We start from the raw sequence: 72,089 nt of genomic DNA, 5'->3' as shown, positions 1-72,089 counted from the left end.
ATTAGTTTACGTTCTCTATTTTGGATTTCTCCCATGCTTTTCCTTCTGTCTAAAATGAGTGTTTCAGCTTCATATAGACGGTCTGGTTTATTGGCTATTTTGTAGTGTCTCAGCTTGGTGTATTTTGCAATGCAGTTTTCATTACGTAACCGACAAAAATTTTTGCATTTTGTGACAAAGAATTTGGTAACCAATCTTTTCTTGGCTGGTTTGCTGACTGGTCTTCCCTAAATATTTGAACTGTGAAACTTTTTTGATTTCAGCTTAAGACTTTAACGCCTTCTAAAATATACTAGATGATAAAATTTCGTTTCCGACACTTGGTATAATAAATAAGAAGGTATTGTTCGCTCAATTACACACTTCAATGTGTGCATACCTGCTGGCATCGATTAAGTGCAGTCGGCATTCTACTTATCTCCTTGTAAGCTCCAGAAACTTCACGGAGTTATATTAAAATACTTTGTAAATACGTTCTTTTGATCCTTTAACCTTACTTCGGTACATCTGATCCCTTACGAAACCCTACAGGAAGAAGTCTAGCGGTGTGAGGTCACGTGATTGTGGCGGCTACCGAATCGGACCATCTCGTGCCATCCACCCACTTGGGAGCTTCACATCTAGAAACCGACAGACATTTAGGGAACAGCAGGGTAGCACCCCATCCTGCTGGATTATAACGTCAAGTTACAGGCGTGGCATTAATATAACAAGCCAGGTAAACATAACAGTTGACGGTACTCTCGCTAAAAAGTGGATTAATGACGCAATCGTACGTAAGTGCGCATTACACATTTTGACACTATTTTTCCCATATCACATGTAACGTGAACACACTCTGATCCTCATATACGTACATTACAACCATTCTGTTTGCCGGATACACAAAAAGTTAACTCATCGGAAAAATAAATCTTTCCCAAGAAGTTATTTTTTGCGCCCGTCCTGGTTAGCATATCCACTGCAAACTGTTGGTGCTATTGCATTTGCTCACGTAATACCTCAAGCAGGACTTGGTGGAATACTGATCGTGGCATTTTCAGCTCTGTTTCTGGCTAAGCACTGATTTTTTCGGACTCCTTGCAAATGTCCACTATCATGTCGTCTGAAGCAGGTGGACGACATGGGCCCTGTTTAGAGAGAATGCTAGCTGTTTCCATAAGCGACGTGCTGCACTCCTAAGTTCCGTTTCCCTCGAGTATCGGGCACCGTCTCTATGGACCAGAATACACAGTGAGATTTTTCCTGTGGTATCGATATTTTTAGCGAAATCTGCTGCTCGTTGACAATAAAAATTAAATAAATTACTATTTATCTCTCCATATGTCAATAATCTCTATTTATTATGTAGTATTTCAAGCTAAATTGTTAAACTGGAAGATAATTCCTGGGAACCATGCACTATATTATATCTTTCCTTTTATAGTGTTAGGCATATGGTCAATTCCATTCTGACACTCTCTTCTTCAGTCTTCCCACACTTCTCTCACTCCATATCTTATATTCTATGGCCAGCATAGGAAGTCCTTGTTGAGGCATACGAAGTATATATTTTGTCTGTTTTTCTTTGTACTGGATTACTTTTTGGGCTACTGGTTTCATTCCTAATTCTACTCTTTTTACTTCCCTTCTAATTTTGTGTTCTCTAGTGCAGCCTGTTAGAGATTTCTGTTAGAAAATACTTATTCCTCACCTTCCAGCTTTCCAACGCATATAAATATAACAAAGTGCGCACTGCCATGATTTTATAAAATTTCAATTGTTTCTTTTTCCCTTGTTTTACTCTTGAGTGCCACCCTTACTGCTGGTAAGTATTAATTTTATCTCTTTGCATCCATATCTTGTTCATACGACATGTGACACGCTTAATGTCGGAAATGGGCTATATGTTCTGTCACTTTATTATTGAAGACTATTTTTATTTGCAATTGATGAATACCTAAAAAGGTCTTTCTTTTAGTTTTGTTTAAGGAAATAGTCTGAATGTAGATTGTACTTATTTCACACAGCTTCTGTAATGTTATCTGTAATTCATCTTCGGTGCTGTGTGTACTAACTTGGTCATCCGAGAATAACATATGTTAATATGTTTATTCTTACCAATATTTATGAATGACACAGTTCTCTGTTCCAACTGATCATGTCACCCATGTAAATATTGAATAACGTTGGTAACAGGCTGCATCCTTGCTTTACTCCTTAATTTGTTTGTATTTCAGGAGATATCTCTATATCTGCGTCAGTTATAATTTGATGTTCATATATAGGCTTTTGTATGGCTTCGATCGGATGTCTGAACATTTCTCTTTTTTCCATGATTGCCCATAGCTTATCTCTGTGAATTCTCCCAGTCTACAAATATTTCGTAAGTTTCGAAATTAAATTCTTGTCTGTTTGGTATTATCTGTTTCGGTTCGAAAGTGTCGCGTGACTATGATCCGCCTTGACACTTCCTCCATTAAAATAATATGCAAGATATTTTGAAACCTACCGTAACCGTCACTTGGATCTGTAATTGCCTGTGCTTGCAAAACGCATGAAAGTGCTCTGTCCTTAAAACCAATACAATATGGTGGTATTAACGGAAATGTTATATTTTTGAAGAGGTTATTGCGGCAGAATTAATAAGAAAGCATTTATTGTCATATTGTGACCTTTGTTTCAGTATAATATGAAATACAGTATTATAAATTATGTTGCAACTTCCCTGAGATTGGGTATCTAAATCTCAATTTTACGGGTCCACACCTGAAGATATTCTCATATAAACAGCCTCTCAAATGGCTCTGAGCACTATGGGACTCAACTTCTGAGGTCATTAGTCCCCTAGAACTTAGAACTAGTTAAACCTAACTAACCTAAGGACATCACAAACATCCATGCCCGAGGCAGGATTCGAACCTGCGACCGTAGCCGTCTTGCGGTTCCAGACTGCAGCGCCTTTAACCGCACGGCCACTTCGGCTGGCTAAACAGCCTCTCTTCATAAATAACTTCACTGTGTTCCTGGCTTATATTTTTTGTGCAGGTGTAAAATGTTTGAGCACTTTTCCTGTCTATTCGATTTGGCACTCGAAGCATCGTCGTTTTGGTGACCCTGTAGTTTCCGCGATCTTCGCCTGACGTGGAGTCGTGTTGAAGCTTGTAGAACTTTCTGTTCTCCATATGAGAAAAATTCTCCATTTGTCATATCTTCCTTCCATGTAGATGGAAAATCGCTGTGAAAGTAATCTCAAATATGCTATTATATGTAATACATTTACCCATAAGACAAAATATCATCTACTTGATTGTTCGTTCCAAGAGTATGTACATACATTCAGGCCAAGACAACCATGTCTTGATTTACACTCATTACAGAATGAAACATTCTCGTAGTTGATGTTACGTCCACTTATACTGGTGCTGGGGCACAAGGGAATTACCAATATGACATTTTTGTTTCTCTTGACTACATAACATATAATTGACAATTTTTCTTTCAAGCCAAAATAATTGTGATGAAAGTGCTCTACATCATTTCTAGTGGAATTTCCTTTTTGTTTTGTTACACTACCTCTTGACGAGGCAGGAAGAATTTTCATGACATTGTTTACCTTTTTTTTATTTTATGACTATTTCACGGCGTATAAGGAAATCGGCAACTACATAGTTCGAAACATTTTATTCTTTATTGCATACCTTGCTTGAGACGCTAGTCCGAAGCTCGTGGCCGTGCGGTAGCGTTCTCGCTTCCCACGCCCGGGTTCCCGGGTTCGATTCCCGGCGGGGTCAGGGATTTTCTCTGCCTCGTGATGACTGGGTGTTGTGCGCTGTCCTTAGGTTAGTTAGGTTTAAGCAGTTCTAAGTTATAGGGGACTGATGACCATAGATGTTAAGTCCCATAGTGCTCAGAGCCATTTGAACCATTTTTTTGAGACGCTAGAGGAGGCGAGCTGATCATCCCGGAGGCCTCAGTGTGTGAATATGTGCTATCTTCCTGTTAAGAGTAAGCTTCACCTTCAAGACACTGAGTAATAGTTGGTCCAAGATTTCCATCACTTGTGCTGACTTCAGATGATGTTCTTTTTTCTCTTACAGATAGTATTATATTACTTACCTTTGTAAAGAATATTAGAAACTTGCATAATTATCCTGTTTGTGAAACTAAACTTGTGCTCATCTGAAGCCTTCATTTCTTTGTTTTGACAATCAGCAATGTACTTACTTCAAAAGAGTTCTTAGTTGCAGCAGTTATAGTACTTCTGAATTTAAAACACGGAGTATAATTGTGCAGAACTGGTAAGTGTTTTGAGTAACCTATAACACACCGCTCATATCAGTGACAAACGTATTAGAAATATGCCTTCTTTCCTAAGGATTATGCAGGACACGTGCAATGCATACATATGCAGGACAACAAAATTCATGAAATAAAATGAGCAACTATATTTGCAAATAATAATGTTTTTCTCCAAACAAATGGAACTGTATTTCCGACGATTACACAGGGCGTCGTCTAATTAACTAATTTTAAGACAATTTATTGAGAAACTGGAAGGCTGCCAGGACTAAAAGACCCCTCATGCATCCAAGGATTATTTTGTACCTATTGTGTTTTATGTTACACTTATTGAAGGTACTTGTTTACAGTGTCTTCTTTTCATTTTTACTGTTGTCACTTGTAAAAGTTCGCTTTCCGAAGACGTGACTTTGATAGCAATAGAGACAGAGCTGCTGAAACGCCTCGGACTGTGTACGGAGTAAACGTAGGCGAGTTGACAAAAAATGACCTCCCAAAATCAACAAAACAAATTGTATACAAACAGCAGTCGAGCCACATTTTGTAAACAATCAATTATACGCTAGCCAGCATGAGAATACACGAACCATAATCAAAAATGTTGAGCAAATATGCACGCGGTAATTGAAATTTAGTCCCTGAAAGTTCCCACGCCACTGACCGGGGCTTATACTAGGTCATACGGAGATTTGACTGCTCAATTCTGCGATGACAACTCTACCAGCTTGTTAGCTCACGGCGTCTGGTGAACAGGCACTAATCAGTTATCACGACTTCTCTTTTAATTTTCAATTGCATTTTTCACTTCTGGTTTATTTTAGTTAGCGGCAGACAGTAATCACGTTGTACCTCTCTCCCTCTATAGAGTCAATAAATTTTATTAGTCTGGTCCTTCAACGAACCACTATTTGCGTTCGGGTTTACGACATTACCGTACTTTCACGCTCTGCCTGCAAGTGAAAATCCTAATTTGTTTCTCTGATGAATGACAAGTGTGTCACTTCACATAATCACGCAAGGACTATGGATAAAGTACGTACATGTATTCATAACTGCTAATAATGATTTACCACGAGTGGCGATAGCGACATTTTACGATAAAATCCGCCAGTATTAGGAACTATTGTTAGACTAAAAAGTGACTGTGTTAGAATGTAAAACTGTCGACACACGGACGAGGCAGCTAACGTTAACGTGTATCCAGATAGGATATCCCACGCCAGCACACGACACGATCTGGTTGACATGAATTTGCGCACTCAGCACTCTACAGCGGCAATTGCTGGCTTTATTTGGATTGCAAAACATACAGTTTGCTCACAGAAATGGACACGAGTGGAATTCTTCGTTAGCTCTATTAATACGAACATTTCTTTTGCTGACCATATGCTAGTCATATTTCTCTGTCTGCAATATACATAAATAGTAACTTAAATATTCGGGAATGTGCAATAACACAAAAATGAAAGATACAGGTCCACTCAGATAAGACATCAACTTGTCAAAATTCACCAAATGAAACAAACTGGCACCTGACACAGCGAGACTTTAGGGCTACATAACATGAAATTTAGCAAAACTTATTTCTCTTAATTTCATACGAAACTTCCACCAGATTTTAGAAAAAGTGAAGATGGGAAAAGAAAACTGGATACCGCGAAACGTGAATGCCCAACCCGTCTGTTCTTGGCTCTGTATCAGGTGCATCAACTATTTACAATAAACCATAACTTGGTATACAGTAACCTCGGCCGGCTGGGGTGGTCGAGCGGTTCTAGGCCCTACAGTCTGGAACCGCGCGACCGCTACGGTCCTGCCTCGGGCATGGATGTGTGTGATGTCCTTAGGTTAGTTAGGTTTAAGTAGTTCTAAGTTCTAGGGGACTGATGACCACAGCAGTTAAGTTCCATAGTGCTCAGAGCCATTTAAACCATTTGAACATCCATACCTGAGGCAGGATTCGAACCTGCGCCCGTAGCGGTCGCGCGGTTCCAGACTGTTGCGCCTAGAACCGCTCGGCCACCTCGGCCGGCATAGTGCTCAGAGCCATTTGAACCACTAACCTCGTTTCGTGTACTTTAGTCGTTTAGGTGTTACCGACATTTAGTTATAATGAATCCTAATAAGAACGACACGTTGCCTTGAAACAGCTCGCTCTCATAACAAGCGTATTATTACGCGGAAATAGCTAATTTCAAAAATTCTGTAGCCACCAATATGACGTTTCCCGTCATTTTATTACCACAAATCATACCAATAACAGTTCGGTCTCGAGGTATTCAATGTGCTTGTGCCTGGAAGCAGAATATATTCGTAGGGTGTAGTGTATAACATAACACCCATCGAATATGGGCTTCTACTGAAGGCGACAAATATAGCATGCCGTCTTGCTTCCTGCTTGTAACGTAGGAAGCTTACTAACTTCCTACAGGTTATACTTTACGTGTCACGTTGCCGAAATATCGTAGAACACATTTTGTGTTTCACGTGACGAAGTGGCTTCTCAGCGAGGAACAGCATCGGGGCCGAAGAGATACACGGGCCCTGAAACGACGACCTTGTGACGTCACGCTAGTCGGCTTGACCGACACACTCCGCGAACGCTCGGCTCCGTGCAAGGTCCACACAAAATAAATTCTTACGTGGAAACGTACCCATTAAAGATCTTAACCCTTTAACTGCTCTGGACGTGTTAACGCACGCTCCTTTGTACCTGTCCCTGTGTGCTCTGAACGTGTTTACGCGCACCACCAGTCCTTCTACCTGGTACTCTGAACGTGTCTACGCGTAGACATACTGTTTAAAAATGTCTTTTTCTGTTAATTTGTAGCTATGTTATAGGCCATTTTAGTTGTTTAATTCTGATGAAGGCACTCTCAGAAGTGTTGAAACCTGGTCAATAAGACAAAAAAAAATTGTGACCGAGGGCTGATTTGTTTCAATTATATCTGTATCGGGTGGATATGTGTATTTGAAGGACACATGCTACATTTTCAGCATTTCATCAAAGCACTAATGAGAGCATTTTGATAATTCTTACTTCTGTTTTGACTGCCTGTTTACAAGTTCCAATTGGTTAATTTTTCTTGAACAACTGGGTTTCCAGAGCACTGGGATTGTGAAAGAAAATTGTATCCCACAAAATTGTTCCCTTCCAAAGAAGAAGGCGAAAGGAACGATGAAAGAGTTTACTATTCATTCTGCCATACGAAACAAAATTGGTCTGTTTCTGTGTAAACAGCATAACAACTTCATTGGTTCTAAGGCACTAAATACAGCTGGTGCCAACGGGGTAACTAATCAATACAACTAAAAACCCGCCAAAGTTGAAAATTTCAGGTTTTTTTATTCACGCGATGACTAGTTTCGGGCCAGGATTCATTTTCAGTCATCGTAGCATAGTCAAAAAAGGTATTCCCGAAAATGCAAAAGCCACGTCACAAATTGGCAAGCAGTTACAGGCTTAAAGAATCTGTATGGGCTGTAACATGTTTTTTGAATTTTCGCAGATACCTTTTCTGACTATGTTACAATGATTTGAAAATGGGCCTCAGCCCGAAACTAATCACCGAGTGAATAAAAGAAGATAAATTTGGAACGTTGACTGGTTTTTCGTTGTAGTGATTAACCGAAGTTGCTGACCAAGAATTATTCCTGCATGCTGGAAGTTCGCAGATAAATGATGTTAGACGATATTCTCAGCGGTCAAGGAAGCACATCGGAGTTCGTCGACGCTCCATACTGACAGAATACGGCAAGAACACGGATTGAACTGGTCCAATGCATCAAAATGTGGATCAGTGCAGGATAAATAGTCGTAACAGGAAACAGTACTGAGCTCTCTTTAATTTTTGTTGGATGTCGCTGTACACACTGCCTTGATACTTTATCTCAAAAGTGGAACCACGGTCTCTCATGTGAATTTTCGAAGTGATGTTGTGCAGGTATGCTTGAGGAGGTACGCAACGCCTCCGAAATGGCCTAAAAGAAACCTGCAAAGCAGGGCTACATCTACATCTACATCTACATCTACACCTACATGACTACTCTGCAATTCACATTTAAGTGCTTGTCAGAGGGTTCATCGAACCACAATCACACTACCTCTCTACCATTCCACTCCAGAACAGCGCGCGGGAAACACAAACACCTAAACCTTCCTGTTCGAGCTCTGATTTCTCTTATTTTATTTTGATGATCATTCCTACCCATGCAGATGAGCTCCGGCTTTATGAAGTGAAGCCTCTGATTGTGAAAATACAGAAATTAAAAACTTAAAACGATGTATTGGACTAAACTGCAAGAGTTCAGCAAGTATCCAGTGCAAGATATGCAAAGTGGGACTGTGTGTTGAATGCTTTCCTGTTTATCACACCAATGAATTCGTTGTTATTGTTTCTTAATCGTAATTTGTAGTGACTTATATTTCATTCAATACCAAAATCTGTAACTCTTCATATATATGTTTTTTTTTCCTCTCAGAAGGGCTCATTGTTACATAGAGAATGTTCAGGGATAAGACAGGAACGATCATTCGAAGCAAAATGAGTCCAGTAAGCGTGGGTTCTGAAATGCGCACCTTAAAAAAGTAACGAGCACTTCTTCATCTTAGGCATGCTGAAACAGATCTCTTCTACACAAGCTCTTTATTTTTTATATATTTGGAGGAGATACTACGGATCAGAACAAGAAAAAATTATCAGATAAACATATACTCCAAAAGGCGTACCTTAGAAGTTATACGCGCTTGTTTATGGAAGATATATTTTTCACAGTAGTGAAGATGAACAATTTCTCATAACTGTTAAGGTATGCGTTTTAGGGCAGACGTTTACTCGAGTGTTTTGCTTCCAATGATCCTTCCTGTCATATGTCTGAATATTGACCATTCCTCCTGGGATACTCAGCCAACTAGAAATGTGAAAAATGGCTTACAACTTCACATGCTTCCTTTTCAATGAATCAAAGAAGGTGAAAATGGTAAATATAAAAAATTAACAAAAAATCCATTGGGGCATTAATGAGTTATCTGATTTTACCCATTACAAATGGTTTTGCGAAAGTTGCGACTGTGAAAATAATGGGTTTGTTTATAAATAATCTTTCCGCTTGTCACGATTTTACAAGACGCATTTCGCGAAATGATTCCCATTTCAAGTGCGTTTTCTCTGTGCACTACGAAAATTTTACGTAATGTTTATGATGTGTGAGGTCCTGCTTTGTTTTGCTGACTTTATTGAAATATATAAAAATACGCGCAATTTTAGTTAGTTATCGATGATTCACTTTCACGTTTCTCGTTCAACATTTTATCTTCGTATTTCCTGCAATGTGAATATATATCCAGTTCTTCGAACAAATCGATTTTATGCTCTTCGTTTGTTAGAAGAACAGTAGATACATTCACATTGCGGAAAATATGAAGGTAAGATGTTATACGAAAAACTTGAAGCGAATCAGTGAATTTTGTACATGCTTTGACATTATACTTCAATGAATATAGTATCACATAGAAATAAGCTGCACTGTAAAGCATATGTAAGCAAATTATGATCCAGGCTGTTAAGATAATCACCTCTACACAAATGGACCTTAAAGGAAACTGTATGTACAAATTCTTAGAAATTAACTACATATAAACGTCATCATACATTGCAGCAGAGTCAATAAAACGAAGCAGGACCTCACGTGTCAAGAACCGTCGGAACAGATCTTGAAGGCCCAAGGGCGCCAACCGGCCGCCATGTCGTCCTAAGACCTTAGGCGTCACCGGATGCGGGGCATGCAGTCAGCGCACCTCTCTCTTAGCTGTTGTCAGTTTCCGGGACCTGTACCACTATCTCTCAATGAAGTAGCTCCTTTACTGTCCTCATAAGTGGCGAATGCACCCTGCTTGCCAACAGCACTCTGAAGACCTGGACGATGATCCATTCAAGTGGCAGCCAAGCCCGATACCGCTGTACTTCAGTGATCTGATGGGAACCGGTGCTACCACAGCGGGAAGACCGTTGGCTAACGTATCAAAAAATGACAAGTACTTAAAAATGTTAATAATTTTATGAAACGAGTCGTATAACATACAGGTTGATAATTATTGAACTGTATGAAATAAAATCGTGATAGCTTCGGAAAGGTTTGCGTTAGGTCGTTCAAACTGAGCGGTTGGCTGCGGCGATTGATGTAAATTGGTATACTCACTGCCACGCGGGATTAACCGAGCGGTCTAAGGCGCTGCAATCATGGTGTGTGCGGCTGGTCCCGGCGGAGGTTCGAGTCCTCCCTCGGGCATGGCTGTGTGTGTTTGTCCTTAGGATAATTTAGCTTAAGTAGTGTGTAAGCTTAGGGACTGATTACCTTAGCAGTCAAATCCTATAAGATTAAAAAAGAAGTATGCTCATTGTTTGTTGCTTTAGTGACGAAGCCCACTTCCATTTGGATGGTTTCGTCAATGAGCAAAATTGACGCTTCTGGTGGACTGAGAATTCGCATTTAGAGATCTAGAAGTCTCTTCACCCCCAATGGGTGACTGTGTGGTGTGCATGTACAGTAATGGATTAATCGGTTCGATATTCCTTGATGGCACGGTGACTACGGAACGACGCGTGAACGTTTCGGAAGATGATTTCATCCTCGTTATCCAAAGTGACTCTGATTTCGATAATATGTGGTCTTGCAAGACGGGGCTCAACCTCATTGAAGCAAGAGAATGTTTGATGCCCTGAAGGAGGACCGTATTCCTGGTCTGGGGTACCCAAATTCTACTGGATTGGGCCTCGATGGGCCGCCATTCTAAACACATGCCACTAGTTTTTGTGTTCAGCAATAGCTCCAAAACCATCGCTAAGCTGAAAACAGGCATTCAGGAAGTCATCGATGGCATCGATGATCCGATCCGTTAGCGCAGGCTGTTCCAGCTCGTTGGCTCCGTTGTGAGCCGCGGAGCGCTCCCTGCTCCAGGGAGCCGTGTCGCTCGCTGTGACCATTCAAGTGGGCTGGCACGTGGCACGGCTGGCTGAGGCAGGCGGCAAGGCAAGCGTTTTGATGTGCCAGCTGCGTCTTACAAGATCGACAACCTCATACTCGTAGCTGCTAAGACGTGGTGACATGCTGCACCTGGAAATAACAAGTTCGGGAAATAAATAAGAAACAACTGTTTTACAAGAAATTGCGTACTAAATTTATCGGGCCTCTGTAGCTCGACATTTTCTTTTCATTACAAGATCGGAAATATCAGGCGTCAAAGTGTTTGCAGCATTAATGCGGAGGATGGCCTTCATTGTCGCATCCTGAAGAAACGATCGTTCCTTACTTTTTCCTCTTTTCATTGCTGAGAAAAGCTTCTCACAACAATACGTAGATCCAAACATGCACATGACGATACCATCGTGACAAATCCAACGTGTTGTAGTACCTCTCTTTCAACAAAGTTGAATTTTTGCAAATCAATAATCTCCAATTGAAGTGACGATGAGAAGTCATCGGGGGAAACTGAAAAAGGAGGGCTGAACACCTGAAGTTCTATTTCGAAACTAGTGAGGAAATCGTGTTTCAAACGACGTGATGAGCTGTTTTAACTTTGCTTGGTAGTCGCCGAAACTAGTACCTTCAGGTTGATTTAAAGAAGCAAGACGACTGAAGAACGTTAAATGACCATTACTCATCTGCCTCGCAAATAAACGTAACTTTTCCATGAACTCTTTGATCTGGTCGTGCATGTCAACGATTACCTGCCCTTTGCCCTGCATTAACAGATTGAAATTATTCAGATGCATAGTTATGTCAGCTAGGAACGTCTGGTCTGATATCCATTTTATATGTTTCAGACAACGCATTTCTTCCCCTTTCATTTCGAGAAAAAGCAATATTTCCTCACGAATTGCAAAGAAAACATCAAGAACTTTTCCCCGAGTCAGCCAACGAACTGTACTGTGGTAAGGTATATCCCCATACTCCGCTTCCATATCTTTCAGGAATCCTTTGAATTGGCGATGATTCATACCGTGACGCCGCACAAAATTCACACACTTGACGACATCTTTCATTACGCCACCTAGCTCTACTGTTTCAGCACACAGTGCCTCTTAGTGAATAAAACAATGAAGAGTCAAAATGTCTTTCCCGAATTCGTCCCTGAGTTTGTTTTTCAAACGAGAAGCAAAACCTTGGTGACGCCCGATCATTTGTGGTGCACCGTCTGTCGCTACAGAATGGAGCTTATCCCATGTCAAATTCATATTGTCCACTGATTCACAAACAGCTTCAAAAATGTCACGTCTTGTTTCGGTGTAATCGAGTGGTACCACATCCAAGAGTTCTTCAGTTACTTGCAGCTCCATGTCGACACCACGCACAAAGACTGCAAGTTGAGCACAGTCCGATATGTCGGTGCTTTCGTCAAGCGCTAGCGAAAATGCAACAAAGCTCTCCGCCTTTCTCCTGAGCTGTGTCTCTAAATACGCTGCCATGTCCAGGATTCGACGAGACATTGTTTGCTTCGACAGGCAAACCCCTTCAATTGCCTGCACCTCCCTTGGAAACAAACATTCTGCGATTGCTACCATGCACGATTTTACGAGTGGTCCCACCGAAAACGGCTTGCCACTCGTCGCAATGATGTGAGCGACCCATGTAGCTTGCTCGAATTGCAGTAGTGTTTTCTCCGCTCTCATTCGCCTGAAAATTATAAACGCATTACAGAACATGAACTATATTGCATGTTTTGATACCCTCCGTATTACGAAACCGTTTTGAAACGTACGTCTCTTGGTATGTAGTTTTTAAGCCTGGCTACTAGTTCTCTGCGTGCAAAGCCTTCTACCTGATCGTAGTGCGCTGCGTGAAGACATGTATAATGTTGTTATATATTGTACCTCTTCGCAGAATTAAATACTTTATGACATACAAGACACTGTGGGCGACCATCCCTCTCAATGAATAGAAAGGTATTCTCCAATAGAGGTACAGGGCTCCCGCGGTTAGTCATAGCTGTCATTGAACACGGGTTATTCCGTCAGTGGCGGCTGCATGCGGCCAGGGGGCAGAGAGTTCGCTTTCTCCCTCCACGCGGGCTCCGAGCTGTCGCAGTGAGCGCTCCGGAGCGTTCCGGCTCCCTGGAGCTCGGTTGGAACAGCCTGCTTTAGTGGGTTACGCAGAATTTCGCTATTCGTCTGCGCCACATCGTCGCCCACGATGGCAGGCATATCGAACATGTCATAACCTAAATCCGAATAGCCGGCCGCGGTGGCCAAGCAATTCTAGGTGCTTCGGTCCGGAACCGCGCCACTGCTTCGGTCGCAGGTTCGAATCCTGCCTCGGGCATGGATGTGTGTGATGTCCTAGTTAGGTTCAAGTAGTTCTAAGTTTTAGGCGACTGATGACAACAGATGTTAAGTCCCACAGTGCTCTGAGCCATTTTTTTAATCCGAATATCTGTAGTAACGTTAACAGGTTGTATAAAGTGTGTCCACGTCATAGTTTGTAACTAATTTAGTTTTTTTCATATAGTTCTGTAATTGTCACCCTGTATTAATAAAAGAAAATTGTGACGGGTAGCAGAAGAGTTATCTATAAATCAACCCAGACTCAAGGTAGACTCAAATACTTCTGCCGAGTTGAAGATATATGGTCAGCTATCCCTACGAACACCGACAAATCTATGCGAAAAGACACGTCTCCCTCGGTATCACTAGCGTCGTTCCACACATGCCTCTCTGGTTAGGTGAGCGACATTTCATTCGCTGCTTTTGCCTACGTGTAACGGTAAAGCGCGCACGGCGTGAACGTGGGCGTTTTAATTAACGAGTCAGGAACTGTCGCCTCAGCTACTGATGGACGCCTCACAGAACGGTGCGGGGGTTGGCGGTTCGCTGAGGCGTGCGGCTTAACGCGGGCCGCGACAGACTATAGACTTCACGGCCCAGTTGCCGCAAAGTCTGTTAGCGGGCGCTCATCGTACGCCGGCTGACACGTGACACACGCGATGTATGTAGGTCGCTGCGGGATTACTGCTCTCCGCGCGCTCTCCTACTAAATTCCTGTCGTTCGGCTGCGCTCGCGTGTCCGCGTTCCGTCTCGTATTGCGACAGCTGGAGCTGTTCCGAGAACCTGATTCCAGTCGTCTGCGTTCTACTTTTCGTTTCTTCTTTACTACAGACTGGTCGATTTCAGACAGACCGTTTCATCGTAAAACTGCGAGTCACAGCTTTACTGGTAAACAACGCCTTGAAAATTTTTGCGGAAAGCAAATTTAGGCACTCCGCCAAACGTCAAAGTGAAGTGAAAATGTAGCGGTTGCTACGTCTTCCGAAATAATTAAGAAATTTGGGTGATACGTGGAACGTTCCTGCAGTGACACATTTACTGCGTCTGACATGCTAACAGCACAAGTTTTTCTTGCGAGTCGTCTAATGCGGAGAGCTGCGTTGAGTAATTCGTGAGAAAAAATCCAATATTTTCCCCCAGTCGCCTTCTAGCGTGAGTTGGGAGAGGTGTGTTAGGCTCGTGTGTTGTATAATTGTTACGTTCTCCCCACTAGATTTCTCCTACGTCTGCTTTCGTTACCAACTCGAATTCGTTAAAAAGTGAATCTTAGGTGTAGCGTGTGTCAATATTCGATACTACGATAATGAAAATTCAAAATACTGGGATGTCACCTGAATTTTATTAATTTGTATCTCAAAAGCGGGAAGCGAGATATATATTCATTTTTAAGATCCAATCTAGCATCAAAGATTGCATAATAAATAAGCCAATCTATTTATCGCTTTTCGTAATAATAACTTTATATATCACAACAGTCATCACACGAGTTTGTCGATACTTAGAAGTTGCACAAGAATGTTCCCGAGGCAGTTCTAAGTAAAAGTCAGTTTTGTGCAAAATAAGATAAGATCCTCCCGGAACGAGTGTTGCATCTCTTAATACTATCCGTTGACTATTTAAAATGTGTTCAGAGGCTGGTTTAAACTTCACTTCTAAGTACACGATACGAGAATTTGTAACGTTCGCATACTACCAGCGTTAAAGCTAGTCACGAACTGTGTGGCGCGCCGGCCAGAGAGGCCGAGCGGTTCTAGGCGCTACAGTCTGGAACCGCGCGACTGCTACGGTCGCAGGTTCGAATCCTGCCTCGAGCATGGATGTGTGTGATGTCAAAATGGCTCTGAGCACTATGGGACTCAACTGCTGAGGTCATTAGTCCCCTATAACGTAGAACTAGTTAAACCTAACTAACCTAAGGACATCACAAACATCCATGCCCGAGGCAGGATTCGAACCTGCGACCGTAGCGGTCTTGCGGTTCCAGACTGCAGCACCTTTAACCGCACGGCCACTTCGGCCGGCTATGTGTGATGTCCTTAGGTTAGTTAGGTTTAAGTAGTCCTAAGTTCTAGGGGACTGATGACCACAGATGTTAAGTCCCATAGTGCTCAGAGCCAACTGTGTGGCGCACTACATTCTTACTCCGCACACAGCTCCTCGCCCTCTGAAAGTGTGTCTTAGACTGATTAAGTGAGCTGGCCTGCCTCTCAGAGCGCGGACACGATTTTTCGATTCAGTCCACCAATGACAAAGACCATAAAATAAAACCTTTAATTAGTTTGGGAATGTGATATTAGAGTTACTGAAATCATATTTAGAAAGCCAGAAGTATGGATACGTTCATCAACACAGTTGGAATTCTATACAAACATTTAAACAGTAAACGTAAATAAAATTAGGTGCTTGGTGCCGATGCTTTCTCTGTGTACGCTTCAGCACGACTCGGCCTAGTTCCCACGCTCTCCGGCCGTCTGTCATTTAAGGAATGCGGTACTCTACGCATCCTTTCTGCTTACCAACTCGCAGCAACGTCTGCCACAGTTAAGAAGAAGATAAAGTCTTCCCGTGGACCGCAGCTTCGCTACATGTGACACGAGCTGACCCTTGTCGCTGATAATCCTCAGGAAGCACAATTGACGATAGCCAAAAGTTAGCAGAGATTGGTGGTTCTGTACACATGCGAGTACTTCAGTGTGATAGTGATGAACCGGTGCACGCATAAGTGTGGCTGTGGCTCCGTCAAGAAAGTCAAACATATGGTAATGACCCTGTATACAAACTGATCTGTTTAGTTTAAGTAGTTCAAAGTTCTAGGGGACTGATGACCTCAGAAGTTTAGTGCCATAGTGCTCAGAGCCATTTGAACCAATCTACATCTACATCTACATGGTTACTCTGCAATTCAAACTTAAATGACTCGCAGTGGGTTCATCGAACCATATTCATACTACTTCTATGCCACTCCACTTTAGAATGGCGCATGGGAAAAGGAACACCTAAATCTTTTAGTTGGAGCACTGATTTCTCTTATTTTATTACGATGATCGTTTCTGACTATGCGGGTTGGTGTCAAAAAAATATTTTTGCATTCAGAGGAGAAAGCTGGTAATTGAAATTTCGTAAGTAGATCTCGCCGCAAAAGACCGCCTTTGTTTCAGTGACTGCCGCCTCAAATCGCGTACCATCTCAGTGACACTCTGATCCCTATTGCGCAATAACACGAATCGAACTGCCCTTTTTGCACTTTTTCGATGTCCTCCGTCAATCCTACATGGTAAGGATCCTACACCGCGCAGCAATATTCCAGCAGAGGACGGGCAAGTGTAATGTAGGCTGTCTCTTTAGTGGGTTTGTCGTATCTTCTAAGTGTTCTGCCAACAAAGCGCAGTCCTTGTTTCGCCTTCCCTACAGTATTATCTATGTGGTCTTTCCAATTTAAGTTGCTCGCAACTGTAATTCGTACGTATTTAGTCGAATTGACTTGTGCGATTTATCGTATAACCAAACTTTATGGGATTTCTTTTAGTACCCATGTGGATGACCCCGCACTTTTCTTTGTTTAGTGTCAATTGCCACATTTCGCACCATACATAAAGTCTCGCTAGATTACCTGTAGTTAGAATTCATCGTCTGATGATTTTACTGGATGGTAAATTATAGCGTGATATACAAACAGTCTAAGGGGGCTGCTCAGATTATCACCTACATGATTTGTGTAAATCAGGAACAGCAGAGGGCCTACATTGCAGAACGCCAGATATCACTTCTGTTCTACTCAATGATTTACCGTCTATCGCTACGAACTGTCACCTCTCTGAGAGGAAATCACGAATCCAGTCACACAACTGAGACGATATCCCATATGCACACAATATGACTAATAGTCGCTTGTGAGGAACGGTATCAAAAGCCTTCAGGAAATCTAGGAATATGGAATCGATCTGAGATCCCTTGTCGACAGCACTCATTACTTCATGTGTATAAAGAGCTAGCTGTGTTGCACAACAACGATATTTTCTGAATCTGTGTTGGTTATGTATCAATAAGTCATTTTCTTCAAAGTGATTCGTAATGTTCGAGAACAGTGTATGCTGCAAGAACCTACTGCAAATTGAGGTCAGTGATATGGGTCTGTAATTAAATAGGTTATTCCTATTTCCTTTCTTGAATATTGGTGTGACCTGTGCTACTTTCCAGTCTTTAGGAACAGAGCTTTCGTCAAGTGAGTGGTTGTATATGATTGCTAAGAAAGGCGCTATTGTGTCTGCATACTCTGAAAGGAACCTGATTGGTATACAATCTGGACCGGAAGACTTGCCTTTCTTAAGTGATTTGAGTTGTTTCGCAACACCTAAGATATCTACTTTTATGTCACTTGTGCTAACAACTGTTCTGGTTTCGAATTCTGGAATATTTACTTCGTCTTCTTTCGTGAAGGAATTACGGAAAACTGTATTTAGTAACCGCGCTTTAATGACACCATCATCGGTAACATATTCATCGCTATCGCGCAGTGGCGTTATTGACTGCTTTTGCCACTGGTGTACTTTACATACGACCAGAATCTCTTAGGGATTTCTACCATATTTTGAGACATTGTTTCATTGTGGAAACTACTAAAACATCTAGCATTGACGTCCACACTAAATTTCGAGGTTCCGTGAAACTTAACCAGTCTTGGGAATTTTGCGTACTTGTGAATTTGGCACGCTTTTTTCGTTGCTCCTGCAACAGTGTTCTGACGTATTTTGTGTACCATGGTGGATCAGTCCCGTCTCTTATGAATTTATGCGGTATGAATCTATCTATTGCTGTCGATACTTTACCTTCGAATTTGAGCCATATCTGGTCTACACTAACATAATTAGCTTGGAAGGGATGGAGACTCTCTCTTAGGAAGGCATCAAGAGAACTTTTATCTAGTGTTTTAAATAGATATATTTTGCGTTTATTTATAGTGGGTTCGGTTGATATGGTTTTGAGCCTCGCTATAGTGACGTTGTGTTCACTAATCCCTGTAAGCATCATGACGCAGTCTATTAGATCAGGATTATTTGCGGCTAAGAGGTCAAGTATGTTTTCGCAACCATTTACAATTCGTGTAGGTTCATGAGGTAATTGTTCAAAGTAATTCTGGGAGAAATGTGTTTGTCGTGCGGGTGACTATGTGTGTTGCTCTCGAGCAGCGGAGGCGCGCGCATCAGTGATGAAGAGCGCCATCTGTGCTTGGCCAGAAGAAGAGCTGCGAAGCCATGCTCCGACTGTGGCGTGACACTGAGCAAATTGTCGTGCGTGGTTATGATGACACAGCAAAATTGTCGTGTTGTCGCGCCACAGAATGGGCAGAAACGGGCAGAAGAAGAAGAAGGCAGACACGGCGAAGCAGCCTTCGACACCGCAATCCATTGGGAAAGCAGAACGGAAGCGCGATGAGCATCATGTGCCAGTCCCTCCTCTGTACATTCAGTGCAGTAGAGGGTCGTGGACGGAGATGTCATAGCCAGCTGCTGCAGGGAAGATGTAGGCGTAGGGTCCCTGGACTCAGAGGCCATCGTCCAGCTGCAGGCAACGAGCGTGGCCGACCACCGCGCACTGTAGAGTGCTGTGGCCGCCGACATTGTTGATCCACCTACTGTGGAGAAGACGAACGCGCCGAAACAGCGCGAGAAGTAATCCAAGGCCCTAATCAGAGGGCTGCCTTGGATATGTGATGGAAAAGTCGGTCCAAGAGGGGCTGTCACTAGCTGGACTCAGGCGTGCAACTACTTAGCTGCGCAACCGGAAGAATAAGAAACCGAGTGAGGTGGCGCAGTTGTTAGATACTGGACTCGCATTCGGGAGTACGACGGTTCAATCCCGCGTCCGGCCATCCTGATTTAGGTTTCCCCTGATTTCCCTAAATCGCTCCAGGCAAATGCCAGGATGGTACCTTTGAGACCGATGACCTCGCTGTCTGGTCTCCTTCCCCAAAAACAACCCAACCCCAATCCCAACCCCAATCGAAATAAGTGTCCAAGGAATAGAAAAGCAACTGGAATCACTCAATAGAGGAAAGTCCACTGGACCTGACGGGATACCAATTCGATTCTACACAGAGTACGCGAAAGAACTTGCCCCCCTTCTAACAGCCGTGTACCGCAAGTCTCTAGAGGAACGGAGAGTTCCAAATGATTGGAAAAGAGCACAGATAGTCCCAGTCTTCAAGAAGGGTCGTCGCGCAGATGCGCAAAACTATAGACCTATATCTCTTACGTCGATCTCTTGTAGAATTTTAGAACATGTTTTTTGCTCGCGTATCATGTCATTTCTGGAAACCCAGAATCTACTATGTAGGAATCAACATGGATTCCGGAAACAGCGATCGTGTGAGACCCAACTCGCCTTATTTGTTCATGAGACCAGAAAATATTAGATACAGGCTCCCAGGTAGATGCTATTTTTCTTGACTTCCGGAAGGCGTTCGATACAGTTCCGCACTGTCGCCTGATAAACAAAGTAAGAGCCTACGGAATATCAGACCAGCTGTGTGGCTGGATTGAAGAGTTTTTAGCAAACAGAACACAGCATGTTGTTATCAATGGAGAGACGTCTACAGACGTTAAAGTAACCTCTGGCGTGCCACAGGGGAGTGTTATGGGACCATTGCTTTTCACAATATATATAAATGACTTAGTAGATAGTGTCGGAAGTTCCATGCGGCTTTTCGCGGATGATGCTGTAGTATACAGAGAAGTTGCAGCATTAGAAAATTGTAGCGAAATGCAGGAAGATCTGCAGCGGATAGGCACTTGGTGCAGGGAGTGGCAACTGACCCTTAACATAGACAAATGTAATGTATTGCGAATACATAGAAAGAAGGATCCTTTATTGTATGATTATATGATAGCGGAACAAACACTGGTAGCAGTTACTTCTGTAAAATATCTGGGAGTATGCGTGCTGAACGATTTGAAGTGGAATGATCATATAAAATTAATTGTTGGTAAGGCGGGTACCAGGTTGAGATTCATTGGGAGAGTGCTTAGAAAATGTAGTCCATCAACAAAGGAGGTGGCTTACAAAACACTCGTTCGACCTATACTTGAGTATTGCTCATCAGTGTGGGATCCGTACCAGATCGGTCTGACGGAGGAGATAGAGAAGATCCAAAGAAGAGCGGCGCGTTTCGTCACAGGGTTATTTGGTAACCGTGAAAGCGTTACGGAGATGTTTAATAAACTCAAGTGGCAGACTCTGCAAGAGAGGCGCTCTGCATCGCGGTGTAGATTGCTCGCCAGGTTTCGAGAGGGTGCGTTTCTGGATGAGGTATCGAATATATTGCTTCCCCCTAATTATACCTCCCGAGGAGATCACGAATGTAAAATTAGAGAGATTAGAGCGCGCACGGAGGCTTTCAGACAGTCGTTCTTCCCGCGAACCATACGCGACTGGAACAGGAAAGGGAGGTAATGACAGTGGCACGTAAAGTGCCCTCCGCCACACACCGTTGGGTGGCTTGCGGAGTATCAATGTAGATGTAGATGTAGATGTAGAAATAAGAAGAGGCCGCCGCTGTACATCGTCGTAGTGGGAACTGCGAAGGATGACAGCGACATCTTCGGGATAAGGAAGCTCATAGGCTTCCCTGTGACTCCCGCTCTCCCCCTAGGCATGGACCCTAAGTCACGTTGCCTCAGGTACCAGCTGAAGGGCATGTGGCAAAACACTGCAACAGCTCGCCGTGGTGCTTAAGGTGGGCCGGCGCGCACGATACCCGCGCCTATGACAGGCGACGAGAAGAGGCGCCAACTTGTGTTCGCTACAGCAGGCCTCCTTTGGCATACTGACGTCGCTGCCCGGCTTTCGTCAGCGATGGCTGCGCTAGAAGCAAGGCGCAAACCGAGAAGCCACGACGACGGCGCCGTAAGCGCCGCCGAACGAAGACGCAACCGGAAGGAGAGAAGACAGCTCCCACTGCCCACAGGCGGCCGGAATATCGAACCAGTGAGAGTGGCGCGGGGGACCGGCCGCCGGCGGTACCAAAGCAGGCGCCGCAAGTGCAGGCGATGCGCGCCTTGCTAGAGGCCGCGGCGGAGGAAGCGATTGCGGCCTTCAAAGCCGCCATGGACGTAGACAGGGCAGTCTTTAAGGCAACCCTGACTGCAGAGATGGAAGAGGCACGCAGCCAACTGTGGCAATAGCGGTCACAGATGCCACAGACGAAGAAAAGGAACCTGCCGCCGCTCCCCTTACGGAGCAGCCGGCGGAAGGACACGCCGCGGCGGACACACCGAAGAGGAAGACGCGAGCCGCCGCAACAACGCCGAAGCCCATCGGTTCCGAGCAGCTCCACTTCGGCGAGTGGGCTACCACAGCGGTCAGAACGCTCAGGGATATGGGCTACTTTTTTTGTGGTTTTAGGGCGCACAACTACAATCGTCATTAGCGCCCAGACTAAGTTAGGAATGCACTGCGAGGCACAAGGTTAAAACAGCAACTAAAAGGGAGAACACTATAAAAGACATATTAACAGGCATAGGATTAAAAAAACAACAACAGCATAATCAAATGTCCTTAGACAGGTTTATCAAATGGATGAAACGAAGAACGCGAGCAGCTGCTCCTGCGTCATCCGCTGAAATGGCATCCAGAGTACATGGAAGGCCAAGATCAACGTGCAGTGTATTAAAATTCGGACAGGACGTTAAAATGTGGCGTACCGTTAGCAACTGCCCACATGGGCAGAACGGCGCCGGCGCAGCCGTCAGCAGATGGCGATGGCTGAACCGGCAGTGTCCAATTCGTAACCGGGCCAAAACGACCTCCTCCCGCCGAGAATGGCGTGAAGGGGTCGTCCAAGCCGTGGGAAGAGGTTTCAAGGCCCGAAGCTTGTTGTCCGTAAGTGTAGCCCAAACGGCACGCCACAGCGATAAAATGCGCTGACAAATGGCCCTGCTACAATCTGATGAAAGTACACAACAAGAAGCTGTCCGAGGCTGGAGGACCGCAGCCTTGATGTGGGCTACGTCATCCGCTGTGTCGGGCAGACACTGCCGCGGCCCTTACTGAGCCTGTCAGCGCAGCCAACGAGTGAGCAGTGGTGCCGCCACGCGACCGCACATCTCCGAGCGCTTGACTTCGACGCTTGCCCACCAGACACCTACGAGCGACCTGCGCCTTCCCCCGCGAAAAGTCACCACTGACCCAGCGCGGCAGGGGGCTCTCATAGCCTGAACTGCAGCACATGGACTTCTCTCTTATGATGAACATATGGCTTCACTCTGTGAGGTAACAGGCGAGTTGAGGCGCCCTGAAAATATTCTAAGTTCGGAGTTGCGTGGGCACGCGGGCCGCTCGGCAGGGCTGCCGCGTGGTGCCGAACGTTCGCCGGGGTCCAGGCCGATGCGTGGCTGGGAAGTCCATGGTGACGCTCTGTCGATGAAGACACGTCGGGAGTGCCAAAGATGGCGGACTTTGTGAAACCTTAATGGTAGACATTTCACAGTTCGTATAGAAATTAATAGTACCCAGGTGAATCATGGTACCTCAAAAAGAAACATGTACATTACCATTATTTTCACGACGATTCTGATGGTGTAATCAGATTTTCAATGTCTTTTTTTAGTTTGAAGTTTAGTATGTGATGCAAATTGTACAAGTAAAACCAAGCAACGAATTTCCAAAATCTAAACGGTTCATCCGATTTCGTTGATCGACGTGTCTTTAGAAAGCTATTAGTTTAAACCTAAATTGGTATGCATTTCAGGCATGTAACTTCAATAGTACATGAGTTATTGGAGGTCAAAGTGGCCGATTGCTATCCATCGCTTCAGGCCATAAGTATTCCACAATTACGTAAAGAAACAGTAGCGGCAAGCTTATAAACATATTTATTCGTCTATGTCTTTGTTTATATCCGATATATACTAACCATGAAGAAATAGGTCAATTATTTACTGTGTTTTAGAAAGCACAGAGACATTAGGCTGCTGGCTTACTTCTGTTCTATTCAGTTGATATATATTTATTTAATTTGCTGATCTATTTAAAAATGTATGTTAGAGAGTGTTTATGGTCCAGCTGTAGGAATATTTATTTAATTTCAAGTTATTTAAATGTAAATCCAGTATTTAGAATGTGTTTCATTATGTTTTCGAGTGTACGTGGACTTGGAGACAGGGCGGGAGCGCTGTAGCCAATCACAGCGATCGTTACAAAAAGGACACGTGGAGAGACTGTATGGTGGTGGAGGAGGAGCATCGTTTCGAGACAGAACAGGGGGATTCTGAACAGTGCGGCGCCTGGGTCTGTACGGGAGAGGACATGGTAGAGTCCTGGACAGTACGGCGCGACGGACGCACAGTCGTGGGAAATACTTGGAGAGTGGAGTAGTTTGCGCGTGATAGTGGGAGATAGAAATATTTCGTAGTGCTGACTTGTGCACTTGCGGGACTTCCGTGGTTTCTGCAGTGAACTCGTACGAGTAGTATGCGGTTAGAAGTGAATATGTCGCGAGCTATGTTGTTGTTCATAACTAATTGCCGGCCGGAGTGGCCGAGCGGTTCTAGGCGCTACAGACTGGAACCGCGCTACCGCTACTGTCGCAAGTTCGAATCCTGCCTCGGGCATGGATGTGTGTGATGTCCTTAGGTTAGTTAGGTTTAAGTAGTTCTAAGCTCTAGGGGAATGATGACCTCAGCAGTTAAGTCCCATAGTGCTTAGAGCCATTTGAACCAAACCATAGTGCTCAGAGCCATCTGAACCGTAACTAATTACGTGAAGTAGAAATGTATTGTTTCCCTGTTATCCAACTTATATTTATTTAATTGCTGGACCATCGACACCGATAAGTGTTTTACAGTAATAAAGGGCGTTCTTAAACGTACTTCTGCTATCGAACTCATAATTTAAAGTCGTTAAAATAGTACCTGCAGAATTTATTAATTGCAATCTTTCATTTGTAAATGTACATGTTACGTTCAAAAGTCGCAACTGCCGAGTGATAGGAACCTTCGACCATTCGATTCATGTGTATATTCATATTGTATACTGTACATTCAGCAGTATTTGTCTTATAATGCAGCAAGTATGTATCCCAGCTCCTAGGCAACGAAACCAGCTAAAACTTTTAATATTTCAAATCTGAGTCATAGGGTACATATTTGAGGGCCACACCATCATTTTATTTTTTCCGAAAGCCCGCAACACGGTATCCGCTTGCATGCTACTCACTGCTAACTTAACCCATCCTTGCATGACCTCTCGCAGTCTGAAAGATTCCGCTACTGCAATTACTAGCCGACCTAACGATCGTAGAGTATTTTTCCCCTTGGCTCTTGCCTTGGCACTTTTTCCCCTCTGTCCTTCAAACCGCTACTCTTCGTTCCACTTTCGACCCAATCTATCTCCAGATGAGCACGTATTAATGGTCAATCTTAACCAGACGTACGCAAACATCGCAGTACCCACATCCTGCGACACCTCATATTAGTGAAAACTAACCCTTATGCAGAGATGGCAGTAGACCTTTTGAGTTGTCCATCATGCCGGTGTGGGCGTGGAGCGGCTCCACCTCTAATGAAATATAAAAAAAAAATGATAGTTGAGTTTATTTTACTTAAGAAGCTTTGAGAGCTTCACGTAAAAAAATTCGGAGACATTACCTTTCAGCAGGCTGTCCTAGATTTATCTGAGATATAGCACTCACTTGGAGATGGGTAACGGTTATCAGCCGCAGTATCGTGGCAAGATGTTGACGTCATCCGGCTGCAGCCAATAAACTTCACAGAAGGTCAGAAGTATACTTTTCTAGTTCAGTGTTATTGGAAGCCATATTGGTTCCCGCAGAGTATGCGTAAGTACAAATGAAAGACATGTTCCATATTAAGGAATATACCGAGATGAAAGGTCATTAGTTTGACTTTTCAAACCTGTACGCGAGTTTGCTAATGGATTTGAACTGTGCAGTGTTTGAGTCGCTTGAAGCATTTCTTTGTCCACGGAAACCGCAACAGATTGCTATTAAAATGTTGCCCAATTTAAGTACGCGTAATAAATGGTGTGGCAAAATTACGTGTAGGTTTTTAATTAATAATATCTCTTGTACAACAAAACATTTTAATACATTTTTCGGAGGGACATATTAGGGTACTCCCTTATTAAAGTGCAATACGAAAAAGGCCCATAGTAGAAGCCTAAGGATACGATAATTATATGATCAAAGAGCAGTTCACTTTTTTGCTAAGCAAGCCTCCGCTCCTACTGAATGCCTCAAAATAATTCCCTGCCCAATTCCTTTAAATTCGTCCAGTTTATGTTGTCGGTATAAGGACTCTCTCTGCCCAACCTGACAAAAAAAAGAAATAAAAATTTACCAAAATTTGAAAACGATAAGTTAACACGAAAAGTTAAAAATGGTTGCATGGGGTGAGGTATATATTGATGCTAATATCAAATTCAGTATATTCCACATTAAAACTGTTGCAATATTAGAAACTATCTTTTCTTGAAGGTATTCATGAAATCCATAAAAGGCAAGTAATTTATAATATTAGGAGCCAAGATTGCTTGATGTGAAATAAAATAGTTTATTTCATTAACAGTTTCGACAATATCTAGCTGTGAACGTCAGACTCTGAAGTGTTACAGGAATATAGTTACACATCAGTCTCGTCGACATAATGAGAACGTGCTCCACACTAGTTTGTCAAATATATAAAGTTTCTATGTACAAGTAGGCGGCAGGACTAAAGAGTGGAGGAACGAAAACAGGTACATCAGTAAAGAGGATGGGTCGACGACGTTCAAAAAGACTCTTGGATCTTGACAATGGTGCCAGAGGGAACGTGAACCACTCAATGTGTAAGCGCATCAGGCAGTAATAAATCAGCACCTTCCTTTCCTTTGTGTTGAGTTAAACCACAAACCCTTACGTGCCTTACTTGATTCTGGAAGGCCGGCCGAAGTGGCCGTGCGGTTAAAGGCGCTGCAGTCTGGAACCGCAAGACCGCTACGGTCGCAGGTTCGAATCCTGCCTCGGGCATGGATGTTTGTAATGTCCTTAGGTTAGTTAGGTTTAACTAGTTCTAAGTTCTAGGGGACTAATGACCTCAGCAGTTGAGTCCCATAGTGCTCAGAGCCATTTTTTTTTATTCTGGAAGCAGTCTCTTATTACTGGACCACGACTAGTTTAGCCCCTTACGAGCTACGGTCGAGAGATGTCATAATGTCAATGGGCAGACGTTGCGTTTGTTGGGCTGTTAGGGGGAGTCTTGGTGTTCAACATTTTTCATGGCCAGCAGCGTTGATAGTAGTTAAGAATCGGTCAGTCAATTTGCTTTGGGATGTGACTTCACTCAGCTAACCAGGTTGGTTCCAAATTATGCTAATAGGTGTTCTTGTCAGAATTTCAAATCTGTTGTTGTGAGTGGTTGCAGTTAATCGTCAGTGCTATAGCACTCGGTGCGGGGTTTGAGGTAAGTTACTTGACTCTCTTCAAGCTAAGGAACTACTAGAGGTGCTCAGTAGATTCACAGACGTCTCATCCAACGAAGTACGGGTACGATTAGGATTAAAAATAAAATAAGGTTGACCAATGATATTCCTATCTTACAACCCGTGTACAGGCTGTCACCCAAGTAGATGAAAGCCTTGTGTCAACTTTTGTATTACACGTTCCACGAAGGCGTTGTGAGACCATCTACCTCGGCATGCAACTCACCGATGTTCTTAGCCCCAAACGGTAGACGTTTGAAATATTATTTCCGTTTACTTGTTGAGGCTTGGCCCTCACACCCAACAGCTAATTATGCTGACGCAAATTTAGGATACCACTCCGTAATGAATTACTGGAAGATATAAATTTAGAGAGAATAAAATATGCGCCGCCCGAAGTGGCCGTGCGGTTAAAGGCGCTGCAGTCTGGAACCGCAAGACCGCTACGGTCGCAGGTTCGAATCCTGCCTCGGGCATGGATGTTTGTGATGTCCTTAGGTTAGTTAGGTTTAACTAGTTCTAAGTTCTAGGGGACTAATGACCTCAGCAGTTGAGTCCCATAGTGCTCACAGCCATTTGAACCATTTTTTTGAATAAAATATGCCATTTTTCAACCTCTATATAAGAAACCAGCTACTCTTCGAGACCCTGAAAGCCCATGGGATGTCAACCGGCCACCGAGTCATTCTCTGCCTGATGAGGTCATTTCGACGTTTTATGGAGGGGCATGTCGTCAGCTCACGGCATTCCCGGCCGTTTTTCCGAATTTTAGATCTTGGAGCCGTTACTCTTCATTCAGGTAATTTCTCATGTGGCATCGCGAGGCTAATTGCACCCATACCAGTCCTACCACCAAGGAAAAATTCCTGTCAATGCTGGGAACCGAGCGCGAGTGCTCTGCATAGCAACCATGTACGCGGACAACTCAGCTATGGAGCACAGAAGATACAAATAATTATAGTACACTTTCTATAGTAAAGTTTTCTTCCGAAATATTCGAAAAAGTAACGACTCATTTAAGTAGAAAAAATTTCCTCAGCACATCAGAGTTCAATTCCAGAAGCGTTGTTCGACTGAGAATGATTTCATACATTCACTCACCAAATGTTACGAGCCTTAAGTAATTAAATATCACCCACTGGTATTGTCTGTGATCATTCTAAGGTACTGGAGTGCATAGATCGTGTTACTCTCTTACAAAATCGAAGCTCTGTAGAGCCGAGGGTTTTACAAACAACTGGTTTGAATCGTACGAACAAAACAGAATGAAAAGACTTGTGCTGAATGATTGAAACATGGTTAGTAACGTAGAAAAATTTTAGCCATACTGAAGAGAAATCAGGAACATAATCCCATGGGGTTCAATTTTGTGTCCACTTCTGTTTCTTGCATATGTGAATGACCTTCTGCATAACATGAGCAGTCGTGGTTGCTGCTTTATGGAGACGACAGTACCATTATAATAAATTTCATTACAGAGAAAGTAACTGCTCTTGTTAACACTATGCCGTCCGCCACAGTGGTGTCGTGCGCGAAATAGCGGTCAACGGCTGGCGTCACCACAGTGATGTCATCTGCATAGTATCGCGCAGTGGCCGGCGACAGCAGTTTAGTATCTTTTGCATTCTGTTGGTGTTTTGTTTAGGTAACAATAAGTTACACACGTCAACAAGTATTTTGTTTTTATAATTACTTGTACACTTTCATCATGGCGGACGAAAGACGTTCCAGACGACTTGGCCGATTGGGAAGTGAAGCAGAATTGTAGGAAGATACTGAAATACGTCCAAGAAGAATTCGGCGAATGCTACGATTGCCAACTGATTCAGCTGAATCAGACGAAGAAGACAGTACACAGTAGTCAGACTTTGACTTGTCGAGGACCAATAATAAATTTGGAGGCTCCCCGGGTCCAAACCTATTTCCCAAAGATACACAGAGCGTCAAGCATATCGTACAATTATATATTGGGAACGATCTATTTGAATATATTAGCAACGAAACCAAAAAGTACTACAGTCAAAATTGCAATAGAGGTAAACTGGATTACAAAATGCCAAATTTGTCGACGTTACGGACCCGAACTTAAAAAAATGGTTTGGGCTTGCTATCCTTATGGGAATTGTAAGAAAAGCAAGGATCAATGATCATGGGTCAACGAAACCGATGATAGACACACCGATATTTCGCAAAACGATGTCCCGCAACCGATTCAGACAAATATTATCATTTCTATATTTTTCCGACAGCAACAATAAACTGGAAAGTTAAAAATGGTTCAAATGGCTCTGAGCACTATGGGACTTAACATCTATGGTCATCAGTCCCCTAGAACTTAGATCTACTTAAACCTAACCAACCTAAGGACATCACGCAACACCCAGTCACCACGAGGCAGAGAAAATCCCTGACCCCGCCGGGAATCAAACCTGGGAACAAACTGGAAAGTGCCGACTGGCTTGTCAAAGTGCAATTCGTAATTGATTATTTTCCCAAACTGTTTAAAGAAACGTTTAATCTAAGTCAAAACATCTCAATTGATAAATGAATGATACCGTGGCGTGGACGGGTAAATTTTAAAGTTCACAATCCGTCGAAAGTTGGGAAATACGGTATACTCATTCGAATGCTGTGTGATTCGAGTATGGGATACATTTCCCCATTCAAGATATATTCCGGTGCTGGACAGCTTTAAGCAAAAACAGTGACGGAACTATTGACACCTTCTGATGGAAAGTGGCAACACCTCTGCATGGATAATTATTATAACAGTGTAGAACTTGTAGAGAAGTTACTTGAAAAGAAAATTCGAGTTTGTGGAAAGATCCGGCAAATGGAGGATTTCCGGAAAACTAAAGCGGGCAAAGGTCAATGTGTTTGAAGCTCGTCGTCAACGGAAAGGTGACAAGCGGCCGGAGACAAGCCGAGTAATCCGAATTAGCGCTGCCGGCGCCAAGCGAATAAATTTGTACGAGACGTACGGATGGGAAAGTGTTAATGATCGTTTCTCAAAAAATTGTTACATGTTTCCATAATGAAATTTTCATTCTGCAGCGGTGTGTGCCCTTATATGAGACTACCCGGCTAATTAAAACTTCGTGAAAATTTCATTCTGGAAAATCCCCCAGACTGTGGCTAAGCCATGCCTCCACAATATCCTTTCTTCCTGGAGTGTTAATCTTGCAAGATACACAGGAGAAAGTCTGTGAAGTTTGGAAGTTAGGAAGAGAGGTACTGGCGGAAATAAAGTTGTGAGGACGGGTCGTGAGTGGTGCTTGGTTAGCTCAGATGGTAGACCTCTTGTCTCCGAAAGAGGAAGGTCTCGATATCGCGTTTCGGCACCAGTTTTAATCGGCCAGGAAGGTTCAGTTGCTAAGAGGTTCTCTGAAAATTTCCAGAAACATACTGTACTCACTTCTGGACACCATCTACTCCCTACCAACAGCTAACGTAGTACATGAAAATGAGGCTGGAATGCTCCAAATTTTAGGACATACACAGTGGTGAAACTTTAACTCGAACCTCCGGCGGGAAGGGCCGCGCAACCCGTGACGTGGCGCCTCTAACCACGCGGCCACTCCTCGCGGCTAAATACAACACAAACATGAACAATAATACTGTTATTGTTTATCGAGAGACGTGTTCAGTGATAGGGCAGTAAAATCTTGCCCGTTTTCGCAGTGAGATGTAATTGTGTTCCAAGTCAGATTCCAGTGTCAAGATTTTGCTCACGAAGCAGTCGAAATAACTGTCACTGTCAGTGTACAGGTTGTCCAGCGTGAACACTATCAAGGAAACTGTGCGTATGTGACATTTGTGTCACGTAACAAAGGCGTTATTTTTTGTCGCCTCTAACACTTCCACAAATTGTGTACATAGACTTTTACACGCTTTTTATATTCACTTACGAAATTGATCATAAACTATGCATCACCGTTTGAGAAGAATACAATCGGCGATCAAAAATCTTACGTTTTTGGGCGTTGCTGCAGCTTATATGCAACATAGCGCGATTCTGGTACGAATGTATAAGCACCGACATATAGGCCAGGGAGTGGTTTGGTATTTGTGTTTCTCTGCCTCGTGATGACTGATTGTTGTGTGATGTCCTTAGGTTAGTTATATTTAAGTAGTTCTGAGTTTTAGGGGACTGATGACCATAGATGTTAAGTCCCATAGTGCTCAGAGCCATTTGAACCATTTTTTGGTACTTGTGTCTTACTGATGCGCGTGCGGTATATGCGGAATTGTGAACTATGGCAACGTTTCCCGAATGAGATTTTCACTCTGCAGCGGAGTGTGCGCTGATATGAAAGTTCCTGGCAGATTAAAACTGTGTGCACCGACCGAGACTCGAACTCGGGACCTTTGCCTTTCGCGGGCAAGTGCTCTACCATCTGAACTACCGAAGCACGACTCACGCCCGGTCCTCACAGCTTTACTTCTGCCAGTATCTCGTCTCCTACCTTCCAGCTTCATATCAGCGCACACTCCGCTGCAGAGTGAAAATCTCATTCTGGAAACATCCCCCAGGCTGTGGCTAAGCCATGTCTCCGCAGTATCCTTTCTTTCAGGAGTGCTAGTTCTGCAAGGTCCGCAGGAGAGCTTCTGTAAAGTTTGGAAGGTAGGAGACGAGATACTGGCAGAAGTAAAGCTGTGAGGAGGGGGCGTGAGTCGTGCTTCGGTAGCTCAGATGGTAGAGCACTTGCCCGCGAATGGCAAAGGTCCCGAGTTCGAGTCTCGGTCGGTGCACACAGTTTTAATCTACCAGGAAGTTTATGGTAACGTTGTTACCAAATGTGTTGAAACAGGACGAACGTGCTGTTACTTTTTTCTTGGCTGCCGAAGGACAAACACCAGTAGACATCCATCGGAGAATTAAGAATGGTACAGCATTTATGCCACTTTTCTGGCATGGTGTGGCGAGTTCCGTTATGGTCGCAGTTCGACACAAATGCCGGTTGATCTGGGAGTCCAAACTCATTCACCAACTCAAGTGCGAGACACTGGAGCATTCAGCCTATAGTCCTCTTCTCTGCCCACGCAGTTATCACGCCTTCGGTACCTTAATAAAGGAGCTGAAGGGTCCGCGCTTCCTGTCACACGAGGACGTGCACCAGGCAGTAAGGGCCTTCTTCATGTGGCAGGACGTGGTGTTCTACCAAACGGCTATGTTCAAGCTGGTGTTGGCAGGATGATTGCCTAAATGCTCACGGTGACTCTGCCAGATTGGCACACCGATTCAGGACTGTAGGGTATTCGAACGGAAACTTTTAGATCACCCAGTACAGCTACGTCCATGCCTACAACAGTGGAGAAAAAAGTGGCTTTTATAACGCATTATTAATGGTGTCAGTGCCTCAGAAAGGAAATCCAATATGTAGCAAAAAAAAAAAAGTTTGCCCGTTTATGAATAACATAACATGTGACAAGCAACCAAAAATAACTTTTTTGAATTTAATGCAAAATAATTTTTTTCTGAACAATTGCATTGCTTGGAGGTATATTTATTTTAAGACTTGCAGACTGGAAAAACAAACTTTTTAAGTATGTTTGCGTAAATAGGATGGGAAAGTAGTACACTAATAGGCCAAAGCATTATGATCACAGCCCACCGCGACGTTGGATCCGCCTGGAGGCTTTGCGGAGACGCGAGGAGGTAACAAAAGTATGTAAACGGCGCAGACACCGGCGAGGGATCACTGTAGCGAAGATAAGGGCTGAAAATGGTGAAATCCGATGAGATAAGCGACTTTGACCAAGGGCAGGTTATTATTACACAGAGCCTGTGTACGACGAATCTGGTCGAATGTTCACGTGCTACTATCGTCAGCGTCTACAGAAACAGGTAGAGGGACAGTGAAACTACCAATAGGCGCGCTAAATGGTTGAACGTACACGAATCTTCACAGAACGTGGGGTTCGGAGGCTTGTATGCTCTGTAAACCAGGAGAGGTGGTGATCTGGATATCTCTGCGGAAATAACACAAACCTAGTGCAAGCGCAAGTGTTTCGGAGCACACCGTTCATCGTACGTTGTTGAACGTGGAGCTCTACAGCAGACCGCCACTGCGTGCTCACACGTTGACCCGACGACATCGTCAATTACGTCTGCAGTGGGCACAGGACCATCGGGATGCGACCGTCGGTCAATGAAAACGTGTCGGCTCTTCGGGTGAATGACGTTTTTGCTACACTAGGTCGATGGTCGTCTCCACAAAAGATGTCATCGAGATGAACGACAGCCCGAAACGTGCAGCGCGCCACGGACGCAGGCTGGTGGGAGAAGTATTATGCTATGGAAGACGTTCTGCTGCGCTTGGGTGGAACTGTGGTCGTAACCAAAGATACACTGACAGCTGCGAAACAGCTGTATCCCTTCCTCCTGATGTCTGCCCCGACGGCGACTTCACTGTCCGTGTCTCGGAGCCATAACCGTGCTACAACGGTTTGAGGAGCTTTATAGTGAACTCACGTTGATGGCGACCAAATTCCCCTGATGGAACCCATGTGGGTCGTTATCGGGCACCCCCACGATGAACACAAATCAGCGGCCCTTTGTTTACGCCAGTTGCATGACGTACACTGGGACACATGGCACATACCTCCACAAAATTATCAACAAACTCTGAGATCCCTGAAATGCAGCATCAGTGATGTATTTCGTCCAAATATGGACAAACAAGCTATTAAGCAGATATGTGCATTAAAGTAAAAAATCATGTATCTATATTTCCTAAATTGACTCGTTCCACATCAATTCCATAAAAGAGTAGTTCAAATGGTGTATGGAACTCCTGTATAACCGACGAAACGAAGTAACTGTTTCCACGACAAAAGCACAGTGTCTACAGCACTGCGGCTCCTGGTCTACTGCAATGCATAGTTATCCTCTACTGAAGAAGTCGTGTAATATGCAAGTTATTATTAACAGCAGTATAATTTTTTCCGTTTCCCTACAGTGCCACAGCAATTTCATTGCTCTTAAAAGCCTTATTGATTTAAATTTTTCAGGATCACAAGAATTACACTTTTATGACTTGAACATTGCATACCTGTACGATTCAAAACACTGGCCGCGCGGGCACTCGCGACTAATCCCTCAGGCATATGGCTGCCTCCCCAGGAACATCGCATACCGGTGCTCGTACAACATGTATTGCACGCACGGCTAACTGGCACGAATTACGTATTAATGGCGGGCGGCCCTCCGTGCTATTACGAGCGCATTTTTAATGCATCAGCTACCTGTTTGCCAGCACGCGTGCATTATTGAGGCCGTGTTTGGACTGCCGGACCACCAAGCTGCGCCCCCTGGGTCTGAACGATGGGACCGGGGTCGCCACGAGCTACCAATGTCCGCTCGTCAACTCTAGGGGCAAGCCAGTAATGGCACAAACTATCGGTACTGCAAGATGGTGAAAAAATAAATAAGGCTGGACTCAAAGATTTACTCCCTAGCGATGTCTGTCTGATTCATTTGTAGACGTTCTGACATGAGCAATGTGGTGCAACAACACACTCAACATAAGTAACCTCATCCGAAGTTGACGAGGTGATAGCTGACGACTTGACTGTCAGCACAGGCAGAAACACCTCTAGAGCTCTATGATAGGCTGGTCTCGTTGTCCTGCGATTCTGATGTGTATGTGTCACAAGGCTACGTCTGCGCGACTCTGTCATTTTGCTAACAACGAATTAACTCTCCTTGGTGGGCAGATTTCCCATATAGTCGTACGCTAAACTACTTGGAATCTAATGTGTAATCGTCATTTCGTGTAAGTAACAAATAAGGTGGAAGAAACTACGAATAGAACAAGAGGAGTTACTAGAATCTGGTGGAGAGCAGAACGGGCGATACATTTGACACTTTATAAGGTACTGTGTGTGTGTGAAATCTTATGGAACTTAACTGCTAAGGTCATCAGTCCCTAAGCTTACACACTACTTAACCTAAATTATCCTAAGGACAAACACACACATCCATGCCCGAGGGAGGACTCGAACCACGGCCGGGACCAGCCGCACAGTCCACCACTGCAGCGCCCTAGACCGCTCGATTAATGCCGCGCGGCATATATAAGGTACTGAGCGATTCTCTGTTCGACTTTGGGAGCATCATATACCGCAGTGGATAGAAATCTGCTGAAACTAGATACTTTCTATTAAAGAGTGATACTTCTAACCCAGTCAGCCACGAAATGAACTCCCACAAACGCAATTAGAGGAAGCTTCCGAAATGCAGATACAAAGATGTTACCAGATTATACGTTGCCAGATACATTTCTCAAGAGTCATTTATCGGTATCTGATCATCTAAATGTGCAAATGCCGTGACAAATTTCTCAGGAACTAACACAAGAACCTCACAGACAAAGCACAAACCGAACTCATCTTCTAGCAAGAAGCTACAGAAATTGCGAAATATCTTACCAATATTCCTACAAGAGGCAAAATTCGCTTGCTAGCGTTATCAGTTTGACATCATATTTAATCCTTTGGCTACAACTGTGTTTCAAAAACGTTAATGTACGACTACTTTAATTAATGTGTTTTTCATATGTAACTATAGGCCTATGAAAATACTATTTCTCGCCATTTAGTTTTACAAAGGGGTTGGGCTGTTGGTTGGTTGGGAGGATGATATTTGGGCTGGTATTAGACACATGCTTATTCCTAAGTACCTCCAGGCTTTCAGAAGACGACTACGCAAAACATATAAGAAATACCGAGAACAGACATACACTGTGTGATCAAAAGTATCCGGACACCCCTAAAAACATACGTATTTCATATTAGGTGCTTTGTGATGCAACCTACTGTCAGGTGCTCCATGTCAGCGACCTCAGTAGTCATTAGATATTGTGAGAGAGCAGAATGGAGGGCTCTGCGGAACTCACGGACTACGAACGTCTTCAGGTGATTGGGTATCACTTGCGTCATACGTCTGTACGCGACATTTCCACACTCCTAAACATCCCTAGGTCCACTGTTTCCGATGTGATTGTGAAGTGTAAACGTGAAGGGACATTTACAGCACAAAAGCGTACAGGCCGACCTCGTCTGTTGACTGGCAGAAACCGCCGACAGTTGAAGAGAGTCGTAATGTGTAGTAGGCAGACATCTATCCAGACCATCTCACAGAAATTCCAAACTGCATCAGGATCCACTGCAAGCACTACGACAGTTAGGCGGGAGGTGAGAAGACTTGGATTTCATGGTCGAGCGGCTGCTTCTAAGCCACACCTCAGGGCGGTAAATACAAAATGACGCCTTCATTGGTCACAGGAGCATAAACATTGAATAGTATAAAAACGTTGTGTGGAATGACGAACCGGTGGTGTTATGGTGTAGTCGTGTTTTTCATGGGCGGGGGTTACACACCTTGTTCTTTTGTGTGGCACTATCAAAGCACAGGAGTACATTGATGCTTTAAGTACCTTGTAGCTTCCCACTGTTGAAGAGCAATCATGGGATGGCGATTGCATCTTTCAAAACGATCGAGCACCTGTTCATCATGCACGGCCTGTGACGGTGTGGTTCCACGACAATAACATCCCTGTAATGGACTCCCTGCACAGAGTCTTGACCTGAATCATATAAAACACCTTTGGGATGTTTTGGAACGCCGACTTCGTTCCAGGCCTCACCGACCGAAACCGGTACCTCTCCTCAGTGCAGCACTCGGTGAAGTATGAGCTGCCATTCCCCAAGAAATCTTGCAGCGCCTGATTGGACGTATGCCTGCGATAGTGGAAGCTGTCATCAAGGCTAAGGGCGGGCCAACGCCGTATTGAATCCACTATTACCGATGGAGGGAGCCACGAACTTGTAAGTCATTTTCAGCCCAGTGTCCTTATACTTTTGATCACATAGTGCACACCGATGGACAGCGAATCTCTCCAAGTTTGTTACTCTCACTTCAGGTGCTCAGTATGGCTTCGTTCGTGATACGGCAGGCATCAATACTTGGGTTAAAGCCATTGGCGTCATGTGGACTGGAAGGGGTTAATGCAACCAGCTTTGCACATCTAGTAATTGGCCTGCCTACCTGAAGGTGCGAATTAATTCGATGTGACGATACGGTGACGAGGATTAACAATAAAACTCGAGAACAGCACAACATACACGTGCACTCTGTAATTATAATATTTCCGCTAACTATTAGTAGGCCCCCCTTTAGCAGTCGGACATATACAGGGTGATCCATTGATAGTCACTGGGCCAAATATCTCACGAAATATGGTTGCCCCGCTAGATGGCGCTGCCGTAGGTCAAACGGATATCAACTGCTGTTTTTAAATAGAAACCCCCATGTTTTATTAAATATTCGTGTAGTACGTAAGGAAATATGAATATCTTAGTTGAACCACTTTCTTTGCTTTGTGATAATGGCGCTGTAATAGTCACAAACGTATAAGTACATGGTATCACGTAACATTCCGCCAGTGCGGACGGTATTTGCTTCGTGAAACTTTACCCGTGATAAAATGGACCGGTTATCAATTGCGGGAAAGGTCGATGTCGTGTTGATGTATGGCTATTGTGATCAAAATGCCCAACGGACGTGTGCTATGCATGCTGCTCGGAATCCTGGACATCATCCAAGTGTCCGGACCGTTCGCTGGATAGTTACGTTATTTAAAGAAACAGGAAGTGTTCAGCCACATGTGAAACGTCAACCACGACCTGCAACAAATGATGATTCCCAAGTAGGTGTTTTAGCTGCTGTCGCGGCTAATCCGCACATCAGTAACAGACAAATTGCGCGAGAATCGGGAATCTCAAAAACGTCGGTGTTGAGAATGCTACATCAACATCGATTGCACCCGTACCATGTTTCTATGCACCAGGAATTGCATGGCGCCGACTTTGAACGTCGTGTACATTTCTGCCACCGGGAGAAAGGGAGATTACTGGACGATGACAGATGTTTTGCACGCGTTCCATTTAGTGACGAAGCGTCATTCATCAACAGCGGTAACGTAAACCGGCATAATATGCACTACTGGGCAACGGAAAATCCATGATGGCTACAACAAGTGGAACATGAACGACCTTGGCGGGTTAATGTATGGTGCGGCATTATGGGAGGAAGGATAATTGGCCCCCATTTTATCGATGACAGACTAAATGGTTCAATGTATGCTGATTTCCTACGTAATGTTCTACCTTTGTTACTACAAGATGTTTCACTGCATGACAGAATGGCAATGTACTTACAACTCGATGGATGTCCGCCACATAGCTCGCGTGCGTTGGAGGGGTAATGAATAGCATATTTCATGACAGGTGGGTTGGTCGTCGAAGCACCATACCATGGCCCGCACGTTCACCGGATCTGACGTCCCCGGATTTCTTTCTGTGGAGAATGTTGAAGGATATTTGCTATCGTGATCCACCGACAACGCCTGATAACATGCGGCAGCGCATTGTCAATGCATGTGCGAACATTACGGAAGGCGAACTACTCGCTGTTGAGAGAAATGTCGTTACACGTATTGCCAAATGCAGTGAGGTTGACGGACATAATTTTGAGCACTTATTGGATTAATGTGGTATTTACAGGTAATCACGCTGTAACAGCATGCGTTCTCAGAAATGATAAGTTCACAAAGTTACATGCATCACATTGGAACAACAGAAAAGAAAATGTTCAAACGTACCTCCGTTCTGTATTTTAGTTTAAAATACCTACCTGTTACCAACTGTTCCTCTAAAATTGTGAGCCATATGTTTGTGACTATTACAGCGCCATCTATCACAAAGCGAAAAAAGTGGTTCAACTAAAACATTCATATTTCTTTACGTACTACACGAATATGTAATAAAAATGGGGGTTCCTATTTAAAAAAAAAACGCAGTTGGTATCCGTTTCACCTATGGCAGCGCCATCTAGAGAGCCAACCATAGCGCCATGTTGTTTCCCCATTGAAGCTAGAAAAGTTTCGTTCTTTGTAATTTTTCGTTTGACGCTTATTTCGTGAGATATTTGGCTCGATCCCTATCAATGGACCACCCTGCATATACCAAAAACATGCTACAAATTCAACTCCCGAATGTAAACCTTCCAGTCGTATACAGTTGACAAAATGCTCTCAGGATTCCAGCCGTATTGTAGCATTAAACAACTGTGACGTTTCGACGAGTGAGATACTCATCCTTTCTGGCGAGGTCTTGCGGATGACAGCCTATTTATATCTGCGGTATGAAGGGTATCATCAGGATACGTACATTCTTGCCCAGTTACTTCCGTGTAAAGCGAATACGCTCTATGACTATGGCCACGCCAGCTCGTCGTGAAATTCGGTACATGGAGGTACAGAAACGGCGTGCTGACGTAAAACAGTTCGGGAGCGCAGTCTGACAAGTATCGCAGCTTCCTGACAGACTATCGTTCCACAGATACTGCAGACTTTCCTCTGCAGACTAGGATGAACCTCTGGAACAACACGATAGCTGTCCAGCTCACAGTGAACTACGTACTACATCACGTCTTCACGAATTGTTTCCCAATCGTTGGATTGGACGCAGAGGACCTGTAGCTTTGCCGGTCCACTCCCTGGATTTTGCACCTGTAGACTTTTTTTTCTGTGAGGAAAGCTGAAAGACGCTGTCTACAAGGACTTACCAACTACACCCAGTGATACGCAACGACGTATTACTGCAGCCCGCTCAAACATCTGCTTTGAAGTGCCAGCATGTGTGCAGCAGTCGTTCCATACCAGATTGGAAGCGTGTACTGCCGCTGCCGGAGGTCATTTTGAACAAAAACCTGTGATAGTCAATTGTCTTGTTATTCGTCAGAATACAACTAACTAGTGTACGCACTTGTGTTGCACTTTAGTGTGTGTTGCCGCAGGTATTGTAAGCGTTTCGGTACGAGAATGTTTCAAACTACGATATCGAATAAACAACTCGCACTGGAATCTTGCAACAAACACCACTGACATTCTAATTTACCATACTTCTAGTCTCTTATCGTCAATAGAGATTGTTCCATTTAAAAACGTGTATGTTTGTACAAAAATACACTTTCTAAGTATTATTACAATCCACTCAATGGCTAACAATACAAGCCCCTGACTACCAATCCATTGCGTGAAAAGCGCACGTTAATAGCACTTTTCATTTCCGCAATATTTCGGTGCAAGTCTTAGGTGATTCACCCTGTATATCACATGCGAATATGTTCGACATCTCCGACTAAATTCTTGGACAGCATTCAACGAAACTTATACTATTCACCATTTAGAAAGAAGTACTGTTGGGATAGAAACACCAAGTTCCAATTGGGGTTGGAGGTGGGTGTGGGCCTTTCGCTGATGAGGGGTTCATGTACGCAGGAGGAGGGGAGGTGGAGAAAGGGAAGCCGGCCGAAGTGGCCGCGCGGTTCTGGCGCTGCAGTCTGGAACCGCGAGACCGCTACGGTCGCAGGTTCGAATCCTGCCTCGGGCATGGATGTGTGTGATGTCCTTAGGTTAGTTAGGTTTAACTAGTTCTAAGTTCTAGGGGACTAATGACCTCAGCAGTTGAGTCCCATAGTGCTCAGAGCCATTTGAACCATTTTTGAGAAAGGGAAGGGTGGTGAGGAGATGGGTAGGTACACAGGGGATGGATAGAGTGATGGGGGAGGAGAAAATTGGGAGGGAGGTGGCGGAAAGATGGACAGAGAGAGGGGTGGAGATGGACGAGAGAGGGAGAGGAGGAGTTGGACGAACAAAAGGTTGAGGTAATTAAAATCAAGGGCAATGACGGATTTCTCAGTTAGCATGATATAAAACAGTAAAAACAGAGAAAAACCTTAAACATCGTCTGCACTTCTATCGGATCAAATGGCTACCTAGCAGTTAATAATCCTAACCACTGGCATACCTCCGAGTTAAGGAAGTTGCATTCGTTAGGAAGCCGCTGTTGCAGATTTCTGCGTTTATGACCCATCCTAACATTACTTACATGAGTCGCCGATTGCTGGGGCAACATAATATATCTCTAGTAACCCCCGTCCTCTCTCGGTAGTTTTAGGGTCTAGATCACCTTCAAATTATCTCGTACCCACCGTGCATCAGCGCTGAGAAGGGGCCACAGGTGATCCTACGCCATTATCCACAGTCTCTGTGGGATCAGACAATGAGCCTTATCACTTAACAGATTGAACTTCCCTCCACAGCTTTCTCTTGATTGGTGTCTCACATTAGTCGCCTTCAAGTTCTCGTTGATTGTGCTAGTTCTGCCATAGCTGCCACATTGTTTGCCACAAATCGATTATTCCTGTCGATCTCTGTTTATGAATTAATTCCACCATCGGCGAATACTCAGCAATATTAACTGCGCTAACAGTATTCTCCTCGCTGCTATTAGATACAATTAGTTTTTCTTTCTATGTGCCTGTATTTTACAAACATTTTCTAAGTTCCTTCCTTCACCTCTTTTTTTCTACATTTTTTTGTCTGTAAAATGTCGCTTAATGGAGCAGTGCCTTTTACTTGAGTCTTAAAATCTTCATAGGAAGGACACTCTAGTACAGTAGGGTCTCGCGCACCAATGTCTCCACAAGCACGCATATTTGTCAAACCTTCCCCTATCCTATACTAATATTAAGGGTATGCTCCATAGCCTGACATGCTGTCAGTTACGTCTCTTCACTTATTTACATGGAAGTATCTTCACCTTGATACTTGGAAATGTGTACCATACTTTGCTACGTGTTGCGATTGTGGTCTATAATTTTAGCCTTGATTTGGTTGTTATTTCTTGGCCAACTATTCCTCTCAACTTGGGAAAATTCTCTTTAGGAGGCCAGTATAGAAATCCTCTGCATCTGACGCTAACATCTACTGGAACAGTGCGGCTGGTCCCGGCGGAGGTTCGAGTCCTCCCTCGGGCATGGGTGTGTGTGTTTGTCCTTAGGATAGTTTAGGTTAAGAGTGTGTAAGCTTAGGGACGGATGACCTTAGCAGGTAAGTCCAATAAGATTTCACACACATTTGAACATTTGAACATCTACTGGGAACACGCCTAGTATAACTATTAGTACCTCCACCGTTGATGTCCCACAGGCTCTCCTGAACCTGAGCAGCAGACTCCCCTGTGTTCTCCTTACTATTTATTTATACATACTGACAGATAGATAGGTAGATAAAGTTCCCTGTTCAGGGCCTAGACGCACCGATCAGGCGCGGCCGACCGCCGGGCCATCCTTTGTCGATGGCAGCATTAGATGTGGTATGCAGATGCATGTGCTCAGTACACTGCTCTCCTCGCCGTTGACTGGTTCCTTGACCTTGGAACCGCTAGTAATCGGGAGTACTAAGGAATGACGAGATACGTTTGAAGTTCTCTAACGCTATAGATACAGAAATAAGGAATAGCGCAGTAGGCAGTGCAGTTGAAGAGGATTGGATCAAATGGCTCTGAGCACTATGGGACGTAACATCTATGGTCATCAGTCCCCTTGAACTTAGAACTACTTAACCCTAACTAACCTAAGGACATCACACAACACCCAGTCATCACGAGGCAGAGAAAATCCCTAACCCCGCCGGGAATCGAACCTGGGAACCGGGGCGCGGGAAGCGAGAACGCTACCGCGCGAACACGAGCTGCGGACAAGTTGAAGAGGAATGGACATCTCTAAAAAGGGCCATCACAGAAGTTGGGAAGGAAAACATAGGTACAAAGAAGGTAGCTGCGAAGAAACCATGGGTAACAGAAGAAATACTTCAGTTGATTGATGAAAGGAGGAAGTACAAACATGTTACGGGATAATCAGGAATACAGAAATACAAGTCGCTGAGGAATGAAATAAACAGGAAGTGCAGGGAAGCTAAGACGAAATGGCTGCAGGAAAAATGTGAAGACATCGAAAAAGATATGATTGGCGGAAGGACAGACTCAGCATACAGGAAAGTCAAAACAACCTTTGGTGACATCAGAAGTAACGGTGGTAACATTAAGAGTGCAACGGAAATTCCACTGTTAAATGCAGAGGAGAGAGCAGATAGGTGGAAAGAGTACATTGAAAGCCTCTATGAGGGTGAAGATTCGTCTGATGTGACCGAAGAAGAAACAGGAGTCGATTTAGAAGAGATAGGGGATCCAGTATTATAATCGGAATTTAAAAGAGCTTTGGAGAACTTACGGTCAAATAAGGCAGAAGGGATAGGTAATATACCACCAGAATTTCTAAAATCATTGGGGGAAGTGGCAACAAAACGACTATTCACGTTGGTGTGTAGAATATATGAGTCTGGCGACATACCATCTGACTTTCGGAAAAGCATCATCCACACAATTTCGAAGACGGCAAGAGCTGACAAGTGCGAGAATTATCGCACAATCAGCTTAACAGCTCATGCATCGAAGCTGCTTACAAGAATAATATACAGAAGAATGGAAAAGAAAATTGAGAATGCGCTAGGTGACGATCAGTTTGGCTTTAGAAAAAGTAAAGGGACGAGAGAGGCAATTCTGACGTTACGGCTAATAATGGAAGCAAGGCTAAAGAAAAATCAAGACACTTTCATAGGATTTGTCGACCTGGAAAAAGTGTTCGACAATATAAAATGGTGCAAGCTTTTCGAGATTCTGAAAAAACTAGGGGTAAGCTATAGGGAGAGACGGGTCATAGACAATATGTACAACAACCAAGAGGGAATAATAAGAGTGGACGATCAAGAACGAAGTGCTCGTATTAAGAAGAGTGTAAGACAAGGCTGTAGCCTTTCGCCCCTACTCTTCTATCTGTACATCGAGGAAGCAATGATGGAAATAAAAGAAAGGGTCAGGTGTGGAATTAAAATACAAGGTGAAAGGATATCAATGATACGATTCGCTGATGACATTGCTATCCTGAGTGAAAGTGAAAAAGAATTAAATGATCTGCTGAGCGGAATGAACAGTCTAATGAGTACACAGTATGGTTTCAGAGTAAATCGGGGAAAGACGATGGTAATGAGAAGTAGTAGAAATGAGAACAGCGAGAAACTTAACATCAGGATTGATGGTCACGAAGTCAATGAAGTTAAGGAATTCTGCTACCTAGGCAGTAAAATAACCAATGACGGACGGAGCAAGGAGGACATCAAAAGCAGACTCGCTATGGCGAAAAAGGCATTTCTGGCCAAGAGAAGTCTACTAATATCAAATACCGGCCTTAATTTGAGGAAGAAGTTTCTGAGGATGTACGTATGGAGTACAGCATTGTATGGTAGTGGAACATGGACTGTGGGAAAACCGGAACAGAAGAGAATCGAAGCATTTGAGATATGGTGCTATAGACAAATGTTTAAAATTAGGTGGACTGACAAGGTAAGGAATGAGGAGGTTATACGCAGAATCGGAGACGAAAGGAATATGTGGAAAACACTGATAAGGAGAAGGGACAGGATGATAGGACTTCTGCTAAGACATGAGGGGATGACTTCCATGGTACTAGAGGGAGCTGTAGAGGGGAAAAACTGTAGAAGAAGACAGAGGTTGGAATACGTCAAGTAAATAATTGAGGACGTAGGTTTCAAGTGCTACTCTGAGATGAAGAGGTTAGCACAGGAAAGGAATTCGTGGCGGGCCGCATCAAACCAGTCAGTAGACTGATGACCAAAAAAAAAAAAGTAATCGGTCGAACAGCTGCTCAGTTGACTTTATGAAGCTGAGTGCGCCCCGTTCCAGGAAAACTCCCTGGCAGTATTGGGAATCGAAATCGAACCCAGATTTCAAGCGTGGCAGCCAGCCGCACTGACCACCCAGCTATGGAGACGGACAATAAGTAGAGTGAAACTTCCTCGCAAATTAAAACTGTATGTCGGATCGAGACTCGAACTCGGGACCCATGCCTTTTGCGGGCAAGTGCTCTACCATCTGAGCTACACAAGCACGACTCACGACACAACCTCACAGCTTCAGTTCCGCCAGTACATCGTCTCCTACCTTCCAAACTTCACAGAAGCTTTCCTGCGAATCTTGCAAAACTAGCACTCCTGGAAGAAAGGATATTGTGGATACATGGCCTTACCACAGTCTGGGGGATATTTCTAGAATGAAATTTTCACTCTGCAGCGGAGTGTGCGCAGATATGAAACTTCCTGGCAGATTAAAACTGTGTTCCGAACTGAGACTCGAACTCTGGACCTTTGCCTTTCGCGGGCAAGTGGAAGTTTGGATGGTAGGTGACGAGGTATTGGCGGAACTGAAGCTGTGAGGTCGGGTCGTGAGTCGTGTTTGGGTAGCTCAGATGTTCGAGCACTTTCTGGCGAAAGGCAAAGTTCCCGAGATCGAGTCTCGGCCCGGCTCACAGTTTTAATCTGCCAGGAAGTTTCGTATCAGCGCACACTCCACTGCATAGTGAAAATTTCATTCTTGGATAATTAGAGTAATAAAAGCAGAAAAGTTCCAGTGAAAATGGATCCACTAGAGAGCCACTTGCAAGACAAATGTGAATGTGTGATTAAGACCAGCAACAGAGGACAGTGTTGAGAGAATGCAAAATTCAGAATGGCAAGAGAATGAACAGTAGACTTAAGACAATAATCCTTTCAGTTGATTGAAGCATTTAGATAATCAGTTTGAGACATTTTCCAGCTGGGATCAGTTGAGGACGAAGAGATAATCAAAGAAGGGTGGGGAGATTCGTCGTGGCATAGTGTACTGACTGCTGGACCGTAGGAGGGTGTACAGAAGATGCGATACTGCGCAGGTATTTTCGTTGTCATGACGGTTGGGTTCCGTGGTATTTCCACGTTTTTCGAGTTACCTGAAAACATTACGTGTGACTTGACTATTGATAACAGCGTGAATTTGACTATTGATAACAGCGTTAATTCCTCACAGAGTTTATTAAATGTTGTTCACTACCTTTGGAGTTCAGAGCCTACAGATTTTCACCATACAGAAATTCCTGGTGTGAACATTCATTCATGTACCGCAAAGCGCCCACAAGATGCAGTATATTCCAAGTATAAGTCTCCGCTATAGCAAAGAGCAAGATAATGAAGCTTGAAACTTCCACTGCTTTTAGCAACTACACTACTGCAGTGCTGCCAAGCCGTTATCATGTACAACCACACTTACGAACGATAGGAGTTGTACACATGGAGTGGAGAAACATATTAATATGAAGCTGTATTTCGGAACTCTTCTTGGGCTACAATTCTTTGGTCAGCTACTGGATTGAATAAGGAAGTTTAGAAGAAATTTATATTACAGTGTATGAGCTGCCAAATTTTTTTTAAAATCATCATGTCATGACAAGATTCATACAAGGAAGGTAACGTATTGGGCTCCTTTACATTATCAACATATAAACAAAGAGGTAGTTATTAATAATGTACTGCAGTATAACAAGGGCGCAACGGCTGCCATTGGTGCTTTTTAAGCTACACACAGCAGTGCCTGGAGCGTTCGCACCTGCGTGGATAACAAGGATGCGTGTGTGTGCACTTGCTAAGTGGGTCAATGATGTCTTAAACAAAATAGGAGAGGACACTGCATCAATTGTTAGTTCATATGAAAGAATAAGGTGAGCTTTTCGTAATTATGTATCGTCGTTTGTGGCGCTATGTAAACAACAAATAATAAGATTAATTAGCCTCCATGACAATCGATGTCAATGGTAAATATCCTCGATTGGGACTGGGATCCACGTTTAAACCATATGACAAGTGTCCTCTCAGATCTACAACATATTCATTCATAGATGTGCAACAATGAGGAAAGATCGACATGACAGTAGATGGGACTTTACAACCGACCAACAAATTCTGTCGGTAGAAAGACATAAAAAACTCTAAAATCCTCCAGAATAGGCCGTGAAGGCCTAACGGTACCGACCAGCCGCCGTGTCATCCTCAGCCCATAGGCTTCACTGCATGCGGATTTGGAGGGACTTGTGGTCACCACACCGCTCTCCCGGCCGTATGTCAATTTCCGGGACCGGAGTCGCTACTTCTCAATCAAGTGGCTACTCAGATTGCCTCACAAGGGCTGAGTGCACCCCGCTTGCACAACAGCACTCTGCAGATCAGATGGTCACCCATCCAAAGGCTAGGGCGGCCCGACAGCGCTTAACTTCGGTAATGTGAAGGGAACCGGTGTTACCACTTCGGCAAGACCGTTGGCGTTGAAAGATATTACTTTCCGAAAAACATGAAGACTTTCCCACTGTACCGACACGACAGTTGTGTCGTCTAAAAATTCATTAAACTGCTAGGAATATGGAACATAGTTACTTTCCTTGCAAATCGAATAATCGTTTTTACATTATCGGGAGAAATGTACACCTGTTAGCACTTTCTTCCGTTTTACTGGGCTTTTCCTTGTATCTTCGAAATAGTTCGCAGTGTCTGGTCAATAGGGTGCATTTGCACACCTTAGTATCACTTCCATTTAAGTACCTACAGTGAGATTGTTAATCTTTCAAAAAGTTGTTGACATATCCAGCTTAATTTAATGCTTATCTGGCTATCAGTCAGCTACTGGAATATCAGTCGACATTCCTTGGTGCCGGCCGTGGTGGCCAAGCGGTTCTAGGCGCTCCAGTCCGGAGCCGCGCTGCTGCTACGATCGCAGGTTCGAATCCTGCCTCGGGCATGGTTGTTTGTGATTTCCTTAGGTTTAAGTAGTTCTAAGTCTAGGGGACTGATGACCTCAGAAGTTGAGTCCCATAGTGCTCAGAGCCATTTGAACCATTTTTGTTATTCCTTAGTACTATTTTTCATCGTCATCTGACATGTTACAGATCAAATAGCTGTGTTTATGGAGGTTGTAAGTATTAAAAGCGACAGATGTAGATGATGACTACAAATACGAGCGCCCTTCTCACTTCTGTCCTCTAAGATTCATGAGTGTGTGAGACATAGTACGCGCATAAATCTGCATATTTATCGATATCACAATACTTGAAAATCTTTGATTACAATCTGTTGTTTAAGCAGTTCGTGTGTTCTGCTGTAACCCACTGCATCCAACAGTATATAATGGTTGCAATCAGATTGCGAACGGTGATTAATCTCTTGTGTGAGGGACATAAAATCCTCTAAACTGTGCAGGCATTTGCAGTTATTGGTAATTATAAAGCCGCTATTTGAATTTTTCGATAGGAATTTTAACAATTGCTTGTACTCTTAATGCATGGAATTCATTACAGTTTCATTAAATTTCCAATATACCACCAGCTGGAATAATTTATAATCCCTACTGTGTAATGGAATGTGGACGGGGGTGATGATTAGAAATGTGCTCTTCCGTATATCGTCTCATTCGCTAATAAGTATTCTGTAGCACGAATTTATGTCGAGGATTTATCGACGGTGAAGTGTCGTCGATTCGAAAAACTGGCTTCGGGTTGCCCGGGCAACATTTTCATCAACGATTTTAGGAGCTCTTGCTTACTTTATACTCTGAACAAGCACATTTAGGTAACAGACAGAATGAAACAATTATTGGTACTTTTTCTTCTGCGAGCTACATTGGATACAGAATGGAAGTCGGTGATTGGCAATCCGGATTGGCAGTGGAATAATATTATTAGAACTATCAGTTTTAATCTTTATTAGAAATCTGTATCTTAGTAACAGACTGAAGAAACGTAAGATGGTCTGAGGAATTTCGCTCGATGCCTTTAGCTGGTGAGCAGTTTCATGCACACCAGTTCTTCTTCCATAGTACAGGGTGATTCAAAAAGAATACCACAACTTTAGGAATTTGAAACTCTGCAACGACAAAAGGCAGAGCTAAGCACTATCTGTCGGCGAATTAAGGGAGCTATAAAGTTTCATTTAGTTGTACATTTGTTCGCTTGAGGCGCTGTTGACTAGGCGTCAGCGTCAGTTGATGCTAAGATGGCGACCGCTCAACAGAAAGCTTTTTGTGTTGTTGCGTGCGGCAGAAGTGAATCGACGACAGTTGTTCAGCGTGCATTTCGAACTAAGTATGGTGTTAAACCTCCTGATAGGTGGTGTATTAAACGTTGGTATTAACAGTTTACAGAGAATGGGTGTTTGTGCAAAGGGAAAAGTTCTGGACGGCCGAGAACGAGTGATGAAAATGTAGCACGCATCCAGCAAGCATTTGTTCGCAGCCCAGGAAAATCGACTCGCAGAGCTAGCAGAGAGCTGCAAATTCCACAATCAACTGTATGGAGAGTCCTACGAAAAAGGTTAGTTATGAAACCTTATCGTCTGAAATTGGTTCAAGCACTGTCTGCAGCTGACAAGATAAAAAGAATCAATTTCTGTGATTTTATCCTTGCTCAAGTGGAAACAGATGAATCTTTCGTTTCAAAGATTGTGTTTAGTGATGAAGCAACTTTCCACACTAACGGGAAAGTCAACCGTCACAATGTCTGTATATGGGGCACTGAGAATCCGCGGGAAACAACTCAGTATGAACGTGACTCGCCTAAGGTGAACGTTTTCTGTGCCATTTCAGCCAATAGAGTTTTTGGTCCCTTTTTCTTCGAAGGTGCTACTGTAACTGGACTACAGTATCTGGAGATGTTAGAGAATTGGCTGTTCCCTCAGCTCGAACAAGAAGCACAACAATTCATATTTCAGCAGGATGGAGCGCCACCACATTGGCACTTATCTGTCCGTAACTACCTGAACGTCAACTACCCGAGGCGATGGATCGGCCGCCAGGCAGCCCGTGACAGAGCACTTCATCACTGGCCTCCAAAAAAAATGGTTCAAATGGCTCTGAGCACTATGGGACTCAACATCTTAGGTCATAAGTCCCCTAGAACTTAGAACTACTTAAACCTAACTAACCTAAGGACATCACACACACCCATGCCCGAGGCAGGATTCGAACCTGCGACCGTAGCAGTCCCGCGGTTCCGGACTGCAGCGCCAGAACCGCTAGACCACCGCGGCCGGCTGGCCTCCAAGAAGCCCTGATCTTACCCCCTGCAATTTTTTCTTATGGGAGTATGTTAAGGATATGGTGTTTCGGCCACCTCTCCCAGCCACCATTGATGATTTGAAACGAGAAATAACAGCAGCTATCCAAACTGTTACGCCTGATATGCTACAGAGCGTGTGGAACGAGTTGGAGTATCGGGTTGATATTGCTCGAGTGTCTGGAGGGGGCCATATTGAACATCTCTGAACTTGTTTTTGAGTGAAAAAAACCTTTTTAAATACTCTTTGTAATGATGTATAACAGAAGGTTATATTATGTTTCTTTCATTAAATACACATTTTTAAAGTTGTGGTATTCTTTTTGAATCACCCTGTATATTGAACCCCGCTACATTGGCGGCAAAAGTGCTGCTGAGCACCGGTGGAATATTTTTGTTCAATTATGTGATGGCGTGGCGTCTGTTCTTTCGGACATGTCCGAAAGAAGGGGGAAGGGGGAAAGAGACGAAAAGGGAAGGGATTACTGATTTCAGCTGCATAGGGACATTATGCAGAATCAGCGGCGACGTGCGAAAATGTGTCCCGAGCCGGGATTCGAAGCCGGGATCTCCTGCTTACTAGGTACATGTCATTACAATTGCGCAGATTCCGCGTAATGTCTCTACGCAGCTGAAGTCAGTTACCCATTCCTTTCCTTTCACCCCCACCCTCCATCTTCTACTTACATATAATTTTGGTAAATAAAGTGCAGACTTGGCAGAAAATCCTAAGAAATTTTGGTCTTATGTCAAAGCGGTAGGTGGATCAAAACAAAATGTCCAGACACTCTGTGACCAAAATGGTACTGAAACAGAGGATGACAGACTAAAGGCCGAAATACTAAGTGTCTTTTTCCAAAGCTGTTTCACAGAGGAAGACTGCAATGTAGTTCCTTCTCAAGATTGTCGCACAGATGACAAAATGGTAGATATCGAAATAGACGACGGATAGAGAAACAATTAAAATCGCTCAAAAGAGGAAAGGTTGCTGGACCTGATGGGATACCAGTTCGATTTTACACAGAGTACGCGAGTGAACTTGCCACCCTTTTTCCAGCGGTGTACCGTAGATCTCTAGAAGAGCGTAGCGTTCCAAAGGATTGGAACAAGGCACAGGTCATCCCCGTTTTCAAGAAGGGACGTTGAACAGATGTGCAGGACTATAGACATATATCTCTAACGTCGATCAGTTGTAGAATTTTGGAACACGTATTATGTTCGAGTATAATGACTTTTCTGGAGACTAGAAATCTACTCTGTAGGAATCAGCATGGGTTTCGAAAAAGACAGTCATGTGAAACCCAGCTCGCGATATTCGTCCACGAGACTCAGACGGCCATAGACACGGGTTCATAGGTAGACGCCGTGTTTCTTGACTTCCGCAAGGCGTTCGATACAGTTCCGCACAGTCGCTTAATGAAGAAAGTAAGAGCATATGGACTATCAGACCAACTGTGTGATTGGATTGAAGAGTTCCTAGATAACAGAACGCAGCATGTCATTCTCAATGGAGAGAAGTCTTCCGAAGTAAGAGTGATTTCAGGTGTGCCGCAGGGGAGTGTCGTAGGACCGTTGCTATTCACAATATACATAAATGACCTTGTGGATGACATCGGAAGTTCACTGATGCTTTTTGCAGATGATGCTGTGGTGTATCGGGAGGTTGTAACAATGGAAAATTGTACTGAAATGCAGGAGGATCTGCAGCGAATTGACGCATGGTGCAGGGAATGGCAATTGAATCTCAATGTAGACAAGTGTAATGTGCTGCGAATACATAGAGAGATAGATCCCTTATCATTTAGCTACAAAATAGCAGGTCAGCAACTGGAAGCAGTTAATTCCATAAATTATCTGGGAGTACGCATTAGGAGTGATTTAAAATGGAATGATCATATAAAGTTGATCGTCGGTAAAGCAGATGCCAGACTGAGATTCATTGGAAGAATCCTAAGGAAATGCAATCCGAAAACAAAGGAAGTAGGTTACAGTATGATTGTTCGCCCACTGCTTGAATACTGCTCAGCGGTGTGGGATCCGTACCAAATGGGGTTGATAGAAGAGATAGAGAAGATCCAACGGAGAGCAGCGCGCTTCGTTACTGGATCATTTAGTAATCGCGAAAGCGTTACGGAGATGATAGATAAACTTCAGTGGAAGACTCTGCAGGAGAGACGCTCAGTAGCTCGGTACGGGCTTTTGTTGAAGTTTCTTCACCGAAGACTCAAGCAGTATATTGCTCCCTGCTACGTATATCTCGCGAAGACACCACGAGGATAAAATCAGAGAGATTATAGCCCACACAAAAACATACCGACAATCCTTCTTTCCACGAACAATACGAGACTGGAATAGAACGGAAAACCGATAGAGGTACTCAAGGTACCCTCCGCCACACACCGTGAGGTGGCTTGCGGAGTATGGATGTAGATGTAGAAGGCTACCGTGGTTACTGGTGGAAATGAGGGCACTGGTTTTGTAATTGTCCATGGTCTATGTGAGCAGTTTAGTAGCACTGTATTCTTAACGGTAGAAGATGATCTAAAAGCTATCGATGAATTTTAAAAAGAGGGATACATGCAAACGGTTACTATCCTGATACGGATAACTGGGAAAGAATACGGAGATTACGAGACAACATGAAAGAAATATATAGTGGAACTGATGTACTTATAAACAATGCTGCTGTAGCGACTAAGAAGCAGAACAAGGTCCATTTAGTCAGCAAGCAGAAAATACAATATAAGCGAATTATTTTGGAGTTCTGGAGACATGTAAGACATTGTTCTCTCTGCTATGTTCTCATGCTGGTATTGTCAGTTGGTCAATTTAGGTATCTTCTAATATTCCAGGAGTGAATGCATCACTCGCAACTGGAACATGAACAGGGCGATCAGTTACTGCTACCAGAAGTACCCTCCACCATACATCATCAGATGGCTTACGGAGTACTGATGTAAAAACAGAACCTTAGAAAGATACTTGTGGCTCCTAAAGTCACTGAAGAGCACCGTTTTAAACTTGTGAAACAGTTAGATGGGTAAGCAAAGTGAAAGATACGTGTTGAAGAAAGCTGCAGCAATTACATGTGTGTTTTATCCAAAATTGGGGTTACTGTATTCCGTTTCATAAAATATAAAAATTATATGATAGGGGACCTGAAAAAATGCCTAAATTTGTAAACGCTGTACTGACATGACAAGTCGGAAGATACCATTAAATATAGAGAAAGGTGCTGTTACGTATTTATGTTGCGCTGTTCTACGACCTGGAATAAAATCGAGTCGTGGGAAATATATCTGATGTACTTGCCTTTTTTGTTTCTAATGATCATTCCTGTCATATCTGTGAATAATAACCATTACTTCTGGAACACTGTGTGGAAGGAAAACTACTGACATCACGGGTTAGTAGACTCTGAACCTATTATGTGAAATTACCTTTCGAATCTCCCATCATCGTACATTTTGGAACCAGTTGGGCATGTCGTATGATTACAATAAAGGTCCGGGTGGAGCAACGTTACAACACCAGTGGGAAACTCTTGACCCACACAGTCATCAATAGTGTCATTTGCCGAACAACGGAGCATTTTTTTGGGCTCTCACGTCATAAATTTCTTGAGAGAACAATATAACTTCTGAGTGATACAATACAGGGACTCCACAACTACTGACTGAGTTAAATCCTGGTTCCAATTTTTCTTCGGGGTTCCAGAAGGTGTGTGTAGCCGATCACGTTAATATTATGTATCCCAGTATTCGGGAAGTTCTGCTGGTCTCCATACTGAAGAAAGCACGATAGTGTTATTAGAAATTTCATCACCTGAAGATGTGATTATTAGGACCAGTGAAACTTGCTGTCAGATTAAAACATTGTATTGGACCAAGACTCGAACTCGCGACCTGGGAAATGTCCCGAGTTCGAGTCTCGGTTCGACAGACAGTTTTAGTCTGCCAGGAAGTTTCATATCAGCGCACACTCCGCTGCAGAGTGAAAATTTTATTCTGGAATATGAGCAGTGTACCACAGGTTAGATACTCCGACGTAACGATACTACAATTTCTAGAACGACTGAATTGTGAAGAAGTGTGGCTTTGGCAGTCCAGTTCATAGTTCTCTGTTACTGCAGTCAGATCTTGTACACGTAGTAGCTTAAAGTCAAGAATATCCGAATCCATTTTTCGCAATTTCCCTTCTTGTAACTAATTCGCTAGTCGACAAAGATTCAAAAGCTGTTGCTGGACGACGTGAAAAATAGATTCTGTGACATCTACACCTCAGATGCTTTCTACGTACATATGAGGTGAACGTGTAGGACAGCGAAGACGAGCTACCAGTCGGCCCTCGAAGAAGACTTGGAACATGCTCGTCACACGTACTCGAACACTCAAATGCGTCAACACAGCTGGTGGACATCCTTGAAAGGGAGACTGTACCTCGGACTGTAAAGCTTCCGTGAACTATCATTCTACCTTCAGATTACCTTCAGGACCCAGGATGCGAGACGCGATGTTGTATCCATAGGCGCCCCAAACTATTTTTTTACGGGATTAGAAATACTTGCCTTGCAGTCAGTATTTTGTTACGTATGAGGTACAACTGATGTGAAAAAATGTATAAGAACATTGCTTGACCTTAACAGCTCATAAATGGCCACCGGTATAGTCATTTTAGACGCTTTCTACGTGATACACCCAACTATATACTAATGAGCCAAAACATTAACACCACATGTAACAAAGAAAATGCATGTAATATGTATTCTGTACCATCCAAAATTTTTCGCAGTTTAATATCCGTCGACAACTTGTACTGTACTTCTAATTCTGAATCTGTAAGCTGTATTACAGAAACTGTATTTAATATGTAACGAATGTCATAGTGTATTTATTTGTGAATGTACATAACTGATTGTAATTATAACGCAAATATTGTAACTTGCTGGTTAATAGCCATGGGAAATTTATTTAAATGCATCGATAGCAACGACGGAATGGCAGTAGCTGTGCCGCTGTTTATCTTTGCGTATGGAGAGGCTCTGTCGCTTTGCGAGCAGAGAAGAGGCAGAGCAGTTTGAGTTGTGAAAGAGTGCGGAAGTGTTTGTTGGGCGCTCCCGCAGACGCGGTGTGTAGCTATGCTCGCTCCAGTGTAGACCCGCCGGATTCGTTAGCCCGCGAGTATTGGGAGCACGGTAGGAGTAGCAGGCAACTCTAACTACCGCTTGTACCATAATTATCTGTGGCTCTGGAGACAAGTCATGGTTCTCAACCAGCAGCAGCAACAACAGTGGCAGCTCAGTATTGTCGTCGACTACATTCTTCGTCGTCCGCACAGCCACAACATCGTAAGACTGTCAAGTGACAAAGCATAACTAATATTGTAGAGGCATTACCCAGTGGCCTTTTTTTCGCAACGTTTGACTAATTTTCTTGAACAGTAACCTGCAATAGTTAAAACACTTAGGGCACCTGTGTTTTCACTAGCCTCAGACATTATTACCAAGCACGGTCCCTTTCCTTTCCATGCAGTCACCGAGTGTCGTAAAAAATGAATATTGATTAACTATATAAAACCAGTCTTGTGTGAACGGTAATGACCAGTTTCAGTCTAAATTTGTTGCCTCAGTAACTGTTCATTCTTGCGTAGTATAACAGAGGCTTAACAGATTCGCAATTTTGAGCGTTAACTTCATTAAGAGTGCTCAATTTCGTTTATTCTGTAATTAGCTCAGCGAGTGACCTCTGCTGGCTTGGTATGTATTTTATTGTTCTTATGTTAAAAGTGAAATCAATTACTCATTTTCTGAAAGTACATTCGATTCAATCTTTCATTGATTAAAAGTAAATCTCTTGCCTTGCGTTACGCTGAGGCTACTGAAGTCAATTTTTACGTAACAAAGCTTCAGTTAGTATTTCAGAATATCTCGACTGAAAAACGTCCCACAGTTGCACTAATTATGTTTACTCTAAACCTCGACCGTGGTTTCTGCAACAATATTATAGCCTCCTTCAGAAGTCATAAGCTTTTAAAAATGAAAAACATCTTAGCCCAGCGCCTGCGTCAAGACCATAAAATAACTTCGACGGACATAAGTCTGTTTCGATCATAAGTAAAACTACATATGGTACCGTATGTCCTCCGCCATACTCTTATAGTGAGAATAACAGATGTAGTGACGGAGGACATACGGTGCCACGTGTAGTTTTACTTGTGATCGAAACAGACTTACGTCTGTTCAAGTTATTTTATTTTATTGATCTTGACGCAGCCGCTGGGCTAAGGCATTTTTCATTTTTAAAAGCGTATGACTTCTGAAGAAGGCTCTATTATCATAGCAGAAACCATGGTCAAGGTTTAGAATCAACATAATTAGTGCAGCTGTGGGCTGTTTTTCAAAAATTGGTTCAAATGGCTCTGAGCACTACGGGACTCAACTGCTGTGGTCATCAGTCCCCTAGAAACCTAACCTAAGGACATCACACACATCCATGCCCGAGGCAGGATTCGAACCTGCGACCGTAGCAGTCGCACGGTGGCTGTTTTTCATTCGAGACAATTTCGTAACGGTTGCTGGTGGTGCTGCCATGACGAAAATAATATTTCTGAATAAGTAACTGCAAAATCAGTGATTTCTGATTCATATATTTTCTCGTGAACTGTTGAATTGTGGAAAATCATAACAATATTCTGTTGCCACTCCAGTGATTATTTGCATAAATTTCTTGTCCATTACCTGTCTTAGGATTTTGGACATTCATTATCCTAGTGGAATGGGGACTGTTTAATTATCCTCTTTTTGCTATTCGGTACTTTTTGTATTAAGTATTACGTGCAAAGTCTTTTACACCTATGTGGTTGGTGAGCGACGGCACTATTCTCCACCCGTTTCAGAACTATTAAAAGTACTTAGATTAGGTTTAAAAAAGATTTTTCCTTCAAATGTGTCTGTTGTACAATTTCCTCCTACTATTTTCCTTTGGTAACGATAGCCACACTCACTGCAAAATGTAATAGGCATACTAGATCACGGCCATTTATACCTTAATATAATCGGCCGATTAGGAAGGGGAAGTTATACACTGTTCACCGCGTGACTGAATGGCATAGTGATGGCGTTACTGGATCGTGACTTGGTCACCTAACTACACACATAAAAAAAAAATTCTGCATCCCATCGGGTCCGAGAGTTCCGGATCCTGTACTGAAAATTGGATTAAATGTCAACATAAACATCATTTCCGCCCTTTTTATTGCTCATGAAAACCACACTTTACATGTTGTACCATCATACAGCGAGACCTTCATAGGTGGTGGTCCAGACTGCTGTACACATCAGTACCTCTAAAACCCAGTAGCACGTCCTCTTGCACTGATGCATGTCTGTATTCGTCCTTGCATACTATTCACAGGTTCATCAAGGTACTGTTGGTCCAGATTGTCCAACTCCTCGACGTCGATTCGGCGTAGATCACAGAGAGTGGTTGGTGGCTCACGTCGTCTATAAACAGCACATTTCATTCTATCCCAGGCATGTTCGATAGGGCTCATGTCTAGACAACACGCTGGCCAGTCTAGTCGAGCGATGTCGTTGTCTTGAAGGACCTCATTCACAAGATATACACGATTGGGGCGCGAATTGTCGTCCATGAAGACGAAAGCCTCACCAATATGCTGCCGATATGGTTGCACTATCGGTCGGAGGATGGCATTCATGTATCGTACAGCCGTTACGGCGCCTTCCATGACCCCCAGCGGCGTACGTCGGCCCCACATAATGCCACCCCCAAAACAGCAAGGAACGTCCACCTTGCTGCATATGCTTGACAGTATGTCTAAGGCGTTCAGCCTGACCGCGTTGCCTCCAAACACGTCTCCGACGATTGTCTGGTTGAAGGCATATGAGACACTCATCGGCAAAGAGAACGTGATGCCGGTCCTGAGTAGTCCATTTGGCATCTTGTTGGGACCATCTTTACCGCGCTGCATGCTGTCGTGGTTGCAAAAATGGACCTCGCCATGGACGTCGGGAGTGAAGTTGCGCATCATGCAGCCTACTGTGCTTAGTTTGAGTCGTAACACGACGTCCTGTGGCTGCACGAAAAGCATTGTTCAACATGGTGGCTTTGCTGTCAGGGTTCCTCCGAGCCACAATCCGTAGGTAGCGGTCATACACTCCATTAGTAGCCCTTGGGTGGCCTGAGCGAGGCATGACATTTACATTCCTGTCTCTCTGTATCCTCTCCATGTGCGAACAACATCGCTTTGGTTCACTTCGAGACTTCCTGGCACAAAGTAACAATGCGGACGCGATAGAACCACGGTATTGACCGTCTAGGCATGCTTGAACTACAGACAACACGAACCGTGTACCTCCTTGCTGGTGGAATGACTGAAACCGATCGGCTGTAGACCTCCACCGTCTAATAGGCGCTGCTCATGCATTTTTGTTTACATTTTGGGGCGGGTTTATTGACAGCTCTGAACAGTCAAATAGCCACAGTCAACATATGTCTTCAGTAGTTCTGGAAACCGGGGTGACGCAGAACCTTTATTGATATGTGTATATAAGCGGAGCAAAGAAGAGTGAGAAAAATGATTCTACCGCTGATAAGGGCCACAAATGGATAAATTAAATGATGTAAACCACTTTAATAAAGGACAAAATGTTATGGCCCTGCACCTTGCTGGTGCGTTGACAAGTGTTTCATAGCACAATGACCAACGTGGGGCTCCACAGCAAGCGACAGTGACGTGTTCGCATTTTGACCCAACATCATCGTCAACTACGATTATAGTGAGCTTGGGATGATCGAGATTGGGCTGTGTAGCAGTGAAAACGTTCGTACCTGTCGGACGAATCACGTTTCTGGTCTCTGCGATTCGTAATGTGCAGCCACTTTTCAGTACAAATGATGTTCCCAATGCGTCAACTGAGAAACTAATCACCGAAAAATTCGAACGCACTGGTTAAGCTGAAGGCGTAACGTGACACAGGCTCGAAACAGTCGTTCACTAGAAGACATTGTGGCAGAACTGTGTCGCCGATAATACAGGAATCTCGATTCGTCAAGGTACACAACAACTGGATGTTTCAACAGTCACTCTTTGCCGTATTCTCACTAAAGATTAGCATCTCTATGCTTACAATATCCGATTGATTCAACAGCTTCTGTCAATAGACCATGCACAGAGATCAGTCAAGTTTTGCGACTCCAATTGTTAGCCTGAATCTTCCAGCAGCAGCCGACGCAAGGTGGTAGCCAAACTTAGGTGGACAGCGAACCTCCTATCAGCTAGTGTACCATCACCTTACTCCAGTGCCCACGCTGGTACCTTCCTCCGCGTGTAGACCTTAGACACACATGCCTTCTGGAAACCGTGGCTCTTAATCGTCACGAGGTCTAGTCTCTAGACCTGCTTCAGCGAGACACCATCTCCCGACCGCGCTAGCACTACAGAAATAAGATACCTGTTGTAGCACTGTTAGCATTTTTGTAAGTGTAATCAAATTTAAACTAGTAAGTAAATAACATAATAATACCTTAAAGAAAAAAGTCTATTGAAACATAGTCAAACGGATCTAGAAAACACCGCTCTTCTGAAACACAAGTAGCTCTTCACTCGCACGAAGTGTTGAGTGCTATTGACAAGGGATTTCAAATTTATTCCGTGTATCTGGATCTCCATAGGGCTTTTGACACTGAACCACACAAGCAGCTTCTAGGGAACTTGCGTGCCTATCGAATATCGTCCCAGTTATGAGACTGGATTCGTGATTTCCTATCAGAGAGGTCTCATCTTAGTAACTGACGGAAAGTAGTCGAGTAAAACAGGCGTTTTATAGGTCCTTTGCTGTTCCTTATCTACATAAACGATTTCCGAGCCAATCTTAGCAGCCGGCTTAGGTTATTCGCAGATGACATTGTCGTTTATCGACCAGTAAAAGTCATCAGAAGATTAAAATGAATTGAAAAAGCGATTTAGAAAAGATATCTGTGTGGTGCGAAAATTGGGAACTGATCCTAATTAATTGAAAGTGAGAAGTCATCTATGTGATTACTAAAAGGAATCCGTTAAACTTCGGGTACACGATAAGTCAAGCAAATATAAATGCCGTAAATTAAACTGAATACCAAGGAATTATACTCACGACCGGCTGACATTGAAAAGAACACATAGAAAATATTGTGGCGAAGGCGAACCAAAGCCTGTGGTATAATGGCAGAATACTAACGAAATGTAACAGATCTACCAGACAGACTGCCTACACTGCGCCTGTCCGCTTTTGGATTACTTCTGCACGGCGTGAGTTCGTAACCAGTTAGGATTAATGGAGTACACCGAGAAAAGTCAGAGAAGGGCAGCACGCTTTGTATTATCGAGCCATAGGGGAGAGAGTGTACGGACCTGATACAAGATTTTCAGTGGGAATCATTAAAACAAAGGCGTATTTCTTGCGGCGGAATCTCCCCACACGAAGTTCCAATCACAAAGTTTCTCCTCTGAATGCGAAAATATTTGGTTGATGCCGAACTGCATAGGAAGAAACAATGACGATAATAAAATAAGAGAAATCAGAGCTCGCACGGAAAGATACAGGTGTTCGTTTCTTCTGCGTGCTATATGAGATTGGAATAATAGAGAATTATGAAGGTTGTTCGATGAACCCTCTGCCAAGCACTTAAATGTGCCACAATAAAAAGCTAAATTAAGAAGTGAAACGGTGTCATTTAGTAGTGAACACAAAACAGTAAGAGACGAACAATATATCATGTGTAGTAAGTATAACATTCATCTGTGTTTAAACTTTTACGAATAAGGTTTTATTATAATACGTGTAATAAATTATTTAAAATGTATGTCACCATACATTTATAATTTTTAATCATGTAAATCCTATCAAAGTATCATCAAATGTTAAATAAAAGTCTTGTTGTAAATGAAGTATAGTAAGTCCTCCATTTCTCAAATGTGTGTTGCCGCAAAAATACGACATACCCAATCAAACCTGTCAGGTGTAGCATATCTTTGGTTTGACCTTACATACGCTAGAACACTTCATTACTGTTTACAAAATATATATTTTTTTTCTTTTTAAAGCAGAAATTCACTCAGTATTTAATGGGCTAATTAACAAATATTTTATTTTCAACATTTTTCTTCATCGCTGTTTGTATTCCTGAACAAAAGAGTTGTTTAGATAATATCTATATATTGCATTAAATATCACTTCGCAATAACTGGTGTACGTCCAAGATAAAGATACCACCAACAATACTTATAATAGAATAGTAGTGTATTATTTTCATTTACGTCTATATGGGTACACAATAAATCAAACTTTTGTGCCTGGCAGAGTGTTCATCGAACCACCTTCACACTAATTCTCTAATATTCCATTCTCGAACAGTGGGCGGAAAAGAAGCACACCTTAATTTAACCTTGTTAGGCCGCATTTTCCTTATTTTGCTATGATGATCTTTTCTTCCTATGTAGGTCAGCACCAACAAAATATTTTTGCATACGGAGGAGATTGAAATTTCGTGAGAACATCGCGCCGAAACGAGAAACGCCATGGTTTTAATGATTTCCATCACAAATCCTGTATCATGTCCAGGACAATCTCTTCCCTATTTATCGACGATACAAAACGGCTGCTCTCCTCTGAACTGTCTTTCTATAGCCTTTAATCTTAACTGGTAGGGATCCCACACCGCGCAACAGTACTCCAAAAGAGGAAGGACAAGCGTAGAGTAGCCAGCCTCTTTGGTAGATCGGTTGTATCTTCTTAATTTTCTGCCAATAAATCTAAGTCTTTGGTTCGCCTTCCCACAATATTTGCAATTTAAGCTGGTCGTAATTGTAATTCTTGGGTATTTAGTGTATTTTGTTGAATTCACGGCCTTTAGATTTAATAGATTTGTTGTGTAACCGAAGTTCAGAGGTTTCCTTTTAGCACGCACTTAGATGACCTCACACTTTTAATTAATTATGGTAAATTCTCAATTGTTGCACCACACAGATACCTTTTCTAAATCGTTTTGTAAGTGATTTTGATCTTCTGGTTGCTTTACTTGTCTATAAGCAACAGCGTTACCTGCAAACAACCAAAGATCGTTGCTCATATTGTCTCCTAAATCGTTTATAAAGAAAGGGAACAGAAGAGGGCCTGCACCACTACCTTGAGGAGCGCCAGAAATCACTTCCGTTTAATGCGAGAACTTTTCATGAATTACTGCGAACTGTGACCTCTCTGAAAGGAAATTATGTATCCAGCGGCATATCTGAGACTATATTCCATGAACACCAAATTAGATTAGTGAATTACTGTGTCAAATTCCTTATGGAAATCTGAAAATACGTAATCAATTTGAAATCCCTCGTTGACAGCATTCAACACTTCATGTAGTAGAGAGCTCGTTGAGTTTCACAAGAGCGCTGATTTCTAAATCTGTGTTTACTGTATGTTAATAGACCATTCGAAGTAAGTCAATCTTTTCGAACACGATAGGTGTTCCAGAATCATGTTGCATATCGACGGTAATGGTATGGGTCCGTAATTTAGTGCATTACTCATATTACCTTTCTTGAATTTTAGTGTGACTTACGTAAATTTCCAGTCTTCGGGTACGGATATTACGTCGAGCTAGCAGTTGTATATGATTGTTATATATGGAGCCATTGCGTCAGCGTAGTCTGAAAGGAACCCAAATGGTACACAATCCGAACCAGAGGACTTGCTTTTCTTAAGTAATTTAAGTTGCGTCACTACTCCGAGGATACCTACTTCTAAGTTACTCATGTTGGCAGCTGTTCTTCATTTGAATTCTGCCATATATACTTCGTCTTCTCTGGTGAAGGAATTTCGGAAGGCTGTGTCTAGCAACTCTGCTTTGGCAGCACTGTCTTCGATAGTATCTGCATTGCTAACGTGCAGAGAAGGTATTGATTGTGTCTTCCCGCTAGCATACTTCACATACGAACAGAATCTCTTTAGATTTTCTGCCAGGTTTCGAGACAGTTTCGTTGTGGAAACTATTACAAATATCTCGCATCGACGTCCACACTAAATTTCGAGCATCTGTAATAGATTGCCAATCGCAGATATTTTGCTTTGGTTTGAATTTGGCATGCTTGTTTGCGTTGTTTCTGCAACAGTGTAGTGACCCGTTTTGTGTACCGAGGAGGACCAGCTCTGTCGTTTGTAAATTTATTTGGTATAAATCTCTTAATTGCTGGCGATACTATTTCTTTGAATTCAAGCAAGATCCGGTCTACACACTTACACCGTTAACTTGGAAGGAGTGAAGATTGTATCTCAAAAAGGCGTCAAGTGAATTTTTATCTGCCTTTTCGAATAGGCGTATTTCTCGTTTAATATGGAGATTTTGGGGGTTACAATATACAATCTCGCTACGTCAGCACTGTGTTCACTCATCTCTGTATCCGATTTGATGCTCGTAATTATTGAAGAAAAATGGCTCTGAGCACTATGGTAGTTAACTGCTGTGGTCATCAGTCCCCTAGAACTTAGAACTACTTAAACCTAACTAACCTAAGGACATCAAACACATCCATGCCCAAGGCAGAATTCGAACCTGCGACCATAGCAGCAGCGCGGTTCCGGACTGAAGCGCCTAGAACCGCTCGTCCACAGCGACCGGCAATAAAAAACAGTTCTGCAACGTTTAAGAAATATCATAACCAGTTGCTGTATCAGGCAGCTAACAATGGAATGGAAGCAGTATTGTAATGTATCATGTTGTATACTAGTCAGATTTATCACACACTACAATGTGTAAGTTTCGGTCTGTAACGTCTTCTACTAATCAGGGGTATTCTTTGTCGGGAATTCATAAACGTATTATCACAGAAGGAGCCTGAAAATGGAACAGTTTTGAAGGAGGCGTGGACTTCCCATTGTTCGTCCCTTGTTACGCAGGCAGAAACGAGCTACACACTTTACCGGATATTCTGCTTATCTGCTGGCACCGACAGAGCTTCATATCGAGCGCACAGCCACGTGTAGCGGCGGATAAGCCGTACTTTGTAAGGGCACTGTCCTGGCTGTCCGCTGATGCGCCCTTTATCGCCCTGCGTCACCCTTGAGACAAAAACGGAGCTCAGTGAAAAACTGCCTGCCGCCCTGGCTTACGTCCTCGCCAGAAGCGGCGTGATAAATGGCCTGCGAACTCCATGAAACACTGGCCAAAAAACCTGGCCGTCGCACCTCCGCCGTTAGATTATAGTGGCGAGGTGGAGGGGAGGGGGTCCAGACTCTCTTAATTTGGCGGCGCAGTGCCGCATCCAGCGCTACAGTTCGCCGGCGAATTCCACTTCCACACGTGGCGTGGCTGGTCTGTTAGAGGCGACGTGAGCTGCGCGTGAAATGCGGTTCGGCTGGCATTCGCGGCGCATGCAGCACACGGAGCATTCTAATGTGCGCAAGCGTCCAAACGGCTGAGCTCTTTCATGCTAACGCAGTCCCCCGCCAACGTAACAGTTTATACCCAGACGTACCGGACGATGACGAACAAGCAACTTCGTGAGAACGAAAATAGAAAAGTTTAGCAAAAAGTGCAATGAGGAAGCTCAATAACAGATTCCGTCTACTGCCATTGAAACAGCGTATTTAATGTTTGTGAGCTATCCTCTGGCTCATTTCTTTGCTCTCCTTGTCAGTTATTGATTGCATCTTGATTGCAATTATATGATGATTGGTTGAGTGATGTCCATTATTTACCATTGACCGGAATGCCACAGTTAGTTTATTAGATCCTTGGAGGGGACCGATTATTCAAATACAGTAATATTATGATGTGCCCTACGGCAGTGTGTTGAGACCCTTGGCGTTCATGTTGTATATTGTTGATCTTTCAGACAGTATTAATAGTAAAATCAGGCTTTTTGCAGATGATGCAGATATCTATAATGAAGTGCTACCTGAGAGAAGCTGCATAAATACTAAAGCATATCTTGATAAGATTTGAATGTAGTGCAGAGATTAGTAACTAGTACTAAACATTGAGAAAAGTATGATTTTGCACTTCACAAAACATAGTATCCTATGACTATAATATCAATGAGTCACTGTTGCAATCGGCCAACTATGAAATGGAATGATCACATAGGTTCAGTCGTGGGCAAGGCAGGTGGAAGGCTTCAGTTTAGCGGTAGCCTACAGGGGAAGTGCAGTTAGTCTACAAAATAGTTTGCCTACAAATCAGTCACGCTACACATCCTAGAATATTGCTCAGGTGTGTGGGACCCGTACCAGGTAGGACAACAGGAGATATTGAACTAATACAGAGAAGGGCAGCACGACTTGTCACAGGTTTGTTTAATCCACGGGAGAATGTAAAAAAAAATTGTTCAAATGGCTCTGAGCACTATGGGACTTAACAGCTTAGGTCATCAGTCCCCTAGAACTTCGAACTACTTAAACCTAACTAACCTAAGGACATCACACACATCCATGACCGATGCAGGATTCGAACCTGCGACCGTAGCAGTCCTGTGGTTCCGGACTGTAGCGCCTAGAACCGCACGGCCACCGCGGCCGGCGGAGAGTGTCACAGAGATAATGAAGGAACTGAACTGGCAATCTCTTGCACACAGACGTAAATTATCCTAAGAAAGTCTCTTAACAATGTTTCAAGAACCGGCCTTAAATTATTAGTCTACGGATATACTACAGCCCCCCTACGTATCGCTCACACAGGGATAGTGAGGATAAGATTAGAATAACTACTACACACAGGGCCTTTCGGACACTCATTCTCTCGCGATCCATACGTGAATGGAACAGGAAGTAACCCTAATAACTGGTGCAATGGCACACACCCTGTGCCTCGCACCTCACATTGTTTTTCAGAGTACAGTTGTGGATGTAGATATGGTAAGAGACCGGATTAAAACTTTAACTTTCATGAATACTTCAGTCTTGGACGATATCTCTTAATTGAAAATTACACAGGACAACGAAGGAAAAGCTTTATTGTTGAAAATACCTTATTCTTATTTTTTTTAGGGTGGGAAATCCGAGTATGATACTTAAAAACCTGTATCACCCACCATTTGTTCGAATTTTACAGTTAAATTTATTAAATTAAGCGATTTTTTAAAGAATTTAACTGCTTTTATGTAGTTAAAATAATTTTAAAAGGAGGTGTAATGAATGTGGATGACGTTGGTAGCACTGCTGATAAACATTTTCTGGCAAAAAAAGGTTGATTCTGTTTTTGTGTTAACAGATGGTGTTTCGTTTACTGTCAACGTAACGTCACTTTCCCGTTTCCTGTACATGTGCTCAGTACAACGTCTAATCGTGGTTGTACAAACTCTGCTGACAGTTTTTGTTAAATTTGTGGTGAATTTGTAATTTAAAATCACCAAAGAAACATTTCGGACTTTGTCAAAAAGGTTTATCTATCATACTTTCGATCTGAACTTGGTGGTCAAGATAAATCTTGGGCGCCGCATAAGGTATGTTGTGTGTGTGATGAAGATCTGAGAAAATGGTCCAAAAAGGAGTAAAAAGTCTTTAGATTTGCTGTTCCTATGATATGGAGGGATCCAAGAAGTCATTCCGCTGATTGCTACTTTTGCAGTGCTGTATCACTGTTAATAATTCGAAAAACACGAAGGTAATAAGCTACTCTAATCTTCCGTCCGCCATACGACCAGTAGGGCATGGTGTAGATTTGGCGGTTCCTGAACCACCCGATGATTTAAATTTTGTTCCAACAAAAGTATTTGTTGATGTACAATCTGATCTAGATGAACTAGATGATGATGAATTCCATTGTAATACAGAAAGTCTATAGCACAAATTGTTTACTCAGACCGAGCTTAACAGTTTGGTTAGGAATATGGGCTTAACGAAAGAAAAAGCTGAACTGCTTGGCTCTACATTAAAATGGCAGTTGGCACCAGCATATACAGGTACAGAAAGAGAGATCAGCAATTTACCAAGTTTTTTTAAGAAGAAGGTGATTTAGTGTACTGCTCAGACATTCTCAGTCTGGTGACTGTGGTTAGTATTGAATACAAAACGGAAGACTGGAGGCTGTTTATTGATTCATCCCAAAATACTGACGGAAAAACGCTACCGAGGCCACTGGAACACCAACATGATGGGGAACTGCTGTTGGTCACTTTAACGAGAAGTTCAGTAAGTGACTCATCGTAGTAAAGGCTACACAAGAAGCTTCAAAGAGAAAAGAGAAAGAAAATACAAACCAATTCCAGCTGACAAGTGAAATCTCTATTAACACATATCATTGTTTTAAGTAGCCTACTGAAAATACAAATCATGCTTATTTTGTAACAAAGCGTGTCTTTGATTTCCCCGTTTACCGTATAGCATAGGATTTTTATACTATATAATAAAAAGCATATTGCTCGAAAACAAAAAACTAAGTCTAGATTTGGATTCAACTCATGAAAATCTATAAAGATCAGCTATCAAAGTAAAAAAAAGTTTTTCAAAAAAATTTTTCGTTGACTTGTGTTATTGAAGATGAACATGAACGTAAGTAATAGAAGGGCAATCCAATGATAGCGAATTAAATCAAGTGATAACAAGGGATTTCATTAGGTAATGAGATACGAGATTAGGAATTGATGAGCTATCTGGGCAGAAAAATGTCTGATGGTGACCGATGGCTGTAGCGAGGATATAAAATGCACAACGGCTGTAAAAAGAAAACTTTAAAGCCTAGGAAATCTTTTCTAAATGTATTTACTCGGATTGCAGTCTTGTATAGCAGTAAAACGTGAATGTTAAGCGGTACAGACGAGAAGAGAGTAGAGGTTTTGAAATGCCATGCTGCAGAATTTAGGCAGTCCGAGTAACTAGTGAGGAGGTACTGAACAGAACTGGGGAAAGAATAGATTTATGAAACAATTAGACTAAAAATAGAGGTCTGTTGAACGAACACATAGAGAGGCATGAAGAAAGCGTCTATTTTGTAGTGGTATTTTGTAATGGAGGGAACTGGGACGCATAAAAATTGTAGAGGAAGTAGAAGGCTTCAGCACAGCAAGCAGCTTATATTGGTGTAGGTTAGAGTAGTCTTGAACACGATAGAGCAGAGTGAAGAGCTGTGTCACGCCAGTCTTTAGACTCAACAAAACAAAAACAACAACATTATTTCATCTGACACAAAATTCAGTACAATATTTACCCCCATTCGACTACACTAGTGTACAAATCTTAAGAACGAAAAGTAGCTTTCGAATGATGTGTCGCTGCTTAGTAACAAAGCTCAATTAAACTTCGGCTAACCATAGAAAAAGTGATACAGTGTAGTACAGAAGATATTTGAGAAAAATACTCAATGAGGCAAAGAGGAATTACATTTTCTTTCAAAGATAGTAATTGCACAGAAGACACTGTGATTCATGATGGTCCCCTGGGCAGTAAAAACGGCAGGGCAGGGTTCTTAATAGCGCGTGTGATCATAACAGACAGTAACCATTAATCTGCGAAATGCTCGCGTCCTGGTCACAATCTCTGTGAGGAGTTGTTGGGGGTAGGGCGATGCTTTTCTCCACCGGCTCTGTTGACAAAAATGGTTCAAATGGCTGTAAGCATTATGGGACTCAACATCTGACGTCATCAGTCCCCTAGACTTAGAATTACTTAAACCTAACTAACCTAAGGACATCACTCACATCCATGCTCGAGGCAGAATTCGCACCTGCGACCGTAGCAGCAGTGCGGTTCCAAAATGAAGCGCCTAGAACCGCTCGGCCACAACGGCCTGCCCGCTATTGACAACTGCTGGATGATCGTTGGTGCAAGTGCGCGTGCAGCGATACCCCATCAAAACGCATCCCACAGGTGCTCGATGGGATTTAAGCAGAGGGAACCGGCATAACATTCTTTTCGGACAATATCCTCTCGTCCCAGGAGCTCCTACACCTGCGCTGCGTGGTTAGACACTGGACTCGCATTCGGAAGGACGACGGTTCAATCCCGCGTCCGGCCATCCTGATTTAGGTTTTCCGTGATTTCCCTAAATCACTCCAGGCAAATGCCGGGATGGTTCCTCTGAAAGGGCACGGCCGACTTCCTTCTCCATCCTTCCCTAATCCGATGAGACCGATGACCTCGTTGTCTGGTCTCCTTCTCCAAACAACCAACCAACCAACCAACCTGCGCTGCTCGAAGTGGTGGCGCACTGTCATCCATAAAACTGACTCAGGGCCGAGTGCAACCCTCAAGGATGAATATGGGGAAGGAGTACAGTGGCGCAATGATGTAGACCAGTGACTGTACCGTGTACAAAGATTTGGATTTCAGTGGCCCCTTTACAGCATTATGCCTCCCCACGCCATAACACCTGGACCACCAAAATATTCATGTTCGACAATTCTGGACACGTAATAGACACAAGAACAGTGTCGAACATGATGACTGTTCGTCCAGTTACTGACATCCAAATCTTTGAACGCGGCTCATTCATCGCCCAACGTTATCGTGAAACTGCAAGCCTTCAACATGTTCCACTCTTCAGCAATGTTTTCGGTGCTGTTTTGAATTTTATAGATGACATTACGCCACCACATCGATCATATATTTAATCTGGTACCCTAATGACTTTTTTTATTAATGGGAGGAGGTTACATAAAGTTTACTTTTAACCGTGAACTAAGTGCCGTTGATTTACTTCACTGATAGAAACTAATCACAGATTAAAAAAGAAAAAAAACTCTTATTTGGTATATAGTCTTTGGCCTACCAAACTGAGGTGTACTTTTGCTATATTTTGAAACTACTTTTTTAGCCAAAATGATTTCAGTGCTTGCTTTCTACAACGGCCAGGGATGCTAGGCTGACAGTTCATAATATGGGCCGATTATTGAACAAAGGACTATCGCTGCGGTGCACTACGAAGCGATTTAACAATTATCTTTTATGAATACAGTTTCAAAATGAATCGTTCAAGATTAGTTAAACTGATTTTTCACAAAACTAGTCTTCAATTGCACTTTAAATAAAACTGAAACTCTTTCTTAGTTAACTATCTTCATATTCCGTCTTCATAACACAGATAGGGTATTTTTCAGAAACTAAAGTTTGTCAATCCTTTTGATCTCATATATTTTCAGAAACTCAAGGTACATGTCGCTCACATCTAACACTGTAGCAAAACGAACACTCAATGAGGAAACAAAATGATCGAAACAAAATGAGCTATCAGAATGATCTGAACAAAATGAGAGCGAAACACTATTGTCTCTGTCACTTATAGATTAACACAAACAAACGAATTCTAATCTACAATATCCTTACTCTTATGTCCAGGCGTCTCTGAATGAACCAAAGCGATGTTGTTTGGAGATGGAGGAGATACAGACAGGAACTGTCGATGACATGCCTCGCTCAGGCCGCCCAAGAGGTGTTACTGCAGTGGATGACCGCTACCTATGGATTATGGCTGGGAGCAACACTGACAGCAACGCCACCATGTTGAATAATGCTCTTCGTGCAGCCACAGGACGTCGTGTTACGACTCAAACTGTGCGCAATAGGCTGCGTATTCGCAACTTCACTCCCGACATCCATGGCGAGGTCCATCTTTGCAACCACTACACTATGCAGCTCGGTACAGATGGGCCCAACACATTCCGAATGGACCGCTCAGGAATGGCATCACGTCCAGCGAGTGCAGCAAGGCGAAGGTTCCCTGATGTTTTGGGGTGGCATTACGTGGGGCCAACGATCACCGCTGGTGGTCACAAAGGCGCCGTAACGGCTGTACGATACGTGAATGCCATCCTCCGTCCGACAGTGCAACCATCTCGGCAGCATAGTGGCGAGGCATTCGTCTTCATGGACGATAACTCGCGCCCCCATCGTGCACACCTTGTGAATAAATTCCTACAGGATAACGACATCGCGCGAATAGTGTGGCCAGCATGTGCTCCAGACGTGAATCCTATCGAACATGTCTGGGATGGATTGAAAAGGGCTCTATATCGACAACGTGAACCACCAAACACTCTGAGAGATCTACATCGAATCGCCGTTGAGGAATGGGACACCGCGCGACCGCTACGGTCGCAGGTTCGGATGCTGCCTCGGGCATGGATGTGTGTGATGTCCTTAGGTTAGTTAGGTTTAAGTAGTTCTAAGTTCTACGGGACTCATGACCTTAGAAGTTAAGTCCCATAGTGCTCAGAGCCATTTGAACCATTTGAGTGGGACAATCTGGACCAACAACGCCTTGATGAACTTGTGGATAGTATTCTACGACGAATACACGCATTTATCAATGCAAGAGGACGTGCTACAGGGTATCAGTGGTACCGGTGAGTACAGCAGTCTGGACCACCACCTTTAAAGGTCTCGCTGTATGGTGGTACAACATGCAATGTGTGGTTTTCATTAGCAATATAAAGGGTGGAAATGATGTTTATGTTGCTCTTTGTTCCAATTATCTACAGGTTCCGGAACTCTCGAAACCGAGGTGTTGCAAAACTTTTTTGATGTGTATATATTTACATTTAAATGAAGCGTGTTCTAAGATTTTTTGCCTTCAAATGTAACGCAATCACCATTCGAGAGATAGGTGAACGGTGAAATTGAATTGGATGATATTGCTTACTGTAGCGATACGATGCCACACATCGTCCGGCGTAGTTGGGACTTCATGATAGACTGCATTTTCCAGTGCTCTCTATAGAAAGAAATGAATAGGTGTCAAATCAGGAGACGTGGCCATCCATTGTATTGCCACATTCCGTCCCATGCAACTGCCATGAAAGTTTGTATTCAGTATTTGCGTTGCAACATGGGAAGTGTGAGCTTGTCAGCCGTCGTTTCGGAACCACACACACTGCCGATTATCTGTTGGTAGAGGGTGACAATTATTGAACTGTATTAAATAAAATCGTCATAACTTCTGAGCTGTTTGCGTTAGGACGTTAAAACTGCACGATTGGTCGCAGTGCATGATGGGAATTAGCATTCACTGTATGGTTTGGTTTAGTGACTATTCCCACCTTTCATTTGGATTGGTTCGTCAATAAGCAAAATTGGCGCATATGTGGGACTGAGAATCCTCGTTTCGCGATAGAGAAGACTCTCTACCCTCATCGGGTGACT

The sequence above is a fragment of the Schistocerca americana genome, chromosome 1 (assembly GCF_021461395.2).
Source record: "Schistocerca americana isolate TAMUIC-IGC-003095 chromosome 1, iqSchAmer2.1, whole genome shotgun sequence".
Lineage (NCBI taxonomy): Eukaryota > Metazoa > Arthropoda > Insecta > Orthoptera > Acrididae > Schistocerca > Schistocerca americana.
This window is presented reverse-complemented; position numbering follows the sequence as displayed.